The 72089-nt window shown below is 46.6% G+C and overlaps 1 protein-coding gene across 1 annotated transcript; it reads left to right on the forward strand.

The window, feature by feature from the left end:
- Window positions 1–18984: 18984 nt before the first annotated feature.
- LOC122923506 (vomeronasal type-2 receptor 116-like) lies at window positions 18985–57941 on the forward strand. Its single transcript, XM_044274368.1, has 5 exons — window positions 18985–19158; window positions 21908–22408; window positions 22835–22957; window positions 45879–46002; window positions 57034–57941. Exons 1-5 carry the CDS (start codon window positions 18985–18987, stop codon window positions 57939–57941), a joined length of 1830 nt encoding a protein of 609 aa, XP_044130303.1.
- Window positions 57942–72089: the final 14148 nt, after the last annotated feature.

Here is a 72089-nt window from a genome sequence, read left to right on the forward strand (position 1 = left end):
TTTCCTCCACGTTTCAAATAGAAAGAGCCCACCGAATACCAGGAGGGAAACCTATCCAAGGGAGGCCGCCGCGAGCAATTTTAATGAAACTATTACTGTCTGCCGATAGAGATATGATATTGAGAAGAGCACACCTATTGAATATCAGGGCACCAAACTACTTTTTTTTCCAGACTTTGCCCGGCAGACTCAGGAAAAAAGAAGAAACTTTATAGAGATAAAGAAACGCTTGGCGTCCAAGGACATTAAATATTCTCTACAATATCCAGCAAAACTAAGAGTGATACATAACGGGACTTCCCAATTTTTTGAAAAACCACAACAAGTGCTAGATTGGATGGAGCAAATGGGCATATGAAATTGTGTAACACCATCATGGAGGGGAGGTGGGGTTAGGGTAAGGGAGAATGGCCGGAGGTTAGAGGTTCGCTGACTAGATCGGGCGGACCAACGGAGAGGGGAGGGGGGAGGGGGGAGGGGGGAACCCACCTTGCAGGTATGGGGTGTTTTTATTTTTTATTTTTTTTATTCTCCTTCCGTTGCAGTGAAGGATGTTCACTAGAATTGTAACTTGGAATATCAGAGGGCTTGGGGAAAGGGTTAAAAGACAAGCTATCATGGATGCATTAAAGAGATATCTTCCAGCTATTATTTGTATGGTAGAAACTCATCTCACTAAAGAAACCGTGTTCCGCCTGACAACGGGATGGTATTCCCAATCTTATCACTCCACTTTTAGTAGTTCCTCTAGGGGCGTCTCAGTTCTGATTCATAATTCTGTGGACTTTACCCTCATAGAATCTTATATAGATGACCAGGGTAGGTTTATCTTTTTGCATGGTAAGCTGCATGGATGCGGTTACATCCTCGCTTTCTTTTATATACCTCCGCCTTTCTCAATGTACCCACTGATCCAGCTAACACGTTTCTCTCAAGGGAGATCAGAATGCCGGCTAGTTCTGATGGGGGACTTTAATGCGGTTATGGACCCCAATAAAGATAGATTCACACTAGATGCAGAGCGGGTGAGGAATGTATGTAATTCCCCGCTGTCACAGTTCTGCTCGGAGGTTGGACTGGTGGATATATGGGAATATCTCGGCGGAGGAAAGAGAGTATACTCTTGTGTCAGTAGGGGTGGTAGAGCAATGTCTAGGATCGATTTAGCATTTACTAATAAGAGTAATCTGAGTAATATCCGGAAGATACGATATGGGATAAGAACGGTCTCGGACCACTCACCCGTACTGGTTGAGGTTTGGAAGAATAAGGATAACAGGGGGCTAGGATTTAGGCTGAATCCATACTGGCTTACTATTATGGACAACCTTCAGATCATTAAATCCCTGATGTCCTCCTTCTGGGAATCTTCCCTCTGCCAACATCAATGTAGTATGGGATGCCCTGAAAGCATATCTGAGGGGGGTCTTCATAAGCGAGATTGCTGTTTCCTGTTTTTCCTGTTTTTCCTGTTTTTCCTTGTCCAGGAAACCTTTTCCTGTTTTTCCTTGTCTTATCCTTCCCTCCTCTCTCCCTCCTTCCCTATTCTTTCCTTGTTAGTCTCCTTCTGTTTTGTTGATCATGTATCAATAATGTTATATTTACATTGGAAAAAATTATTTCATTACCTTTTTATTTATTTTCCGGATATGTATATGGTTATATATGTATTTTATTTGTCAGATTTTTAGAGAAATCTTTATTATTACTATTCATTTGGAGTGACGTAACTCCAAAATATATATCCTTAAAATTCCTTTAAAAATAAAATATTTACACATAAGCGAGATTGCTGCAGCAAAGAGAACATTTGGAAAAAAAAAGAGGAGGAACTGGCCAAGGCTGCTGCATGTACAACTGAGCGATTTACTAGTCAACCTACTGAGCATAATAGGGAAGAGATGCAGAAGGCCAGCTGCTCCCTGGAGAAATATATAATAGAGAAAGCAAATCATAGAGTATTCTTTAAGGGCTTAAAATATTTTTCGGAGTCTGGACGTCCTGGTAGGCTTTTGGCTAGGATAATCACACAACAAGACAAGAAAAATCAATCTATTGTCTCGATTCGCAACATAGTGGGGGAAATTATAACAGACCCAGAAGGAATTAGGGACACCTTTTTACAATACTTTACTCAGATATATAGTCCCTCTTCTGGCTTGTCACCCGACCTGGCGACGCGGTTCCTGGAGAGGATTCCACTCTCTACTTTAAATGAAGCCCAAATAGAATATCTGGATGAGGAGTTATCTCTTTCGGAGCTCCAGGAGGCTTTGGGATCTGTCTCGGGGAATTCGTCGCCAGGGATGGATGGCCTTCCATATGAGGTTTACCGTAAGTATAGTGATGTGATTCTTGCTCGGCTGCTAGAGGTTTTTTCCCAGGCAATACAGGGAGGGAGCCTACCTTGTTCTATGATGGAGGCTCTTATTGTTCTAATTCCTAAAAAGGATAAAGACCCAATAGAAATGAGTTCTTATAGACCAATTTCGTTATTAAATACAGACGCTAAGTTACTATCAAAAGTTTTGGCTAGGAGGCTTTTTACGGGTCATATCCACTATTATCCACCCAGACCAAAATGGCTTTATGCCAAAAAGGGGTACCCATCATAACCTGCATAGGTTATTTATGAATATTCAGTCTCCGGGATGTGGTACCCGCTCCATCCTGTCGTTGGACGCCACTAAAGCCTTCGACAGGGTGGAGTGGACCTTTCTTTGGGAGGTGATGAAAAAAATGGGCTTTGGCCCTAGATTTATGGCGATGGTTCAGTTATTATATAGCTCCCCAGTCGCTAGGATTAGGATTAACGATACGATCACAGAGAGCTTTACTTTAGGAAGAGGTACCCGTCAAGGCTGCCCTCTTTCCCCTCTCTTGTTTAATATCTACATTGAACCCTTAGCAGCTAGTATAAGGCTGGATCTGCAGGTGGCCAGTTTTGGCATAATGGGGAAGCATGACCGTGTATCCCTTTATGCAGATGATATCTTGATCTTTGTTCATCAAACAGAAACCACTCTTCCGCGCATAATGGATTTGGTTGGTTCCTTTTCTGTGCCATCTGGTCTGGAGATCAATTGGGAGAAGACTGTTCTCCTTCCTATAGACGAACTGCGAGGTGACTGGGATAACCAGTTAACAGTTTCTGATTCAATAAAGTACCTGGGGATTTCAGTTTCTGCCAAACCTCAGGAATACCTACAACTTAATTTGATTCCCCTGCTGATAAAGCTGAGGGCTAAAATCAAGATATGGCAAAAAATTGTATATGCAAGAGCGGACAGAATCTCTTTAATAAAAATGGTAGTGCTGCCCCAGGTCCTTTATGTCCTGCGTAACTCGCCTGTATGGATCGCAGATAAGTATTTTAGATTGATAGAACGGATGCTTAACGATCTACTATGGGGGAGGAAGCGCGTGAGATTGAAGGCGCTCTATTTCTCCATGCCCTATAATCAGGGAGGTCTCAACCTCCCCTATTTTAAGGGTTACTTTATGGCCTCTCAACTTTGCTTTTTTAATGACTGGGAAAATAGCCAGTGGTGAAAGACTCAGGTTTCACGGACTTTTTTACTGTATTGGAGTCCGATTACTTACTAAACATACAGACTGGGTATACACTTTTTTGCACAATGGCTATAAAGACCTGGCTGACTATTAGGAATTGGTGTGGAGTTAAGGCATCACTTATTTGTACCCCATTGTGGCATAATCCAAAGCTTTTGAATTTAAGGGATTTGAATTGTTGCCAGTACTGGAGGACTAAGAACATTCAGTACCTACATCAGGTGGTTAGTGGTGGACAAATTTTTCTCCCGATGGAGCTAGGGCAGAGGGCAGATTTGGGCGAGGTGGCTTGGTATGCATATTTCCAATTGAGGTCAGCACTCTCTAGCACTTTGAATAGTCACCTTCTTCTTATAGATATTCCTGAATTCTTACATGATTTAATTACTAAGAAAGTTGTCACGAAAATTAAAATATCACATTGTTATAGACACTTAATGAAAAAAAAATTATGGGTCTTCTTTCTCCAGGACAGAAATCTTGGTCCTTGACAATCCCAGAGGTGGGTCCTCCAGAATGGGAGAACATAGGGGAAAGCTTAAAACTTGTTTCACAGAATTTTAATCACACTGTTGTACAATTTAATATTCTACACAAGATATATGTGACACCTATGTGGTTATATAGGAACTGCCCTTTTTTATTATATATATATTTTTTCCCTTTTTTTATTTTTTTTTCTGCAATGTGCAAGGTGGGGGGGGGGGGATGGGGATGATCTTATTAGTCCGGTTCTCTGTATGCATTGTAACTGGCGAAGGATGTGAAGTTACTCTAGGAACGCTGGAGGATAGCGGGACTCTCTGGCATTGAACAATGGTCAAAGTTTTTTTTAATCGGGGCACTGTGCGCTCTAGGGGCAGGGACCCGGGGCTCGGGACCCTGGAGGGGCCGGGTACGATCCGAAATGCGGTTCTCTCTGTTTGATATGCGGTTTGACTGTAGGCAGTGATATGATACATGTTGTATGGGTGCTATTAGGGGACAAGGCCGGTCTCTGGTGGTGTTTCTGTCCACATTCTTTTTAAAATGCCGGTGATTGCCGAGTGATACTCGACTTGAGTCCCCCTGCACCGGAGATACTGGTGTGATTGTATGCGAGGTACGGTTAAGCTGGGCACTAACTTTCAATCTTAACTATCTGGGGATGAGGCAGCAAAATATGCATGTGGGTTTTTTATCTTTCTCCACTGCGGTAGAAGACTGCTGGACCCCCTAGGTTGCCTCAAGAAATGTTTTCGATCAAAGATCGTTGTAAGCACGTTATGCATGGTTAATGTGAGCACCAGGTGAATGGATCTAAGATTGTTAATCCTGTCCTTCTTCACCCATATTTGGGAGAGGACGCGTGGGGTGTGCGCTCGCCCCCTGGTGGTCGCCCGGGCCGCGGGCCCCCGATCTCTGCCCTTTATAGATATTAGCATGCTAAGTTAGACGCTGTATGTGTTTGCCCGATTGGGCTGCCGATGTCGGGGGAGCCCCGCTTTCCTCTTAGCAAGCGAGATTTTCATTTGATCTGTATTATCCCCATAAGTATGGGTAATTGTATGAAATTATTATTAACTATGTTTATAAATCAGAAACTTACGGACTTCAGGATCTTATAATAGCATAAATGTTATATGGATATGTATTTTTGTATTACAAATAAAATATTTAATAAAAAAAAAAAAAAAAAAAAATGTATATTTGTGAATGTTGAGATGTTATATTGGTTTCACTGGTAAAAATAAATAATTGAAATGGGTATATATTTGTTTTTGTTAAGTTGCCTAATAATTATGCACAGTAATAGTCACCTGCACACACAGATATCCCCCTAAAATAGCTAAAACTAAAAACAAACTAAAAACTACTTCCAAAAATATTCAGCTTTGATATTAATGAGTTTTTTGGGTTCATTGAGAACATGGTTGTTGTTCAATAATAAAATTAATCCTCAAAAATACAACTTGCCTAATAATTCTGCACTCCCTGTATATTCTTGTTTTAGAATATTAGGAATATTTGAAAAAATGAATATATTCGATATAGTGCTATATATAAGTTTTTTAGAATATTCGTCATTTTTCCCATCTAAAGTCATGATTCCCCCCTGCTTAAGTTGCTTGTGGGCCAATGACTCATTGGCCCACAAGCAAGAAGCAGGGAGGAATCATGTTTTAGTAGTGATGAGCGGCAGGGGCAATATTCGAATTTGTGATATTTTGCTAATATTTGGGCGAATATTCGCCATATATTTACGAATTTGAGAATTCGTTATCTCCAATCATTATTTTCTTGATTGCAGAAATCGGCAATTGAAAAATTTGCTAAAGAAATTTGCATTAGGAAAACTCGCAATCAAGCTTAAAGCAGGGAGGGATCATGTGTACTGATTAAAAAAAAAATATTGAATATTCGAAATTACGAATATATATCACTATATTCTAAACATTCACGAATTCTCAAAGTGCCGATATTTGCGTTAAAAATTTGTAATTCGAATATTCGTGATCAACACTACTGATCAAATACTGACCATCTGAAAGAGACTTTATGGATGCTCAAAACATAGGCTTCGTTTTTTTGTTTTCAGATATCTGTTCTTCTGACAGCTCATGTCAACACAGCCTTACTGCCTCTGCTGCCAACCTCCCCACTCAGAACATATAGTGCAACAGCTCTCTGCAAACCAAATAAAGTACAAAGACGTGTAACATCCTGAAGTATGTCACTAAACTTCTGTCACCCTTCTTCATAATGTTGGGTGTACATGTGTATTTCATCTGGTGTTATCCAACTGTGCATTACCAATATATGTATTTTTAGGTCTGTATTATGTATTAGTTGTCATTTCAATGTACACCAGCAGGTGGCAGCAGTATGTAGCAGGTCATAGTTAGTATCTCTAGACTGGAATAGTCCATTCCAGGCTAGCTCCCCCCCTTTCTGAGGAGGAGTGGAATGTTCCCACTTCCTACCTCATGGGGAGGAAGGAAAGTTCTAGGGAGTGTACCAGCCACCCCTGCTGGGATAGGTTGTGTTAGTAGGAGCTCCCAGAAACAGGGATCCCAACCCTGGATCCAACCTCGGCTGAGGTTAAGGATCCATTTCCCCAGGCTGAGTCATCTACCTCAGCTGGTGGACAAAGAAAAAAGCAACTACAGAACTATAGATCTCCAGGAAGACACCACCATACCCTGCGAGCAGTCCTGTAAGTACAGATCCATAGACAAAGAGAAGATAGATACCTCTTCAGCTAGTCAGGCCCAAGCAAAGCAGACTAAAGACAGAGCAGAAGATAGATACCTGCCAGATTCTACTAGGCGTATGTACAAGAAGCAGAATACTTATAAATTCCTGCCACATATTGCCAATACCTGCTGGGATCCTAGACTATTGCTGTACCTGTATGGATCAAAGCTGCATATCACCAAGTAAACTCAAGTTGGACTGTTTGGATCTCAATTATTCCTCAATTATTTCTGCTAACCACACTCAATATTATTGCAAGTGAGCCAGGATTCAGGAGTCCAGCCACACCAAGGTAGGAGAGACCGTTGACACTACCATCTTTGCTATACAGAGACATCATCCCCCTCTGGCATTCCTCACCTGGTACGTGAGTTGTAACATCTTAAAGGGCCCTGCTATAGTACCTGCGCAAGCTGCAATTGGCATCACAAACTATTACACATATATACTGACCCACTGCATAGCAACCCCACTGACCCAGTGTCCTGCTCATTGCAGACGTATTACATTGCAAATGCTATGCTAATAAATTAGAGATGCTTGGCAAATACATTTTGTACAAAAATATTTGAGCCCGTCTGCCGCACGTCAAGGTGATCTCTGTAAGACGGGAACATAACACTAAGTTCAACCTGTTATGTGCCATGACAGCGACCATGAAGTTCAGGAGGTGTAGGTTCCGCATGCATGCTGGGCCCCTTTTGGTTTATATCTTTTTGGTTCCAAAATGGCCTCCACTAAATCCAGGGACTACAAGTACCAACATGCATGCAGAGCAAACTATATACTCATGCTATACGTCTTTGTACTTTATTTGGTTTGCAGAGTGCTGTTGTACTATATGTTTTGTTCTAATTGTGTTTTCAGCCATAGCAATGTGCACCTGCGCACTGGGATGTACTGACTAACCCCCTTTAACTTCCCCTCTCAGTCATGGGGCCACTACTTGAATCTTGGGGCACTGCACTAAGTCCCTGATGATAAATTTGACGGTAACAGTGACCTGTAATACTGACTAAAGATTTCTCAAAAATTAGATTTTCCAAAAAGATTTGATCCAAATTTATTTGTGACTAGTGTTGATCACGAATATTCGAATTTCGAATTTTTAGCGCGAATATAGGTACTTCGAAAGTTTGCGAATATTTTTAATATAGTGATATATATTTGTAATTCTGAATATTCAATTTTTTTTTACTTTTTTTTTATTTGATTTTTTTTTAAAAATCAGTACACATGATCCCTCCCTGCTTCTAGCTTGTGAACCAATAAGAAGTCTGCAATATACTTGACTTTAGGAGTTGTGTTGTTAGCGAATTTTGCTCTATATTCGTTTTTTTCGAATATTCGCTATATTGCTATATATTCTTGTTTTAGAATATTACGAATATTCGAAAAAACAAAGTTATAGCAATATAGCGAATATTCGAAAATAAACGAATATAGAGCAATTTAGCTAATATAGTGCTATAATCTTTTTTTTTAATAGTTGTATTTTTAATAGTTGTAATTTTTTTACAATCTGAACTTCAGATGATAAAAAATTACATCTATTAGACAAAGAAGATTATAGCACTATATTAGCTAAATTGCTCTATATTCGTATTTTTTTTGAATATTTTCTATATTGCTATATATTCTTGTTTTAGAATGTTCCGAATATTCGAAAAAACTAAGTTATAGCAATATAGCGAATATTAAAAAAACTAATATAGAGCAATTTAGCTAATATAGTGCTATAATATTCTTTGTCTAAAAGTAAAAAAATTTGCAATAAAAATTCGCATTCCGAAAATTTGCATAATGAAAATTCACATATTACACGATCATTACCTTGCCAATTTTTCGAGTAAAAAAATCGTAGAATATAACGAATATTCAAATTTGAGAATATTCGACGAATATTCTACGAAATATTTGCGAAATATCGCAAATTCGAATATGACCCCTGCCGCTCATCACTATTTGTGATTAGTCGCTTAAACCCCCCCCCCCAGCTATTTCTTGGCTGCAGAGAGCCTGTATAGTGGTGTAAAACACTGGGACATAAGAGGTGCTTCTTTTTCACTAATACAACAAAAAAATAAGCTGTAGGACTATGTAACTGTACTGCAGAACGGCTAATAAGATATACTTTTTTCCCCCACTAATCCACCCCAAACAAAGGCTATAGTACAATGTTGCTGACCCGCAGAACGGCAAATAAGACATACTTTTTTTTACACCAATACACCCCAAATAAACCTGTAGAACTATGTAACTGCACCACAGAACGGCTAATAAGACACACAAATATTTCCTATTAATATGGCTGTATCACACAGAACTTGCACCCCAAAAACAAGCAAGGTTTGCTGGAATTACTAAGTTATCATATAGTGAAAACTTAAAAGCAGCAATTTGGATCCCCAATAAGTGCAGCAAGGTGTAATAGAATCGCTCCTCTTACCCCGGCTGTTCACTCTTCTATTGCACCCTGTACTCCTTTTATAGTGTAGATGATGCCTCCCTTTCCCTACACCTTGACTAATCCTTCCCTGAACTTGTAAATCGTTTTTTTTCTGCAGAATAAAGTCTTTCCTAGCGCCTGTCCCTATCTCCTGCTGACGTCTCTCCCTGCATTGGAAAAAAGCTGAATCCAAGATGGCTGAGGCTATTTATAGGGCTGTGACATCACAGGGCTGGCTGGCTGCTGATTGGCTGCATGTAAAGCATTGTGGGTGATCCCTCATTCCCAGAGTTCTTTGCTCCATGTCCTCACATGTGCAGCAGCCATTTTAGGAAAAAAAGACGATTTGTTACCACGAAGCACAAGGAAATTAGACTTCTGTGCAAATCAAATTTTTCCTGAAATTCGGAACTAATTCCACTTTGTCAACTTCAGTTCGCTCAGGTCTAATACTGATGCACAGTAAATCTAAAGCTAACAGAAGGGATTAAAAAGCATGTGTTTGCACTGCCACAACGTGCATTTAAAGAACATATTTTTCTTTTTTCGCCACATCTTTATTGGCGCTGCCTCCATTTCTTTGTCTTGTTCCACTAAGGACCCATCTGGACACAGCTCTTGCAGGGACACGCACGGGTTTTTGCTTTGTTGCCGGGTGCTGTGCGCTTTTCTTTTTGTTTAGCAGAATGGATTAGCTATGAGTCTTGGTGCACTGCACAGTGATGTAGACGGCAATAAATTACACCTATGATACTGACGGCACAGTACCTACAGAACGGATTACCTATGAATGTGGGTGCACTAGAACGAAATGCACACTGAGATACGCTCTCCCTACAGTCTCCCTGCAGTTTAAGTTCCAAGCCTTCAACTGAGATTGGGCCACCAAGTGAGATGACTATGAATAGGCAGAGTGGCCTGGATTTACCTGATTTATTGTGAATCGTGACAAATTGATTCATAACAAATCAAATTTCTTGTCGAAGTTCGTGATTCAGCGACATTTTTCAAAACTTTGCTTATCTCTAGTCCAAACTTTCCCTTAGAAATATATCCTCAGTATCTCAAAATGTTTTGAATTGTCATCCAGGCAACCTTTTAGGTCTCAAAGTACAAGGATGTGAATGGGCACCTACACTACCCAGAGAAGGAGATTGGATTCAAAACGTACGGGAGAGAGACCGCCATTGGATTCTCAGATTAGATACCCGGGTTACCCTTGCAATCAGACTTCTCTTGTTTTTATTAAAACGATGTGGCCTATGTTTTGTCATATTTATATAGTTGTATTTATATGTTATATTTAGATTTTTGAGAAGAAGTTATGTAAACAACATCGTTATCCGCCCATTAGGCTAGTAAGGGGTTAACACAGGTGTGTAGTGAAATAAGGTCCTGGAGGTGTGCTACCTTTTTACGATGTAATTGGACTTCTCCAGGTTCTTTCTTTTAATATATTTTTTTTTGCACATTATAAGTTTATGCAATGATGGAGGGCGGCATGCGTTCGTCTGAAAAGCGTAGCGTGTGATTTAGCACGATACGCACTTTTTAAGAAGTGACCAATAAAGAATTGGTTTTATCAACATGCTGTGCTGGATTTTTCTCATTTCTACACATTAGAGATGAGCAAATTGAATTTGGAATTCATCTGGCTTGTTTTGCAATTTGTTTTGATTAAATCAAGAAAGATCTGCATGTGAAAAACGTGCAGTTCAACTTTGAACCCAAAAGGATTAAAAAGCAGCATAGCCATCCAGTCATTGCTCTGCCATTTAAACAGACATGTAGCATAACTAGGAGAACAGCTAAGTCAGCCTCAGCCTCACAGCCACAACTAGCTTTTTTCTTTTTAAACCATTCACATGGTCTACCGAGCACCCGAGCACAATGGAAGTCAAAGGGAGAACCAGAGCGTTAAACCAGGCACGCCCTGCTCTGAAGAGGGGAGGGTGTCTGGTTCACAGGAAAAGGTCAGAAATTGAAGGAAACACCACTGAAATGGTTCGGGAACATCATGGGGGGATGTCTGGATGCATCTTGGACTCCCAGGTCACTGCTGGGAACGATGTTGTCCGAGTAGTACGCTACTTTTACAGACTGACAATAATACGCACAATTGTTCAGGTAGTGGGACTCCTACACTCATAAAGCCTATGCACTAAGTGAAAGGGCTTCCAAAAATTACAAGGAACCGGCACTCCAATACACCCTTTATTACACATAAAGGAGGGCATCATACACACACCTGAAAAATTATGATTGAAGGCCTGCTGGTGACCCTCAAAAACATTAGGAGCAAGAGTCTGCTGGTGACCCTCTAAAACATTAGGGGCAAGGGCCTGCTGCTGATCTGACCATCTAAAACTTTAGGGGCGAGGGCCTGCTGCCGAGCCGACCATCTAAACAATGTTGTGGGTGAGGGCCTGCTGCCAAGCTGACCATCTAAAAAAATTTGTGGGCGAGGGCCTGCTGCCGAGCTGACCATCTAAAAAATGTTGTGGGCGAGGGCCTGGTGCTGAGCTGACCATCTAAAAAATGTTGTGGATGAGGGCCTGCTGCCGAGCTGACCATCTAAAAAATTTTGTGGGCGAGGGCCTGGTGCTGAGCTGACCATCTAAAAAATGTTGTGGATGAGGGCCTGCTGCCGAGCTGACCATCTAAAAAATGTTGTGGGCGAGGGCCTGCTGCCAAGCTGACCATCTAAAAAATATTGTGGACGAGGGCCTGTTGCCGAGCTGACCATCTAAAAAAATTTGTGGTCGAGGGCCTGCTGCCGAGCTGACCATCTATAAAATGTTGTGGGCAAGGGCCTGCTGCCGAGCTGATTATGTAAAAAATTATGTGGGTGAGGGCATGCTGCCGAGCTGACCATCTAAAAAATGTTGTGGACAAGGGCCTGTTGCCGAGCTGACCATCTAAAAAATTATGTGGGCGAGGGCATGCTGCCGAGCTGACCATCTAAAAACTGTTGTGGACAAGGGCCTGTTGCCGAGCTGACCATCTAAAAAATTTGTGGGCGAAGGCCTGCTGGTGACCCTCTAAAACATTATGTGTGAGGGCCCACTGCTGAGCTGACCCTCTAAAATATTAGGAGCGAGGGTAGCCTAATAAGCATGTTGATATGATGGAGGAGAAGGACGAGAAAAGGGAGATTAAACCATATACCCTTTGTGGTGGAAGGGGTGCATGGGAATACAGTGCATTCAGTACACCATAAAAGCCACATTTAAAGTGCTTTTATGTTCAGCCGCTTTCCTCTGGTGGAGTAGAGAAGTCAGGGGAAATCCAGGCCTTGTTTGATTTGAGTCAACCTGTCAGCATTTTCAGTTGATAGTCGGATGCGCTTATCAGTTATTATGCCCCCAGCAGCACTAAAAACACGCTCTGACAAAATGCTGGCAGCGGGGCAGGACAGCACCTCCAAGGTGTAGAGCCCCAGTTCGTGCCACGTCTCTAGCTTGAGGGATCATGGAGGACGCTGACTTGGTCTGCTACGTACTCCTTCACCATCTTCCAAAATGTTTCCCTCCTTTTGACACTAAGCTGCGCTTCAGGGTGAGGGTGCTGGCGGGGTGTTATGAAACTGTCCCAGGCTTTGGAGAGTGTTGCCTTGCCTCTGTTGGAACTGCTGTGTGTTCCCCTCATCTTCCCTCCTCGGTTGACAAAGGAACTGCGTACTCTGCAGCCCAGAGAAAAATATTTGTAGGACAGCACCACTTACTTGGGTCAACACAAAGGCTTGCGGCGGTGCTCGTGGCGTCAGGTCTCGGCCTCAGAGACCCCCAAAATTACCATGAAAAAATGAAGAAGGTCACGGCACTCTAATAGCTTCCATGTTCAGTGTTCTTTATTACACCAAAATAACAGCAGCAACGTTTCGACAATACAGTCTTTATCAAGCTACATGACATATACTCTGCAGCCAGCATTGTCAACTGGAAATTTTTGGAGCAATTTTTTCACAAGGACCTTCTGGTATTGCACCATTTTGCTCGTCCTCTCCACCACAGCAATGAGAGATGAGAAGTTCTCTTCTCCTCATCAGGAGGATGACTCTCAATCTCCTCATCCTCTTCCTCCTCTTCTACCCATCCACGCTGAACAGATGGAATAAAACTTCCATGGGTACTACTCTCTGTAGCTGAGGCAACCATCTCCTGCTCCTCCTCCTCATCATCCAATTTGCGAACTCAGGATGGTCTGGCTATCAACCTGTGTACCTTCTTCGCCAATTTGCACCTCTTCCACATGCAAAGCGTACGTCTTATTTGTGAGCAGACACAGAAATGGGATGGTTACACTAATATTAGCGTTATTGCCGCTCACCATATGTGTTGATCCTCAAAGTTGTGTAAAACCTCACAGAGGTCAGACATTAATGCCCACTTGTTGCTTGTGAAGAGTGGAAGCTGAATGGAAAATCGACGACCATGTTGCAGCTGGTATTCCACTACTGGCCTCTGCTACTCACAAAGCCTGGCCAACATGTGAAACGTCAAGTTTAAGCGCGTGCTCATGTCGCACAGTTGGTGAGCTAGCAATTGCAAGCACTGCTGCAGCGTTGACAGACCGGTGGAAGCTGTCGATGACTTGCGGAAATTGGCACTCACACTTGGCACTCACACGGCGCACCTTCACCAGTAGCTCAGGCAAATTGGGGTAGTTTTCAGAAACCACTGAACCACTAGGTTGAACACGTGGGCTAGGCATGGCATGTGTGTGAGGTTGCCGAGCTCCAAAGCCTCCACCAAGTTACGGCCAGATACAACCATGCCTGGTTCTAGGTTGAGTGGCGAGAGCCACAGCTCAGTCTGGTCCTTTATCCCCTGCCACAGCTCTGCGTTGGTCTGCTATTTGTCACCTAAGCAGATCAGTTTAAGCATGACCTGTTGCTGCTTCCCCACTGCACTGCTACACTGCTTCCAGCTACCGACTGATGGCTGACTGGTGCTGCAAGATGATAATTCAGAGGTGGAAGTGGAGGAGGAGGTGGAGGAGGAGAAGGGGGGTTGCAGTCACTACCGTAGGTGGCGGTGGAAACCCTGATAGAAGTACGGCCTGCATCGGTAGCACCTGTGCCATCCCAGGGTACGACGCGCTCTGGGCCTCCACAACATTGACCCAGTGTGCTGTTAGGGAAATGTAGCGTCCCTGGCCAAAACCACTTGTCCATGTGTCAGTCGTTAAGTGGAACTTCCCAATAACTGCATTGGTCAGGGCATGGGTGATGTTACGGGACACATGCTGGTGTAAGGCTGGGATTGGACACCTTGAAAAATATTGGCAGCTGGGGACAGAGTACCGCAGGACAGCCGTCGCCATCAGGCTTCGGACTGGCTCAGTGTTCACAAGCCTAAATGTTTATACCAGTGCCAGAAATTTGGAAAGGTGCACATTTAGAGCTATGGTCTGTGTGTGGGTGGCTAGGTATTTGCACTTTCGTTAAAAGGCCTGGGGTATACACATCTGTACGCTGCGCTGGGGCACAGAAGTGGATGTGCTAGCTGATGGTGCTTGCGAAGGTCCAGGTGCATGGCAGGAGGCATCCGGACCTGTGTCTTGGACAGGGGATTGGCAAGCATGGAACACAGGAGAAGAGGAGGCAGTGGTGTGACCCGCAAACACTGATTGTGGACCCAGGCGTTCGGCCCACCTATTAGTATGCTTTGATGCCATGAGGCTGACCATGCTGGTGGTGGTGAGGTTGCTAGTGTTCATGCCCCTGCTTATTTTGGTGTAGCACAGGTTGCAATTGACAATTCTTTTATCGTCCACACTTTCCTCAAAAAAGCGCCAGACTGCGGAACACCTACCCCTTGGCAAGGAAGATTGCCGCAAGGGGGTGCTCCATGGAACAGTTGCGAGCCTGTTTGGTGTGGCCCGCCTTCTCCCTTTTGCCACCCTACTGCCTCTTCCAGCCTGTTGTGGTGCTGTGGATCCCTCCCCCTCTGTACTGCTGTCCTCACTCGGCTTGCTACCTTCCCAGGTTGGGTCAGTGATTTCATCGTCCACTACCTCCTCTTCCACTTCCTCACTCTGGTCATCCTCCTGACTTATTGACCTAACCACAACCTCAGTTATTGACAACTGTGTCTCATCCTCATCATCAACCTATTGAATATAGTGCTATATGTTTGCTTTTTAGAATATTCTTAATTTTTTTTCTCCATCTGAAGTCATGATTCCTCCCTGCTTAAGTTGCTTGTAGGCAAATGACTCATTGGCCCACAAGCAGGAAGCAGGGAGGAATAATGTGTTCAGATGGAAAAAATGATGACTGTTCTAAAAAGCTAATATATAGCACTATATTTGAAATATTCGCAAATTCTCAAAGTGGCGATATTCAAAATAAAAATTAACTTTTCAAATATTTGTGCTCAACACTACTCATGAAACACTAATTGCTGTTCCCCACTGTCATCTTCTTCTGACTGTGGATGCTCCAGAGTTTGAGAATTAGGGCACAAGATCTCCTCATGTCCATCTTCAGGTGGGCTTGGCGAGAGGTCTAAATTAAGAAATGGCGATGAAAACAGCTACTCGGAATATCCGAGTGTGGAATCACTTGTTTCCCAAGACTCTCCATGGTGGGTGGAAGGAGTATCTGGGTGAGGATTCTGTTGACCAGACACTTGATACTGAGACTGGACTTTGTGGAAGACAGGGTGGTGTTTAACTGACTAGAAGCTTTATCTGCTGCAATCCAACCAACCACCTGCTCGCACTGGTCTGACTTCGAGAGACATGAAGCTAGGTATTGTGGATGAGTGTGTTTCTTGTGCTCTGGCAGCAGGCACAGTTTCACTGTACCCAGGGCCACGGCCTCTGCGTGCACCATCAGCAGCACGGCCACTTCCCCGTCCCTTACTGCTCGCTTTGTGCATATTGAATGGTACAGACGTGGACAAAATTGTTGGTACCCTTTGGTCAATGAAAGAAAAAGTCACAATGGTCACAGAAATAACTTTAATCTGACAAAAGTAATAATAAATTAAAATTCTATAAATGTTAACCAATGAAAGTCAGACATTGTTTTTCAACCATGCTTCAACAGAATTATGTAAAAAAATAAACTCATGAAACAGGCATGGACAAAAATGATGGTACCCCTAGAAAACACAGAACATAATGTGACCAAAGGGACATGTTAATTCAAGGTGTGTCCACTAATTAGCATCACAGGTGTCTACAACCTTGTAATCAGCCATTGGGCCTATATATATGGCTCCAGGTAATCACTGTGTTGTTTGGTGATATGGTGTGTACCACACTCGACATGGACCAGAGGAAGCAAAGGAAAGAGCTGTCTCAAGAGATCAGAAAGAAAATTATAGACAAGCATGTTAAAGGTAAAGGCTATAAGACCATCTCCAAGCAACTAGATGTTCCTGTGAGTACAGTTGCACATATTATTCATAAGTTTAAGATCCATGGGACTGTAGCCAACCTCCCTGGACGTGGCCGCAGGAGGAAAATTGATGACAAATCTAAGAGACGGATAATCCGAATGGTAACAAAAGAGCCTAGAAAGACTTCTAAAGAGATTCAAGGTGAACTTCATGCTCAAGGAACATCAGTGTCAGATCGCACCATCCGTCGTTGTTTGAGCCAAAGTGGACTACATGGGAGACGACCAAGGAGGACACCATTGTTGAAAACGAATCATAAAAAAGCAAGACTGGAATATGCCAAACTACATGTTGACAAGCCACAAAGCTTCTGGGAGAATGTCCTGTGGACAGATGAGACAAAAATCGAAGTTTTTGCCAAGGCACATCAGCTGTATGTTCACAGACGAAAAAATGAAGCATATCAAGAAAAGAACACTGTCCCTACTGTGAAACATGGAGGAGGCTCTGTTATGTTCTGGGGCTGCTTTGCTGCGTCTGGCACAGGGTGTCTTGAATCTGTGCAGGGTACAATGAAATCTCAAGACTATCAAGGAATTCTAGAGAGAAATGTACTAGCCAGTGTCAGAAAGCTTGGTCTCAGTCGCAGGTCATGGGTCTTGCAACAGGACAATGACCCAAAACACACCGCTAAAAACACCCAAGAATGGCTAAGAGGAAAAAATTGGACTATTCTAAAGTGGCCTTCTATGAGCCCTGACCTCAATCCTATTGAGCATCTTTGGAAGGAGCTGAAACATGCAGTCTGGAAAAGGCACCCTTCAAACCGGACACAACTGGAGCAGTTTGCTCATGAGGAGTGGGCCAAAATACCTGCTGAGAGGTGCAGATGTCTCATTGACAGTTACAGGAAGCGTTTGATTGCAGTGATTGCCTCAAAAGGTTGCGCAACAAAATATTAAGTTAGGGGTACCATCATTTTTGTCCATGCCTGTTTCATGAGTTTATTTTTTTACATAATTCTGTTGAAGCATGGTTGAAAAACAATGTCTGACTTTCATTGGTTAACATTTATAGAATTTTAATTTATTATTACTTTTGTCAGATTAAAGTTATTTCTGTGACCATTGTGACTTTTTCTTTCATTGACCAAAGGGTACCAACAATTTTGTCCACGTCTGTATATATGCTTGCAAGTATGTCACACGTACAGTAGCACAGGTTTTATAAGTGTATGCGCAAATAAAGTACACAGAATGTCACATATATTTTTAGGATGCGCACACATTAAACAGGAGGTATAGCGCAAGTAATGTCGATGTCACCACCGGCTAATAAAAAATTACACTGAATGAATGTCACTGATATTTAGGATGCACACATGTTATACAGGAGGTATAGCGCAATTAATGTCGATGTCACCACTGCCTAATAAAAAATTACACAGAATTATTGTCACAGATATTTAGGATGCGCACACGTTAAACAGGAGGTATAGCACAAGTAATGTTGCTGTTACCACCGGCTAAGTACACTGGATGTGACAGATATTTTTAGGCTGCGCACACGTTAGACAGGAGATGTAGCGCAGATAATGTAGCTGTCTGCAGCGGCCAAACAATTGCAAGCTATTTAGCGCAGGTTGTCCTTAAAGGGACTTTTGGGTCTCTAACAAGTGTTAGCAATTTAGTGCAGGTTGTGCTAAAAATATATATTACTGCCACACACAATAGTGCTTATAAGGACTTTTGGGTCTATAACAAGTATAAAAACTAAAATATTGCTATTTCAATCCCTACACTCTCTGTCCCTTCTGCTCTCCAGCTCTCCCTGACTAATACTGAGCCGAACACATGTCATCGGATGCTATATAGCAACCGATGACGCGTTCCGGCCAGCCAATCACTGTAATGCCAGCAGCCAACATGGCTACTGGCATTACAGGGAATGGCAGTACTTACCTGCACCTTTATTGGCTGTGTAGCAGCCAACAAACGTGCAGGGAGGAGACTGGAGCATTGCATAGCATGCTCGCCCAACACTAATGCTTGAGCCCACAGCTCCATCACACTAAGCACTGGAATACCGCCGCACAGAGAGCAGTACTTGCTTATAATGGTCAGAACAGGGAGAGAAAAGAAAGGTGACATACCGAAACACCTAAAGCCCATAAAGTCCATATGGAATTGCAGACATTAAACAGGAGGTATAGCGCAAGTAATGTCGATGTCACCACCGGCTAATAAAAAAATTACACCGAATTATTGTCACTGATATTTAGGATGCACAAACGTTAAACAGGAGGTATAGCACAAGTAATGTTGCTGTCACTGGAGACAAATGGGTGCTTGCTCAACGAATAAGTCTTCCAAGATGGCTCCAGGGGCAGACAAAGGAGGAGCAGATGGCGAAGCTACCGACATGGAGAGTGTTATAGATGGTGAACAAGGCACCGCACTTGCGCCTATCTCAACGGCATATCTGAAAAAGACATTGTTACCGGCTATGAAACCTGTGTTGTCTGAGCTAGCTGACATTGAGACAGATGTACAACAGATTGTTCAGCGGGTGTAGAGTTTGGAGACCTTGCAAGCTGGAGTGACCTCTTACTCAGGGGTCTTGGCCTCACAGGTGGCCAATCAAGCTAATAATATTAGTAGGGCACTAGCTTTTATAGACCAGCAGAACCGTAGCAGGAGGAAGAATATATGAATCAAATGCCTACCAGAATTCAGGGCAGTAGACACATTACGCACCGTGTCAAATCTACCATACGCCTGTAGACCTGGATAAAGCCACCTGGAGTCAATTGGATATGGAACCACTAAAGGTCCCTTTATGGCTGCCATTGCAAGATCAAGAGACTTTGCCATTTTTGCCGCACATGGAGCCCTGGAAGAAAGCCGCCAGTACCAAGTCTCCAAAAAAGAAGATGTCTGCAGAACATCCTATTTGAGTGATATGCTTGACTTTACTGGGTAGTATTTTTATATTTATGTTGTTTTTTGTTCTAGGTGGTCGGGTATACACCATTTTTTGTTTTAACCCTTCTGGGCCCAAGGCCTACTACCTCATGGAGATGCAGAGAAGTTGTACTCTATATGTTCTATGGTTTTTGGTTTCTTTACCCACTTAGTCAAGCAAGATTGCAGTAGTTGTGATCCCCTGGTTCTCTGACGATTCCAGGGGGTGAGTTGTGAAGTCAGTTTAACATCTGTAGCTGGATGTCTGGCTGATAGCCTTGTGTCATGCACACACCTTCTATTGGTTTGTGTAGACACAGTTTGCCGCCCTAGGCTTGGGATGCGATGTCCAATTTCACTTGCATTACAGAATGGATCATTATGTGCCATTTTGTAATTAAATTCTGACCTCTTGCCATCATTCCAATTCATTGTTGTTCTCCAAGCTACCGGGACACACAACACCGATCTCTTCTGACATCTCAGCCTAGCTGACATCTCAGTCTATTGCTTATCCTTCTTGGTGTTGAAATTTCAATGTTGAGGAATGTACAGTCGAGGCCAAAAGTTTTGAGAATGACACAAATATTAGTTTTCACAAAGTTTGCTGCTAAACTGGTTTTAGATCTTTGTTTCAGTTGTTTCTGTGATGTAGTGAAATATAATTACACGCACTTCATACGTTTCAAAGGCTTTTATCGACAATTACATGACATTCATTTATGCAAAGAGTTAGTATTTGCAGTGTTGGCCCTTCTTTTTCAGGACCTCTGCAATCCGACTGGGCATGCTCTCAATCAACTTCTGGACCAATTCCTGACTGATAGCAACCCATTCTTTCATAATCACTTCTTGGAGTTTATCCGAATTAGTGGGTTTTTGTTTGTCCACCCGCCTCTTGAGGATTGACCACAAGTTCTCAATGGGATTAAGATCTGGGGAGTTTCCAGGCCATGGACCCAAAATGTCAACGTTTTGGTCCCCGAGCCACTTAGTTATCACTTTTGCCTTGTGGCACGGTGCTCCATCGTGCTGGAAAATGCATTGTTCTTCACCAAACTGTTGTTGGATTGTTGGAAGAAGTTGCTGTTGGAGGGTGTTTTGGTTCCATTCTTTATTCATGGCTGTGTTTTTGAGCAAAAGTGTGAGTGAGCCCACTCCCTTGGATGAGACGCAACCCCACACATGAATGGTCTGTTGGCATGACACAGGACTGATGGTAGCGCTCACCTTTTCTTCTCCGGACAAGCCTTTTTCCTGATGCCCCAAACAATCGGAAAGAGGCTTCATCAGAGAATATGACTTTGCCCCAGTCCTCAGCAGTCCATTCACCATATTTTCTGCAGAAGATCAATCTGTCCCTGATGTTTTTTTTGGAGAGAAGTGGCTTCTTTGCTGCCCTTCTTGACACCAGGCCATCTTCCAAAAGCCTTCGCCTCACTGTGCGTGCAGATCCGCTCACACCTGCCTGCTGCCATTCCTGAGCAAGCGCTGCACTGGTGGCACTCCGATCCCGCAGCTGAATCCTCTTTAGGTGACGATCCTGGTGCTTGCTGGACTTTCTTGGACGCCCTGAAGCCTTCTTAACAAGAATTGAACCTCTTTCCTTGAAGTTCTTGATGATCCTATAAATTGTTGATTGAGGTGCAATCTTAGTAGCCACAATATCCTTGCCTGTGAAGCCATTTTTATGCAGCGCAATGATGGCTGCACGCGTTTCTTTGCAGGTCACCATGGTTAACAATGGAAGAACAATGATTTCAAGCATCACCCTCCTTTTAACAGGTCAAGTCTGCCATTTTAACCCAATCAGCCTGACATAATGATCTCCAGCCTTGTGCTCGTCAACATTCTCACCTGAGTTAACAAGACAATTACTGAAATGATCTCAGCAGGTCCTTTAATGACAGCAATGGAATGCAGTGGAAAGTTTTTTTTGGGATTAAGTTAATGTTCATGGCAAAGAAGGACGATGCAATTCATCTGATCGCTCTTCATAACATTCTGGAGTATACGCAAATTGCTATTATAAAAACTTAAGCAGCGAAACTTTTGGCCACGACTGAATATTGGTATATGAAATCCTTTATTCTTGTATTTATTACATTATATAACCAGTGGACTCTTGGGGCTCAGAATGTCATGTCTGACATTAGGGTCACCATGTGACCCTATGAGAAAATCATTTATGAATCTCAAAGATAATTTTTTTGTACCTCACATTCATGTAGTCGTTCAGTCCAGGTCTTATTGGGAGTTTTCTTTTGACTTCCCTACTAAATAATTGAATATTAAATGTTCTACATGGAAATCTTTTCTCCTGTGTCCTGCAGATCAGCTATGGAGCCACCGAACACTCATTATCCGATAGATTCCTCTATCCACATGTCTTCAGAACTGTCCAGAATCACAACATCCACAATATGGTCGTCACCAAACTGTTGGAGCACTTTGGCTGGACCTGGGTTGGGATTTTAGTGACGGATGATGATACCGGAGAGAATGAGCTGCAAATACTGACAAAGTACATGAGAGAGCACGGGATCTGTGCCGCCTTCACCATAAAACTTACAGAGCAGATTGTCAACGACAATGAGCGGATTTTACAAGTTTTGAAGAATCCACAAATCAATATCATTATAATGTGTGGGACCTTATCTCTCAATGGAGATCGATTACTATACTACCATTCATCTGTATTTATAGACAAATTCTTTATCCTTCCACCATCCTGGGCTTCCAGTAACTTCATTCTAGAACATCAGTACCCAGAACTGAATGGAAGTCTAGCAGTTGAATTTTCATCACAGACTTTTCCAGGAGAGGAAGATTTGGTGAGAAATTACAGGAAACTCCCCGATATATACCATTTAGAGCCTATGTGGACATTATTAGATATAATAGCAGAAACTGGAGATAAAGATTCCTTCATTTCATATAATTATACTGATATAGAGTATAATTACACTAATACATATACTATGGCAAGTATGAGGAATTACCTCTCATCAGGGGTCTCTCCGCGACTGTATTATGCAGTAGAAGTCCTGGCAAAAGCTCTACATGAAATGTTCTCATTTATAGGAGACCAATATGGAGAAAACTCAATGACCAGAGTCAGACATTACACACGGAGGTTACAGCTCTACCTACAATGGATGAAGAATCCACTGGATCCAATGAAACCTTCATATTACTTTAATGAAGAGGGTGAAGCTGTACATCCATATAAGATAATAAACTGGATATTTATAAATAAGACCACACAGATGGATGTCCGTAAGGTGGAAATAGGAAATTTTACACCATGGGCCGTCAGTGGAGAACAGCTTCACATAAACACCGAGTCAATAACATGGAAATGGACAAAGGAGGTAAGAAGTGTTATATTATGAGTAGGGATGAGCGAACTCGAACTGTATAGTTCGGGTTCGTACCGAATTTTGGGGTGTCCGTGACACGGACCCGAACCCGGACATTTTCGTAAAAGTCCGGGTTCGGGTTCGGTGTTCGTCGCTTTCTTCGCGCTTTTGTGACGCTTTCTTGGCGCTTTTTGAAAGGCTGCAAAGCAGCCAATCAACAAGCGTCATACTACTTGCCCCAAGAGGCCATCACAGCCATGCCTACTATTGGCATGGCTGTGATTGGCCAGAGCACCATGTGACCCAGCCTCTATTTAAGCTGGAGTCACATAGCGCCGCCCGTCACTCTGCTCTGATTAGCGTAGGGAGAGGTTGCAGCTGTGACAGTAGGGCGAGATTAGGCAGATTAACTCCTCCAAAGGACTTGATTAACTGATCGATCTGCAGCTGTGGATCATTGAGCTGCTGATCCTCAATTGCTCACTGTTTTTAGGCTGCACAGACCGTTTGTCAGTCTCATTTTTCTGGGGTGATCGGCGGCCATTTTGTGTCTTGTGGTGCGCCAGCACAAGCTGCGACCAAGTGCATTTAACCCTCAATGGTGTGGTTGTTTTTTGGCTAAAGCCTACATCAGGGTGAAGCTGTCACACCAAGTGCATTTAACCAGCAATAGTCTGTTCATTTTTTGGCCATATACAAAATCAGGGGCAAGCTGCGCCTGTCACCAAGTGCATTTAACCCTCAATGGTGTGGTTGTTTTTTGGCTAAAGCCTACATCAGGGTGAAGCTGTCACACCAAGTGCATTTAACCAGCAATAGTCTGTTCATTTTTTGGCCATATACAAAATCAGGGGCAAGCTGCGCCTGTCACCAAGTGCATTTAACCCTCAATGGTGTGGTTGTTTTTTGGCTAAAGCCTACATCAGGGTGAAGCTGTCACACCAAGTGCATTTAACCAGCAATAGTCTGTTTATTTTTTGGCCATATCCCAGTCTAATTCTGTCACTAAATCCATACCGGTCACCCAGCGCCTAAATACTAGGCCTCAAATTTATATCCAGCTAAATCTGTCCCTAGTGCTGTAGCTGGGCGAGTTATTTAGTGTCCGTTCAAGCACATTTCTTGTTCTGGGTTGAAATACAATTCCCAATTTAGCAATTTCATAATTTAGTGGTTCCTGCTATATCAGAGCTATTTGAAATCTATCCCAAAAAGGGTATATAATATTGAAGGTGCACATTGGGTCATTCAGAATAACTTCACACACACGCTTCTGTGCATTTCCAAGTCTAATTCTGTCACTAAACCCATACCTGTCACCCAGCGCCTAAATACTAGGCCTCAAATTTAAATCCCTCTAAATCTCTCGTTACCCACCGCTGTACTGTTGTTGCTGGGCAAGATATTTAGTGTCCGTCAAAGCACATTTTTTGTTCTGGGTTGAAGTACAATTCCCAATTTAGCAATTTCATAATTTAGTGGTTTCTGCTATATCAGAGCTATTTGAAATCTATCCCTAAAAGGGTATATAATATTGAAGGTGCACATAGGGTCATTCAGAATAACTTCACACACACCCGCTACTGTGTATTTCCAAGTCTAATTCTGTCACTAAATCCATACCGGTGACCCAGCGCCTAAATACTAGGCCTCAAATTTAATTCCCTCTAAATCTCTCGTTACCCACCGCTGTACTGTTGTTGCTGGGCAAGATATTTAGTGTCCGTCAAAGCACATTTTTTGTTCTGGGTTGAAGTACAATTCCCAATTTAGCAATTTCATAATTTAGTGGTTTCTGCTATATCAGAGCTATTTGAAATCTATCCATAAAAGGGTATATAATATTGAAGGTGCACATAGGGTCATTCAGAATAACTTCACACACACCCGCTACTGTGTATTTCCAAGTCTAATTCTGTCACTAAACCCATACCTGTCACCCAGCGCCTAAATACTAGGCCTCAAATTTAAATCCCTCTAAATCTCTCGTTACCGTTGTCCTGTTGTAGCTGGGAAAGTTATTTAGTGCCCGTCAAAGCACATTTTTTGTTCTGGGTTGAAGTACAATTCCCAATTTAGCAATTTCATAATTTAGTGGTTCCTGCTATATCAGAGCTATTTGAAATCTATCCCAAAAAGGGTATATAATATTCAAGGTGCACATTGGGTCATTCAGAATAACTTCACACACACGCTTCTGTGCATTTCCAAGTCTAATTCTGTCACTAAATCCATACCGGTCACCCAGCGCCTAAATACTAGGCCTCAAATTTATATCCCGCTGAATTTGAATACAATACATTGGGCCAAATAATATATTTGTTGTTGTGGTGAACCATAACAATGAGAAAAACATCTAGTAAGGGACGCGGACGTGGACATGGTCGTGGTGGTGTTAGTGGACCCTCTGGTGCTGGGAGAGGACGTGGCCGTTCTGCCACATCCACACGTCCTAGTGTACCAACTACCTCAGGTCCCAGTAGCCGCCAGAATTTACAGCGATATATGGTGGGGCCCAATGCCGTTCTAAGGATGGTAAGGCCTGAGCAGGTACAGGCATTAGTCAATTGGGTGGCCGACAGTGGATCCAGCACGTTCACATTATCTCCCACCCAGTCTTCTGCAGAAAGCGCACAGATGGCGCCTGAAAACCAACCCCATCAGTCTGTCACATCACCCCCATGCATACCAGGGAAACTGTCTCAGCCTCAAGTTATGCAGCAGTCTCTTATGCTGTTTGAAGACTCCGCTGGCAGGGTTTCCCAAGGGCATCCACCTAGCCCTTCCCCAGCGGTGAAAGACATAGAATGCACTGACGCACAACCACTTATGTTTCCTGATGATGAGGACATGGGAATACCACCTCAGCATGTCTCTGATGATGACGAAACACAGGTGCCAACTGCTGCGTCTTTCTGCAGTGTGCAGACTGAACAGGAGGTCAGGGATCAAGACTGGGTGGAAGACGATGCAGGGGACGATGAGGTCCTAGACCCCACATGGAATGAAGGTCGTGCCACTGACTTTCACAGTTCGGAGGAAGAGGCAGTGGTGAGACCGAGCCAACAGCGTAGCAAAAGAGGGAGCAGTGGGCAAAAGCAGAACACCCGCCGCCAAGAGACTCCGCCTGCTACTGACCGCCGCCATCTGGGACCGAGCACCCCAAAGGCAGCTTCAAGGAGTTCCCTGGCATGGCACTTCTTCAAACAATGTGCTGACGACAAGACCCGAGTGGTTTGCACGCTGTGCCATCAGAGCCTGAAGCGAGGCATTAACGTTCTGAACCTGAGCACAACCTGCATGACCAGGCACCTGCATGCAAAGCATGAACTGCAGTGGAGTAAACACCTTAAAACCAAGGAAGTCACTCAGGCTCCCCCTGCTACCTCTTCTGCTGCTGCCGCCTCGGCCTCTTCCTCCGCCTCTGGAGGAACGTTGGCACCTGCCGCCCAGCAAACAGGGGATGTACCACCAACACCACCACCACCACCTCCGTCACCAAGCGTCTCAACCATGTCACACGCCAGCGTTCAGCTCTCCATCTCACAAACATTTGATAGAAAGCGTAAATTCCCACCTAGCCACCCTCGATCCCTGGCCCTGAATGCCAGCATTTCTAAACTACTGGCCTATGAAATGCTGTCATTTAGGCTGGTGGACACAGACAGCTTCAAACAGCTCATGTCGCTTGCTGTCCCACAGTATGTTGTTCCCAGCCGGCACTACTTCTCCAAGAGAGCCGTGCCTTCCCTGCACAACCAAGTATCCGATAAAATCAAGTGTGCACTGCGCAACGCCATCTGTAGCAAGGTCCACCTAACCACAGATACGTGGACCAGTAAGCACGGCCAGGGACGCTATATCTCCCTAACTGCACACTGGGTAAATGTAGTGGCAGCTGGGCCCCAGGCGGAGAGCTGTTTGGCGCACGTCCTGCCGCCGCCAAGGATCGCAGGGCAACATTCTTTGCCTCCTGTTGCCACCTCCTCCTTCTCGGCTTCCTCCTCCTCTTCTTCCACCTGCTCATCCAGTCAGCCACACACCTTCACCACCAACTTCAGCACAGCCCGGGGTAAACGTCAGCAGGCCATTCTGAAACTCATATGTTTGGGGGACAGGCCCCACACCGCACAGGAGTTGTGGCGGGGTATTGAACAACAGACCGACGAGTGGTTGCTGCCGGTGAGCCTCAAGCCCGGCCTGGTGGTGTGTGATAATGGGCGAAATCTCGTTGCAGCTCTGGGACTAGCCGGTTTGACGCACATCCCTTGCTTGGCGCATGTGCTGAATTTGGTGGTGCAGAAGTTCATTCACAACTACCCCGACATGTCAGAGCTGCTGCATAAAGTGCGGGCCGTCTGTTCGCGCTTCCGGCGTTCACATCCTGCCGCTGCTCGCCTGTCTGCGCTACAGCGTAACTTCGGCCTTCCCGCTCACCGCCTCATATGCGACGTGCCCACCAGGTGGAACTCCACCTTGCACATGCTGGACAGACTGTGCGAGCAGCAGCAGGCCATAGTGGAGTTTCAGCTGCAGCACGCACGGGTCAGTCGCACTACAGAACAGCACCACTTCACCACCAATGACTGGGCCTCCATGCGAGACCTGTGTGCCCTGTTGCGCTGTTTCGAGTACTCCACCAACATGGCCAGTGGCGATGACACCGTTATCAGCGTTACAATACCACTTCTATGTCTCCTTGAGAAAACACTTAGGGCGATGATGGAACAGGAGGTGGCCCAGGAGGAGGAGGAGGAGGATGAGGAAGAGGGGTCATTTTTAGCACTTTCAGGCCAGTCTCTTCGAAGTGACTCAGAGGGAGGTTTTTTGCAACAGCAGAGGCCAGGTACAAATGTGGCCAGCCAGGGCCCACTACTGGAGGACGAGGAGGACGAGGATGAGGAGGAGGTGGAGGAGGATGAGGATGAAGCATGGTCACAGCGGGGTGGCACCCAACGCAGCTCGGGTCCATCACTGGTGCGTGGCTGGGGGGAAAGGCAGGACGATGACGATACGCCTCCCACAGAGGACAGCTTGTCCTTACCCCTGGGCAGCCTGGCACACATGAGCGACTACATGCTGCAGTGCCTGCGCAACGACAGCAGAGTTGCCCACATTTTAACCTGTGCGGACTACTGGGTTGCCACCCTGCTGGATCCACGCTACAAAGACAATGTGCCCACCTTACTTCCTGCACTGGAGCGTGATAGGAAGATGCGCGAGTACAAGCGCACGTTGGTAGACGCGCTACTGAGAGCATTCCCAAATGTCACAGGGGAACAAGTGGAAGCCCAAGGCCAAGGCAGAGGAGGAGCAAGAGGTCGCCAAGGCAGCTGTGTCACGGCCAGCTCCTCTGAGGGCAGGGTTAGCATGGCAGAGATGTGGAAAACTTTTGTCAACACGCCACAGCTAACTGCACCACCACCTGATACGCAACGTGTTAGCAGGAGGCAACATTTCACTAACATGGTGGAACAGTACGTGTGCACACCCCTCCACGTACTGACTGATGGTTCGGCCCCATTCAACTTCTGGGTCTCTAAATTGTCCACGTGGCCAGAGCTAGCCTTTTATGCCTTGGAGGTGCTGGCCTGCCCGGCAGCCAGCGTTTTGTCTGAACGTGTATTCAGCACGGCAGGGGGCGTCATTACAGACAAACGCAGCCGCCTGTCTACAGCCAATGTGGACAAGCTGACGTTCATAAAAATGAACCAGGCATGGATCCCACAGGACCTGTCCGTCCCTTGTCCAGATTAGACATTAACTACCTCCCCATAACCATATATTATTGGACTCCAGGGCACTTCCTCATTCAATCCTATTTTTATTTTCATTTTACCATTATATTGCGATGCTACCCAAAGTTGAATGAACCTCTCCTCTGCCTGTGTGCTAGGCCTAAATATATGCCAATGGACTGTTGCAGTGGTGGCTGACATGAAGCCTGATTCTCTGCTATGACATGCAGACTAATTCTCTGCTGACATGAAGCCAGATTGTCTGTTACGGGACCTCTCTCCTCTGCCTGGGTGCTGGGCCTAAATTTATGACAATGGACTGTTGCAGTGGTGGCTGACGTGAAGCCTGATTCTCTGCTATGACATGCAGACTGATTCTCTGCTGTCATGAAGCCAGATTGTCTGTTACGGGACCTCTCTGCTCTGCCTGTGTGCTAGGCCTAAATATATGCCAATGGACTGTTGCAGTGGTGGGTGACGTGAAGCCTGATTCTCTGCTATGATATGAAGACTGATTCTCTGCTGACATGAAGCCAGATTGTCTGTTACGGGACCTTTCTCCTCTGCCTGGGTTCTGGGCCTAAATTTATGAAAATTGACTCTTACAGTGGTGGGTGACGTGAAGCCTGATTCTCTGCTATGATATGAAGACTGATTCTCTGCTGACATGAAGCCAGATTGTCTGTTACGGGACCTTTCTCCTCTGCCTGGGTTCTGGGCCTAAATTTATGAAAATTGACTCTTACAGTGGTGGGTGACGTGAAGCCTGATTCTCTGCTATGATATGAAGACTGATTCTCTGCTGACATGAAGCCAGATTGTCTGTTACGGGACCTTTCTCCTCTGCCTGGGTTCTGGGCCTAAATTTATGAAAATTGACTCTTACAGTGGTGGGTGACGTGAAGCCTGATTCTCTGCTATGATATGAAGACTGATTCTCTGCTGACATGAAGCCAGATTGTCTGTTACGGGACCTTTCTCCTCTGCCTGGGTTCTGGGCCTAAATTTATGAAAATTGACTCTTACAGTGGTGGGTGACGTGAAGCCTGATTCTCTGCTATGATATGAAGACTGATTCTCTGCTGACATGAAGCCAGATTGTCTGTTACGGGACCTTTCTCCTCTGCCTGGGTTCTGGGCCTAAATTTATGAAAATTGACTCTTACAGTGGTGGGTGACGTGAAGCCTGATTCTCTGCTATGATATGAAGACTGATTCTCTGCTGACATGAAGCCAGATCCTCTGTTACGGGACCTCTCTCCTCTGCCTGGGTGCTGGGCCTAAATTTATGACAATGGACTGTTGCAGTGGTGGCTGACGTGAAGCCTGATTCTCTGCTATGACATGCAGACTGATTCTCTGCTGTCATGAAGCCAGATTGTCTGTTACGGGACCTCTCTGCTCTGCCTGTGTGCTAGGCCTAAATATATGCCAATGGACTGTTGCAGTGGTGGGTGACGTGAAGCCTGATTCTCTGCTATGATATGAAGACTGATTCTCTGCTGACATGAAGCCAGATTGTCTGTTACGGGACCTTTCTCCTCTGCCTGTGTTCTGGGCCTAAATTTATGAAAATTGACTCTTACAGTGGTGGGTGACGTGAAGCCTGATTCTCTGCTATGATATGAAGACTGATTCTCTGCTGACATGAAGCCAGATTGTCTGTTACGGGACCTTTCTCCTCTGCCTGGGTTCTGGGCCTAAATTTATGAAAATTGACTCTTACAGTGGTGGGTGACGTGAAGCCTGATTCTCTGCTATGATATGAAGACTGATTCTCTGCTGACATGAAGCCAGATTGTCTGTTACGGGACCTTTCTCCTCTGCCTGGGTTCTGGGCCTAAATTTATGAAAATTGACTCTTACAGTGGTGGGTGACGTGAAGCCTGATTCTCTGCTATGATATGAAGACTGATTCTCTGCTGACATGAAGCCAGATTGTCTGTTACGGGACCTTTCTCCTCTGCCTGGGTTCTGGGCCTAAATTTATGAAAATTGACTCTTACAGTGGTGGGTGACGTGAAGCCTGATTCTCTGCTATGATATGAAGACTGATTCTCTGCTGACATGAAGCCAGATTCTCTGTTACGGGACCTCCCTCCTCTGCCTGGGTGCTGGGCCTAAATATATGCCAATGGACTGTTGCAGTGGTGGCTGACGTGAAGCCTCATTCTCTGCTATGACATGCAGACTAATTCTCTGCTGACATGAAGCCAGATTGTCTGTTACGGGACCTCCCTCCTCTGCCTGGGTGCTGGGCCTAAATATATGCCAATGGACTGTTGCAGTGGTGGCTGACGTGAAGCCTCATTCTCTGCTATGACATGCAGACTGATTCTCTGCTGACATGAAGCCAGATTCTCTGTTACGGGACCTCTCTCCTCTGCCTGGGTGCTGGGCCTAAATATATGCCAATGGACTGTTGCAGTGGTGGCTGACGTGAAGCCTCATTCTCTGCTATGACATGCAGACTAATTCTCTGCTGACATGAAGCCAGATTCTCTGTTACGGGACCTCTCTCCTCTGCCTGGGTGCCGGGGCCTAAATATCTGAGAATGGACTGTTCCAGTGGTGGGTGACGGGAAGCCAGATTCTCTGCTATGGAACCTCTCTCCAATTGATTTTGGTTAATTTTTATTTATTTAATTTTTATTTTAATTCATTTCCCTATCCACAGTTGTTTGCAGGGGATTTACCTACATGTTGCTGCCTTTTGCAGCCCTCTAGCTCTTTCCTGGGCTGTTTTACAGCCTTTTTAGTGCCGAAAAGTTCGGGTCCCCATTGACTTCAATGGGGTTCGGGTTCGGGACGAAGTTCGGATCGGGTTCGGATCCCGAACCCGAACATTTCCGGGATGTTCGGCCGAACTTCTCGAACCCGAACATCCAGGTGTTCGCTCAACTCTAATTATGAGCAAACCTTTTTGCGGATGCAAGAAAGGGGGACATGGTGTCATGAGCCCTCAAATGTTGCATATGCAATTAGATAAGATGATTTAAAAACTTACAGTCAGGTCCATAAATATTGGGACATTAAACACAATTCTAACATTTTTGTCTCTATACATCACCACAATGGATTTGAAATGAAACAAACAAGATGTGCTTTACCTGCAGACTGTCAGCTTTACCTGCAGACTGTCAGCTTTACCTGCAAACTGTCAGCTGTAATTTGAGGGTATTTACATCCAAATCAGGTGAACGGTGCAGGAATTACAGCAGTTTGCATATGTGCCTCCCACTTGTTAAGGGACCAAAAATAATGGGACAATTGGCTTCTCGGCTGTCCCATGGCCAGGTGTGTGTTATTCCCTCATTATCCCAATTACAATGAGCAGATAGAAGGTCCAGAGGTCATTTCCAGTCTGCTATTTGCATTTGGAATCTGTTGCTGTCAACGCTCAAGATGAGATCCAAAGAGCGGTCACTATCAGTGAAGCCATCATTAGGCTGAAAAAACAAAACAAACCCATCAGAGAGATGGCAAAAACATTAGGCGCGGCCAAAACAACTGTTTAGAACATTCTTAAAAAGACGGAATGCACCGGTGAGCTCAGCAACACCAAAAGACCTTTTTTTCCTCATCCACCGGAAAAAAACTGTGGTGGATGACCGAAGAATTCTTTCCCTGGTGAAGAAAACACCCTTCACAACAGTTGGCCAGATCAAGAACACTCTCCAGGAGGTAGGTGTATGTGTGTCAAAGTCAACAATCAAGAGAAGACTTCACCAGAATTAATACAGAGGGTTCACCACAAGATGTAAACCATTGGTGAGCCTCAAAAACAGGAAGAGCAGATTAGAGCTTGCCAAATGACATCTAAAAAAGCCTTCATAGTTCTGGAACAACATCCTATGGACAGATGAGACCAAGATCAACTTGTACCAGAGTGATGGGAAGAGAAGAGTATGGAGAAGGAAAGGAACTGCTCATGATCCTAAGCATACCACCTCATCAGTGAAGCATGGTGGTGGTAGTGTCATGGCGTGGGCATATATGGCTGCCAATGGAACTGCTTCTCTTGTATTTATTGATGATGTGACTGCTGACAAAAGCAGTAGGATGAATTCTGAAGTGTTTCGGGCAATATTATCTGCTCATATTCAGCCAAATGCTTCAGAACTCATTGGACGGCGCTTCACAATGCAGATGGACAATGACCCAAAGCATCCTGCAAAAGCAACCAAAGAGGTTTTTTTAAGGGAAAGAAGTGGAATGTTATGCAATGGCCGAGTCAATCCCCGGACCTGAATCCGATTGAGCTGCATTTCACTTGCTGAAGACAAAACTGAAGGGAAAATGCACCAAGAACAAGCAGGACCTGAAGACAGTTGCAGTAGAGACCTGGCAGAGCATCACCAGGGATGAGACCCAGCGTCTGGTGATGTCTATGCGTTCCAGACTTCAGGCTGTAATTGACTGCAAAGGATTTGCAACCAAGTATTAAAAAGTGAAAGTTAATTTTAGGATTATTATTCTGTCCCATTACTTTTGGTCCCTTAACAAGTGGGAGGCACATATGTAACTGCTGCAATTCCTGCACCGTTCACCTGATTTTATACAGTTATAACGTGTATTTTGTTTATTGCTCAGTTTTAGTGTAATAGCTCGGCCTAAATCAGCCAGAACTGACAGCAGCCAGTAAATACAGGGTGGGCCATTTATATGGATACACCTTAATAAAGTGGGAATGGTTGGTGATATTAACGTCCTGTTTGTGGCACATTAGTATATGTGAGGGGGGAAACTTTTCAAGATGGGTGGTGACCATGGCGGCCATTTTGAAGTCAGCCATTTTGAATCCAACTTTTGTTTTATTCAATAGGAAGAGGGTCATGTGAATGCCTAAAAATTAGGCATTCAATGGACATAAAAGGCCTTTTATGCCGCTGTATTTACTGAAGACAGGGACCATACATTGTTATGGGTGGTGGTGGTTGGCGGATATGGGCTGTCATGAGGAATTTGAATCAAGCATGGTCTATTGGTCACATGTTTTGAATTACTCCGAGATCCATGCCTCATTCATTTTTAGAAATTTGAGGTAGTCAACACTGTCGTGGGCTAGGCGAGTGCGCTTATCGGTCCCGATCCCCCCTGCTGTGCTGAACGTCCTTTCAGACAGGACACTTGACGAGGGGCAAACTAACAGTTCCATTGCAAATTGTGCAAGCTCTGGCCAGAGGTCAAGCCTGCCCACCCAGTAGTCCAGGGGTTGCTTCCTTCTCAGAGCGTCCAAATCGACCGTTAACCCGATGTAGTCGAATACCTGTCAGTCTAGGCGTTCCCTGAGGCCGGATCCAGAGAACTGCTGTCGATGGGTCGGCTAAAAGAATGATCTCACATCAGAAGTGACCAACACATCTTCAAACTGCCCTCTTCTTGCAGGCGCTGTTGAATTGGTACCCGCAACTGTTTCTCTGTGAGTGGAAATTCCTCTGCCAGTGCCCAAAAAAGCAGAATGCAGCATTTCTCTAAGCGAGGCCTGGAAGTGCTGCATTCTGACAGCCCTCTGTGATGGTGGTAACATTTCTGCCATTTTTTGTTTGTACCGGCGGTACGTTGCCACCCAGTACTGGTCCTTGCCCTTTATGCTTTTTATACGGGGGTCCCTCTCCAAACACTGGAGCATGAAGGCCCCCATTTGCACTAAACTGGAAGTGGTGTAATGGCCTGGCTCCTGCTCATCATCCAGGAAAATGTCGTCCTCGTTCTCCTCCCCCCAGCCACGGACAACACCAGGGATCCCAGCAAGCTTTAAAGCCTGCTCTTCTTGCTCCTCCTCCTCTCCCCCGGCACCATCCTCCTCTGACTCCTCTTCAGACTCCAGTTGACTTGTCTCAGATGGAGTAGCCCCCCTGGGAATTCATTCAGCATTGCGACTTCCTCATCTTCCTGCTCCTGCTCCTTGACGGCTTGATCAATGACACCACGCAATGCACGCTCCAGAAAGAAGGCGTAAGGTACGATGTCACTGATGGCGCCCTGGCTGTGACTGACCAGTTTGGTGATCTCATCAAATGGCCGCAGAAGTCTGCATGCATCGCGCATGAGCAGCCACTGGAGCGGTAAAAAAAAAAACAAGCTCCCCATAATATGTCCTGCCGCAGAGTTCGTACAGGTAGTCGTTAACGGCACGTTTCTGCTGGAGCAGCCTATCGAGCATATACAAGGTTGAGTTACATCGAGTCACGCAGTCACAAATAAGACGTCTGACGGGCAGGTTGTGTTGCCGCTGAATGTCAGCAAGGCGAGCCATGGCCGTGTAAGATCTTCTGAAATGGCCCACGATTTTCCTGGCCTGCTGCAAGACATCCTGGACCCCGGGGTATTTGACAAAGAATCGCTGCATGACCATGCACGGCACGTGTGTCATTTTGCCCTGTTTCAGCGCACTCAGCAGATTGGCACCGTTGTCGCACACCACTTTACCAACTGTCAAATTGAGCGGGGTTGGCCACTGATCTGCCTGTGACCGCAAAGCTGAAAGGAGTGCAGGACCGGTGTGGCTCTTGGCTCGCAGGTTATCCAAATTGCTCTATGAGCTTAGTTAATTTCTTCAGTCCGCTCAATACAGCCTTAGTACATGTCTGTCGATTATATTTTACTCTTTAATCGCAAATGCTTATTTTGTCCTTATGATCCACGGCTCTGCAGATGCATACGGTGTACCCTGAATGGATTTCTTCCAAAGGGGTTTAAAGCTGCAAAGGTTGATGGTCCTTCTGTTGAATCGGGGGGGTCCAGTAGGACTGTGGATCGGAGCCGTCTACGCATACCTAATACGTGAGTAGACAAAATAAGCATTTGCGATTAAAGAGTAAAATATAATCGACAGACATGTACTGAGGCTGTATTAAGCTGACTAAAAAAAACAACTAAGCTCATAACGAAAATTGGATAATTTGCGATTTTATGCAAAAAGGTGTTGGACACTGGATCGAATTTTGGGATTCATTAATACCCTTTTTTCTGCGATTATTTATTTGAATTTTCATCTGAAAATTTACACTAAAATTTGAAGACTGGTCAACAAGATAACCATCGTGTTGTATTTACCCTGTGGTTTTAAAATTGTTTGTAGGTACTTTTTAGTCTGGCCAGACCTGTGTATTTAATTTAGTTTTAATATTGTGATTATCATTTAAGTTTTAATATTATTATATTAATGTATTAAATAAAGTACCATTGACTCTAGATATAGCGAGTGCCCAGCCCTTTGTTTGAAATTATTTTCCCCAATGCGTCGCCTGAGCTCTCTGATGGTTTTGCCATTTTGGTTTTGATGCCGCATACGCATGTCATCATGTAAATAACACCAACCGACTTGCAGTTGTAAAATGACCTGATGAAAAAAGTCTTGTCTGAGGTGCTGCTGGCGAAACTCTTGGTCTTATCTATAAATCCACAGAATTTGCAAGATCCACAGGGAAACGTCCCTGTAAGCGGATTCCGCAACCAGGACTGTGGTTTGGGGCTTGCATAGAGACTGTGTGTCAACATATCTCGTAAGTTGTTGCTACGTCGGTAAGTGACTGAGGGTCTGGATGGAATCCTGCTGCCGATATCGGGATCAGATTTAAGTATATCCCAGTGTTCAGCGAGGACCTGGCGTACAGCCTCATGGGCACTGTCATACGTACCAATGATTCTGACAGTATTGTCACTAGTATCCCTCTTTTTGGGGGATAACAAAAGATCCCTGTTAGTACTTAGTGAATGTTGGTAAGCCTGTCTCACACATCGCTGGGTAGCCGCGACGCTGAAACCTCTGCTGAAGATCTCTCACAGCCACCCTAAAGTCACTAAGTTGAGAACAATTCTTCCTCACCCTTAAGTATTGTCCTTTTGGGATCCCTCTTTTGAGGGACAATGGGTGCCCACTCTCCCATTTCAACAAATTGTTGGTAGCCGTGGGCTTCCTAAAATCATTGGTACTGATGCGCCCATCAGCGTCAAGTGAAATGGTGAGATCTAAGAAGGAAATGATAGTAGAGTCAATTTCTGACGTAAAAAATAGCCCTAGTGTGTTACTATTCAGGGCTGCAACAAACTCCTGGAACAAACTCTGTCACCCCCCACAGGACCTGCACATCATCGATGTATCTGATCCAGAGGGGGTTTGCAGGATAACAATCATTTCATTTCCGGAGTGTTTATCCCCCTCCTTACCCTCCAGGTCTATCTAACTGCAAATAAATGTATTTCTGAGCCAGCCTACATGTATGTTATATTATTATTCATAGGACACCTTAGACGGTTGTTTTGTGTCATTAGATGACAGATATAGTATTTAAAAAAATAAATAAAAAATATTTAAATAATAACAATTATGGAAAAAAAAAATTTATAATTTTTTTCTGTTACAAAAGATTTCAAGACAAAATATTTCTAAAACCATTACCATATTATTTTTTTTACTGTGGAAAAGGACACTTTTTGTATAAGTTATCTACTGGCTGGGCCCACCACAAGACTTCAGAGGACTGGAGCGCATTTTGGATTTTGGCAGCCTATTTCTCTATTGCTGATTCTGTGGCACCGTAACACCGGAACAAGTGTTGTACAGAGCCAAAACATGTGTAATTTTTTTTTTATTTTTTTATTTTTAAATCAAATTAAAAAAGGTTTTTGCAAATGTTATGTATAACCCCCCTCCCCATATATAATATGTGTAGCTAAAACAAGTACTATACTTAACAAATTTGGAAGAAATCAAAAAGAAAGAAATAGATGTACATTTATATATTTAACACAAACAATGTCCGCTATACTATTACTATTCTCTTTATTTATACTATTCTTTATTCCATTTTTTTATTATTTTGTATTATTTTTTTAATTTATTTAACCTTTTAGTTTTTCTGAAATCTGAAAAAAAGTGAATTTACCCCTTCCGGCCACAGTCAGGGCAGCCTGAAGGCTCACAATTACTTTAACTACCAACAGGGGGCACTCTGACATCGAGAAGAGCGCGCCCTTGCCGGCTTTTTGACTTCACACTGCAATGGATCGCTGTACACCTGCCTGGGCTCTGGGATACTTACTGTGACCGGAGATGTCTAATGACAGCATAGCCACAGAGATCTACAACCCCATGGAGTGCTGACAGATCTCAATGTGACCTGACACTTTCATACGTCGGGTGACATGTAAGAGCTTACAGCCACAACGCAAATAGTATGGTGGGAAACAAAGGGTTAATGTATGCTGGTTGGTGTTTGATACCATTGTGTTTAGTCTGGATTTGTATGGCCTGAAAAAGGCTTATATGAAAGGGGTATTCCACATCGAGAAAGTGATCCCTTTAAGTGGAGATGTCGCTATGCTTCATATATGTCTGTAACCTGAAGCTAGAAGAAATCGGACCTGCTGGCGTCACTCTTCTATGTAATATTCGGAGAACCGCTGGTGCTGTCTCCATTTACTTCTTATGATGGTGACGTCACTTTCTGTAGTCCACCCTTCTAGGTCTCCTCATCACTATTATCACATTTGTGCATTTTCTCTTTTCCATCAGATCCCGGTATCCCGCTGGTGCTGTCTTCATTTACTTCTTATGATGGTGACGTAACTTTCTCACAGAAATATAGGGGCAGATATGGGGGAACTGCTCAAACCCCAAACACTGTAGCCCGTTTCTCATTGGGGGAGCAGTCCCACCGCATGTGGTCCGCAGCAATCGACCATCCCCAGCAAAAAATGCGTACAATGTAGGATGCCGGCGCGGTCCACATGCACCACAAAGGCATCCTACACAAAACGGAGCATTGCGCAGAGGGAAATATAATTATATAAGTCAGAAAAAAATGCACCAAACGGATATGCCACTGACTATACTAGCTAGTCATACAAGCAGATATTAAAAGCTGAGACTTTTGCCAATATATTCCTGTCAGGAACACATCGGAGCCCATCATGCACGACGTCACGGTCTCTCACCCATGAGTCTTTCCACTACGCTAACTATGGTGTGAACGCGGTCTGAAGCCTCCATCACACGGTCTGATATGGGTGAGGCTCACAGTCTCGCTTTGTTCACATTGCATTAGTTGTCCTGCTATGTGGTTGTGTGGAAGCTTGGCTGTGAGCTGGACTTCATCACCTTCAGACCGTGTTCACACCAGAGTTAGCGTAGTGGTAGGACTCATGGGTATAGGAACCCCCCAAAAATCTGGGGGGGGGGGGCACAGGGCCGGCTCCAGGTTCATGTGGGTCTTTGGGCAATAAATCCCAGTGGGCCCCCATGAGGCATTTTTTTACATTGACATGTCCCCCTGTGGCTCCCACACGGTATAATGACCCCCCAGTGGCCCCTATACAGTATAATGACTACTAGTGACCCTTCACACAGTATAATGAACCCCCAATTTCCCCACACTGTATAATGACCACCTGTGGCCCTGCATTCAGAATAATAACCCCCAGTCGCCCCCATTCAGAATAATGACCCCCAGTAGCCCCCACACTGGGGGTATACTGTATGGAGGGGGCTCTGGGGGTCATTATACTGAATGGAGGGTCATTGGTGATCATTATACTAAATGGGGGACACTGGGGGTCATTATACTATGTAAAGGGCCCTCACAGTATAATGACCCCACAGTGACCCTCCATTCAGAATAATGACCCCCAGTCGCCCCCACACTGGGGGTTATACTGTATGGAGGGGGCACGAGGGGTTATTATATTTAATGGGGGCTCTGGTGGTCATTATGCTAAATGGAGGGTCAATGGGGATCATTATACTAAATGGGGGGCACTGGGAGTCATTATACTGTGTAAGGGGCCCTCACAGGGTGATGAATGACCCCCCAGTGGCCCCCTCACATACCTATCAATGTAGGGGAGCCGGCGGTTCTGTCATTCACTAACCGCAGCTCCCTGCGCTCCTTCTCTCCGGCGGCCGCTGCAGCAGTGGGCCAGGCCTGGAGGAGAGAAGGAGATGTGCAGTGATGTAGCTAGAACTGACTGGGCCCCACAGCAAATTTTAGTACGCCCCCCTCCCCCCCAATGTGTGTTCACATCACGTTTTTCCTATCAGTTTGATGTATACAAATGTGCAGCACTCCACGTTTTTGTATCCTGCAGAGTCAAGTAAACAAACGTTAACGTATATGTTTTTTTACAATGGAACTGTATGGTGAACGGACGCCCCTGTACGGCATCAGTCTGAGGCATCTGGTAACGCAGACATTTTTTGGTATACATTAAATAGATGGCACAAATGGGATGTGAACCCAGCCCTAGTGTCAGAATAAGCCCCAGTACACAGCGGAGCAGCGTGGCGGAGAGGGGAGGCCGCCATGTACTGACAGAGCGCTACCTGGTCCTGGTGGTCAGGGGTGAGGACTGTGCTTCCCAAGGATCATTTTCTACTGGAAAATACAGGGCACAGTATAATACACTAGAATCTATATAATATAAAGATATTGAGATAGGACAGGATATGTGGGGGGGGGGGCAGGTGTCATGGAGACAAACTGCTTAAGGAAACAGTAACACAACTAAATAGAATGAAGCAGCAGCAGATCGAAGAGTCCCCCCTTCTGTCCCACAGAGAAGAGACAGTCACAGTGCAGACTTACTCACAGACTGTCTTCACACTTCTCTGCTCCAGCCCTGCGGTCTCTCCTCAGGCAGCATGTGCGCTGTGTAGAGGGGGCGTGTCCTGTGTAGAGGGGGCGTGTTCTGAGTCTCTGCAGCTCAGAGGGCCCACCAGAGGGGTACTGCGTAAGTGAAATGACAGCAGTGAGAGCTCCCATCTGTATTGATGGAAGTGCTCATAGCAGCTCATTGGGCCCAGGAGCATTGGGCCACGGCACTTGCCCGGGGATGCCGGGTTATGACGCCGGCCATGGGGGGGCAGCATTTTTGCTCGCCGGGTATATTCTTATTCAGTAAACTGCGAGTTGTTTATATCGTTAAATTTTAAGTGTGTGTGTGTGAAAAATCTCACAACAAAAAAATATGCAAAATGAACAGTTCTTTGTTTATCAGGTCACAGAAATGAACCAGACGTTTGGCATATATTTCAGTTATTCCACTTAAAACTAGTGGTAATAATACTTTAAGTAATGCACTTTGCCTGATTTTAACAAAAGATCTTGTATAAATACAATGAAATACTATAACTATATAAATAGAAACAATTTTCTAACGGCAGACAGAGCGAGACCCTCCGAGCACCACAACCACTGCAGTGTACTTCAGCTAACTAGGTGCAAGGAGCCGTTCCTGTAAATGTGTGCCTGCCACTGCCAGCTCACACACTAAGGCTACAGGAGATGTGTGGTAAGTGTGCACACATTCACACAAGGTACAATGGAACAAATAAGTACCCTCCATAAAGTTTCCTTTAAGCCAAATCTAAAGAACGCAAGTTTTTAAAATCTAAAAACTTTTTTGCGGCGATCACATCACATTGCAAGTTCCTTTGCTATGGCTTCGATGTCTACTTTATCCATTATGTCTCTATGGATGTTGCATATAGCAACATGGTTCAAACGTTTCTGGGTCATTGTGGACCTCAACTAGCTTCACAGGAAGAAGCAGGAATAGTTAATAGGATTCTGACAATTTGTTCTACTTGAGAGAAAAAGCATCTTTCGCAAAATATCTACAACCTCAGAGACTGAAGTGTACTTGTAAACACTTGATAAGGTGGTTATCTGGGCAGAGAGAAGATGATATTCAATCTCTGGATACTGTGGAAGAACTAGCTTGTCCTGTCAACAGATAATGTTTTTCATATACAAGTAAGCCCTCTTGGTCACAGCTCTGCATTAACTGTGTCAATATAATATCCATTATTTGGAAATACTGAGGACAATAGTATTCCTTCACAGTCTTTGCATGAAATTGTTCAGTTGGCCCATGTTGAAGACGTTTAGGAATATTAGGTTGCCTTGGTACAGTAACCTCTTTTAGCTGGTATTTTTCCACTAAATTAATAGTGGTAGCAAGAACTCTTTCAAAGGACGTGTCACATCGTAACTTTTGTATAGCATCATGGGTCCGTTGTACACTTGCTAAAAGTCCTGATATGGTTTGTTCTCTGCCTTGCAAGGCTACATTGAGGCATTCTAAGATCTCCATGATGCTAAGAGAGATTTGAAGACCTAGTAGAGTTTTCCCTTGCCTTAATTGTTGTAATAGGCCACGTGCACGTGGATTTATATCTCCACTTCTTGTGGTATTTTCAATTTCTTCAAGTGTTTCCAAAATTAGCTGGTAATTGTCCAGAATTTTTTTCACAGGCTTCACTCTAACAGTCCAGCATGTTGGGCACAATGGTTTAATATGCAAGACTTTAAGAGGCCCTTCAGCTTCATGATGGGCAATTTCTGAAAGTGTGGTTCTGCATTTCATAGATTGCGCAAAGAGTTTGCCAAGATCTTGCACACACATAAGTGCATCTTCCATTATTGGACATTGATTTGCTGCGGCCTGCATAACTAAATTTGTGCAATGTGCACCACAATGTACATAAATGGCAAGTGGATGTTCCTGCTTGATTAATGCCTGGGCACCATGATATTTACCAGCCATATTTGAAGCTCCATCATATGTTTGCCCTCGCAACATTGACATACAAAGCCCATTACGGCATAAAGCATCCTTGACAATCTGTGCGATTGCAGATCCACTTTCATCAACTTGATATAAGCCTATGAAGTCCTCATGTGGGTACAAGTCTTCATCAACATAGCGGATACAGAAACTTTCTTGTTCTTGACCAGATATATCTTGTGTGCCATCAACAATAATTGCAAAGACATTATTCCCAATCTGTTTCCGAATAAGGCGTAATACGGTGTGAGACAATAACTTCAAAATCTCATTTTGAATGTCGGGACTCATGTATTCTGCTTTGTGTGATATCCAATTATTTAGATAAGACACATCATCTGCTCGTGCAAGCAGAAACTGTTTAAAATTGCCATCATTGTCTTCATGGCCACGAAGAGGGAGACCTTGTTTTGCCAACAGGGCTATTGTTTGTACTGCCTTGATGAGACACAGCCATGCATCATTCTGTTGCTGTTGAACATTAATGGGTTGCAAATCTTTATGTTGCAATAGTTGCTTTATAGAATATGTATGATCAGAACAACTCTGATGTTTTTTAACCTTTTCAATAGCTTTTTTCCAATTTTTAAAGCCTACACACACAAATGCTGGATCAGTGTTCTTTTCGAGTTGAGTCAGATTCAGGACGGCTGCTTTAGCACAGTAGAAACATAGTACCCCTTCAAGAGTAAAACTATAGAGCAGCCATGGAAAGCTTTGGAACCAGAACTCGAGAAAATGTAGAACACGCTTCTTTGCCTTTTGCGTTACAATGGTCTGAGCTGGAATTGTTTTGTAGTCTGGTTGATTTGGTACCACTGCCGTTCGTAATGTTTTCTCATCATCAGCTGGAAGAGAAATTCATTTTCCTTTCGTGTATGTTTTAGATTTACTATGAACATCTTCTACAGTTTTGATTGCAGGACCACAAGCATGGTCTTCCTCACCATCACTACTTGAGTCACTCATGAGGCCAACTGCTTCTAAAGACACTGTCTCAGCATATTCCTTTTCTAGCTCAACAAAATGATGCCTGACTGGTGATTCGGTGATCTCTTTTTGTTGACATGCTTCTGAGCTTGATGAGGATGTATTTGCTTTACTAGGCTTTGTAAAAAACTTGCGGATATCCATTCTGACTTTCTTCACTCAAACTGACTTTTAAGGTTCCAGAAAAAATAAAATGTAAATGAAGAATCATAATACTGTACGATAACAAAAGATTTAGACCCCCCCCCCCCTGCCGAAACAATAATCTCTCCTTATATATAATTTACTTACAGTTCTGAAGACTCAGGGGTGCTGGCAGGCTTGGCCTCAGGGGTGCTGGCAGGCTTGGCCACAGAGGTGCTGGCTGGCTTGGCCACAGGGGTGCAGGCTGGCTTGGCCTCAGGGTGCTGGCTGGCTTGGCCTCAGGGGTGCTGGCTGGCTTGGCCTCAGGGGTGCTGGCTGGCTTGGCCGGGCAGAAGGAGTGTGGGAGACTGTGAGGCCTTTTTCTCCAAGCTGCTCTGGATCAGTGCTCTGGGCAGCTGGGCTCCGGGCTGGAAGTGGGCACAATAAGAAAAAAAATTTTTTCATTACACCTCAGGTCAGACCACCAATCAGACCCCCAATGTTAATCAGACCTCAGCTGACAGCCCCAATGAGATCCCCAATGTTAATAAGACCTCAGATCACACCTCAGCTCAGACCCCAATATGAATGACCCCCAATCAGACCTCAGATAAGAGCTTGATGCCTCATAGCAGCCCCTAGTGCCTCTCATCAGCCCCCCAGTGCCTCTCATCAGCCCCCCCAGCGCCTCTCATCAGACAGTAATAACAGCCCCCCCAATCATGTGCCAGTAATAACAGGGCCCCCCAATCATGTGCCAGTAATAACAGCCCCCCCAATCATATGCCAGTAATACCAGGGCCCCTGAATCATGTGCCAGTAATACCAGGCCCCCCCCCAATCATGTGCCAGTAATAACAGGCCCCCCCATTTTGTGCCAGTAATAACAGGCCCCCACCCCATTATGTGCCAGTAATAACAGACCCCCCAATGATGTGCCAGTAATAACAGACCCCCCCCAATCATGTGCCAATAATAACGGACCCCAATCATGTGCCAGTAATAACAGACCTCCCAATCATATGCCAGTAATAACAGACCCCCCAATCATGTGCCAGTAATAACAGCCCCCCATCATTTGCCAGTGATAACAGCCCCCCCATCATGTGTCAGTAATAACAGACCCCCCCAATCATGTGCCAGTAATAACAGACCCCCCAATCATGTAGCAGTAAGAACAGACCCCAATCATGTGCCAGTAATAACAGCCCCCCCCCCATTATGTGCCAGTAATAACAGGGCCCCCAATCATGTGCCAGTAATAACAGACCCCCCTCAATCATGTGCCAGTAATAGCAGACCCCCCTCAATCATGTGCCAGTTATAACAGCCCCCCCAATCATGTGCCAGTAATAACAGACCCCCAATCATGTGCCAGTAATACCAGGGCCCCCACCAATCATGTCCCAGTAATACCAGCCCCCCCCAATCATGTGCCAGTAATACCAGGGCCCCCCCCAATCATGTGCCAGTAATACCAGGCCGCCCCAATCATGTGCCAGAAATACCAGGGCCCCCCTAATCATGTGCCAGTAATAACAGACCCCCCAATCATGTGCCAGTAATAACAGACCCCACCAATCCTGTGCCAGTAATAACAGACCCCCCCAATCATGTGCCAGTAATAACAGACCCCCAATCATGTGCCAGTAATACCAGGGCCCCCCCAATCATGTGCCAGTAATAACAGCCCCCCCAATCATGTGACAGTAATACCAGGGCCCCCCAATCATGTGCCAGTAATTACAGGGCCCCCCATTATGTACCAGTAATAACAGCCCCCCCCCAATCATGTGCCAGTAATAACAGGGCCCCCCATTATGTGCCAGTAAAAAAACGAAGTATTGTATATAGTTAAAAAAAAATGAACACTTATACTTACCTCTTTGGAGCGATGCGATGCAGGCCTCTTCCATCCTGTGTCCCGACTCCAGAGCTGTACGGCTCAGGCGGCACGATGACGTCATCGCGCCACCTATGCCGGCCTCTGATAGGCTGTCGGCCTAGTAGTGTCGGCAGCCTATCAGAGGAACAGGAAAGGGACACACCTCCCTGCCCTGCTCCTCCGCACAGCCTTCTGTTTGTATCGCTGTCCTGAGGACGGCGATACAAACAGATTACTATGGAGATGAGCGCTTCACTTCCACAATGGAAGCGCTCATCTCAGTGCCTGCCCCGCGGCACACACTGCCACTGGGGGGGATTTGACCAAACCTGTCCCCCCCCCGCATTATTTCCTGGGGGGGATCTATCCCCCCCGTCCCCCTCGCTTCCTACGCCCAGACCCTTGCCATGCTGAGAGACCGTGACGTGGTGCATGATGGGCTCCGATGTGTTCCTGACAGGAATATATTGGCAAAAGTCTCTGCTTTCAATATCTGCTTGTATGACTAGTTAGTATAGTCAGTGGCATATCCGTTTGGTGCATTTTTTTTCTGTGATTTATATGACTTCACTTTCTGTAGTCCACCCTTCTAGGTCTCCTCATCACTATTATCACATTTTCTCTTTTCCATCAGGTCCCGGTATCCCGCTGCTCAGACCTGTGTTTACCTGGAAGCCGGAAAATGGCGAGACCGACAATTCACATCTGCTGCTATGACTGCGTCCCATGTTCAGAAGGAGAGATATCCAATATAACCGGTATGTGGTAGTATGAGTTGTAGTACTGTGTTACCAGTGGTGGTGATGAGAGATGAGCGAATCGAAGCTGACAAAGTGGAATTCAATACAAATTTCAGGAATTATTCGATTCACACCAAATCTGGAATTTCCTCACGATTCCTTGTAACGAATACAATTTTTTCCTAAAATGACTGCTGCACATGAGAGGACATGGAGCAAAGAACTCTGGGAACGTGGGATCACCCATAATGCCATGCATGCAGCCAATCAGCAGCCAGCCAGCCCTGTGATGTCACAGCCCTATAAATAGCCTCAGCCATCTTATATTTTGCCATTTTCCAGTGTACTTAGTGCAGGGAGAGACTTCAGCAGGCGCTAGGGACAGTGCGAGGAAAGACTTGAAAACGTATATTTTGCTCAATAGAATTTCAGGGAAAGAGCAGTAGAAGTGTAGGGAAAGAATAGAGAGGAATCATCCACAGTATTGAAGCAGAACAGGATCCAATAGGCGAGGTTACAGCCTGGGTAACAGGAACAATCCTATTACACCTTGCTGCACTGACTGCGCATCCACATTGCCATTATACAGCTCTGTAATTCCAGCAAACTGTTCTTGTTATTGGGGTCTTATTTGCCCTTGTGCGGTGCAGTTATATGTTCTAAAGCATTTTTTGGCTTGTATTAGTGAGGAAAAAATATTATTCGCCATTTACGGCCGCAGTTATATGTTCTAAAGCCTGTTTTTTGCGTGTATTAATGGGGGAAAAGAAAAAGGGCTTATTAGCCGTTGTGTGGCGTGTATTAAATTCCTTTTTATTTCTTTATTTGATCTAACAGTATGTCAGGCAGAGAAGTGCCCGGCCCTGCACAGGGGAAGGGGGGGGGGGCAGAAGCCTAAATGTTTCTAGTGCAGGCACAGTTTGCAGCACAGTAAGGGGCCGTGGCAGCAGGGGTCACTTCGAGAGGCCTGAGCTCTCAGTGTCAGCTAGCGGTCGTGTCGTGACCAGCAACCAGTGGCGTACCTCTAATAGAGGCAGACCACGCAACTGATATACATTCAGCAGGACCTGCTCTGATGTCACTGCGCTCTCCACGTGGTGAGCGCGATTACGTCATCAAAGGTCCTTTTGCAGGTCCTGAAAGAAGAAGAAAGAAGACGATGCCGGCTGTTTTTTAACCCCTCAAGGCACATTTTACTTAGCATTCTGTAGTAAGAATGCTATTATTTTCCCTTATTACAATGTTATAAGGGAAAATAATAAAATCTACAGAACACCGAACCCGAACCCAAACTTCAGTGAAGAATTCCAGGTTTGGGTCTGGGTTCCACATTCAGTTTTTTATCACGCTCATGCAAAACGCATCGCACCCGCGGGGAAAAAACTGAACAATGCAATGGAATCGCAGTCAAAACTGACTGAAATTGCGTGCGCACTCACGCGGGTTTTCCCGCAATGCACATGAGACACATCCGGAGCAAATCCGGGACGCCCGTGTGAAAGAGGCCTTAGTCTTCATTCACATCTCTGGTGAATGGTATCTGGTAGAGAACATTCTGCCAGAGTTCACCAGATGCAGCATTGCTGGATTCTGCCCTTCACCAGTAGAACCATTTATGCCAGGCCGAAACCCTGCTGGAAAGCGTCTGGATCCCATTATAGTCTATGGCAGGGAAGTTCAACCTGCAGCCCTCCTGCTGTTGTAAAACTACAACTCACAGCATGTCCTAATAGCTGTAGGCTGTCCAGGCAGTTGTAGTTTTGCAACAGCTGTAGGGCGTGGGCGTAATGAATTCTATGTATGCCCCTGCCAGCAACCCAGTGGTTCTTGAATGGTTGACTCAATCTTAGACTTCGTTGCATGTGACATCAGACACGGTGGGTTCGTCAGACACAACCCTTAGTTGACCAGGGAGTTGGCCCTGTGCCCTCAACTGTCCTCAACCTGCCTCTGTCCTTTTCTGTTCCCTCATCCAGAGAAGTATTATATGCTGTGGGCTCAGCTCCACTAAACAGGGAGGACGAGCTACTAGAGGACAGTCAGTAGCTAATGCCCAGCCAAAATTCGGAGGAGATGTAAGGGTGTAAGCATGACTCACACTCTTTTCTACCAGAAGATGGCAACAAAGTACATACAATGTTTTCAAAGCAGTTGTTCAATATAAGAGAAGTTTATACGGTATATGTTTTACCCTTCAAAGTTAAAATGATGAGAATTTAGGGGTAGGCTAGGACCCTCAGGAGGGTGATAGAGAACTGTAAATGCAGGTTTGAGGCTGCAAATAGGAAATCACTTGCTGCATCACAGTCTCCCTGGAAGTGACCAGACGGAGGCTGCCTGGTGAATGCTGAGGACCTCAGGAGAGAACCTCTGTGAAGCCTGGAAAATGATTTACGACTTACAGTGGAATCTGGCATCAGCACCAAGGGGATATTCTCAGCGTTAACTCCGGTAATCACACCACTGTGCAGTCCAGTTCGGGAGTGGACCAGGGAAAGAACTCCAAGAGTCCGCTTAAGTATCCAAGGAACTGTAAGTGTGGCTTTGACGCGTCCCATCACATCACATTGTTCTAGTGACAGTTTGGGACATATGAAAGCTGCAGGATACAGACTTCACCTTCTGTGGATTACAAATAGTATTGCACAATACTTAGGGTGCACCCTAACATTAAAGCTTGCTCAGGAACATTCAGGTGCAGCCAGGCTTCTTTATGGACATTGGGGAAAATTATGCAAGTACTGGGTTAGTGTGAGACAATATTATCTTTACTGTGCGTTTAAGCTCTGTTACTATTCTGTTTATGTATGCTTAGTTACTCGTTCACTATAACTGTTCAGTACACGCAAGTGTTGTAAAAGAACTGCTGTCTGTGTCTGTGTAGCATCGTGTACCCTCTGAATCTGTGGGCCCAGCCCCCGGTCTTCTTTCATTAGGAGCAGGGTATATTGATCGCCATGCAAAACCCAACCGTGGGGCTCCCATCACCCCCCTCTACCGTGGGAGTAGCTCCGACCATATGTTTTCCCCCAGGGACAATAGCGAATCAACTAGTGCAGTTTGATGGACAAAATATGATGTTAGAAGACTGGGCCGCATACCTTAAGACCAAGCTCAGGTTGTACAACTTGACTCTGGATCTACAATCGGAGGTGGCGCTTAACGCCCTGGAAGGGGATGCTAGACACACTCTAATGCTAAATCCAGAAGGGGAAAGGGAGACTGTCACACCGGTGACAGGTTTTAGAGGGTCTGAAAGATTATCTGCACATTAGTGATCTGACAGCCTCTTTTGGTTTTGGTTTCACTTTGTCTGTGTGTTGCTTATAAGTCCACACCTCCTGTTTAGGTGTGGATCATGTGACCTTTACCTCCCCCTATTTAGTCTGACTTTACCCATCACTCCTTGCTATGGATAGCTTCATTTGGTTTTTGGAAGAGCTGGAGTGTGGTTCTAGCTGAAGTCCTGTTCATCCATCATCCATCAGCCTCAGAAGTTAAGTGTTCCGCTTGTTGTATTTTGTATTCCCCCACCTTTGTTGTTTACTAGGCCTCAGCGAGACGCTGGTTCCTTCACCAGGGAAGGAGCGGGTTGTCTCTGCCCTGTCATTACCATTAGGGCATCCGAGGGCCATCAGGTTTTTCTAGGTTCCTGTGTATGGGCATCTCTACCATCGAGAGGTGTCCATACGGATAGGAGTTAGGGCCAGGAGCAGGGTTTTATAGGTGGTGACCCTTTACCTTTCCTAGCGGTGAGGCCTAGTGTCTTTTCCCTTCCTTCTGGTTGTCTTTTGGTGTTTTCCCCTACTACATCCGTGACATTATCCAGAGCCAATACAGCAATTTTTTGTTCTGATCTGTGCAGCTATGGATGCTATGACTGCACTGGTCGAACAGCTGCAGAATCTGACTTTGGAGGTAGACCTTCGTGCAATGGTTTTGCAGATTCAGAGTCCACAAGCTGCTGGTTTCGGTGGTGGGATCCAGGCCTGCCCTGAACTGATGGCAGCTCTCCCGGACAGGTTTTCCGGGGGTAATGACAATTTCATCCGGTTCAGGGAGTCATGTAAATTATACTTTAGGTTACATCCATACTCTTCTGGTGATGAGTGTCAACGTGTGGGTATGATTATTTCATTGCTGAAACCCTTAGGGACGCATGACGTACCAGTACGGCATGTTTCCCGAGTCCTTAAGGACCCATGACTTACCGGTAAGTCATGAGTTTGAAATGATATTGCGGCGCTGCGGGGGATAATCCGAACAGGATGCTGGCTGAAATCATTCAGCCGGCATCCCGTCACAACGCCGGGGGGGGGGGGGGTCATGTGACCCCCGTATCGGAGATCGCAGCAAACCGCAGGTCAATTTAGACCTGCGGTTTGCTGCGCTTTCTGCCGATTCTGATCGGGATTGCGGGGATTAAACTTCAAAATGCCCCAAATAAAGTTTATCTCAAGCAGGGGGGGTGTTGCAGGCGGTGCGGGAGGCAGGCGATGCGGCAGGCGGGATCGCGATCCCCGCCCGCCTCCTCTTCAATAATCATTGGGGCTAGTGGGTATACCAGAGTGTCAGCACATTGCTGACACTCTGGTATAAACGGCTGACATCTGTGCCGCGATGTCAGCCGTTTAACCCTTTCCATACCGCGGTCCGTACGGACCGCTATATGGAAAAAGTTAACAGTAAGAAGGAGCTCCCTCCCTCTCCGATCGGGGGGCTGCTGTGCCTTTGCAGCCCCCCGACAGAGTGGGGGGACAGAGGAAGGGAGCCCCCAGACAGCCCCCCTCCTTACCCTTCCCCGTCTACGAAGTTGTGGTCTGTAATAACGCCCCCTGCCGTGCTGAAAACACGTTCAGACAAAACGCTGGCCGCCGGGCAGGCCAGCACCTCCAAGGCATAAAAGGCTAGCTCTGGCCACGTGGACAATTTGGAGACCCAGAAGTTGAATGGGGCCGAACCATCAGTCAGTACGTGGAGGGGTGTGCACACGTACTGTTCCACCATGTTAGTGAAATGTTGCCTCCTGCTAACACGTTCCGTATCAGGTGGTGGTGCAGTTAGCTGTGGCATGTTGAAAAAACTTTTCCACATCTCTGCCATGCTAACCCTGCCCTCAGAGGAGCTGGCCGTGACACAGCTGCGTTGGCGACCTCTTGCTCCTCCTCTGCCTTGGCCTTGGGCTTCCACTTGTTCCCCTGTGACATTTGGGAATGCTCTCAGTAGCGCGTCTAGGAGGGCACATTGTCTTTGTACCGTGGATCCAGCAGGGTGGCAACCCAGTAGTCCGCACAGGTTAAAATGTGGGCAAATCTGCAGCATGTAGTCACTCATGTGTGCCAGGCTGCCCAGAGGTAAGGACAAGCTGTCCTCTGTGGGAGGCGTATCGTCATCGTCCTGCGTTTCCCCCCAGCCACGCACCAGTGATGGGCCCGAGCTGCGTTGGGTGCCACCCCGCTGTGACCATGCTTCATCCTCATCCTCCTCCACCTCCTCCTCATCCTCGTCCTCCTCGTCCACCAGTAGTAGGCCCTGGCTGGCCACATTTGTACCTGGCCTCTGCTGTTGCAAAAAACCTCCCTCGGAGTCACTTTGAAGAGACTGGCCTGAAAGTGCTAAAAATGACCTCTCTTCATCCTCCTCCTCCTCCTCCTCCTCCTCCTGGGCCACCTCCTCTTCCATCATCGCCTTAAGTGTTTTCTCAAGGAGACATAGAAGTGGTATTGTAACACTGATAACGGCGTCATCGCCACTGGCCATGTTGGTGGAGTACTCGAAACAGCGCAACAGGGCACACAGGTCTCGCATGGAGACCCAGTCATTGGTGGTGAAGTGGTGTTGTTCCGCAGTAAGACTGACCCGTGTGTGCTGCAGCTGAAACTCCACTATGGCCTGCTGCTGCTCGCACAGTCTGTCCAGCATGTGCAAGGTGGAGTTCCACCTGGTGGGCACGTCGCATATGAGGCGGTGAGCGGGATGGCCGAAGTTACGCTGTAGCGCAGCCAGGCGAGCAGCGGCAGGATGTGAACGCCGGAAGCTCGAACAGACGGCCCGCACTTTATGCAGCAGCTCTCACATGTCGGGGTAGTTGTGAATGAACTTCTGCACCACCAAATTCAGCACATGCGCCAGGCAAGGGATGTGCGTAAAACCGGCTAGTCCCAGAGCTGCAACGAGATTTCGCCCATTATCGCACACCACCAGGCCGGGCTTGAGGCTCACTGGCAGCAACCACTCGTCGGTCTGTTGTTCTATACCACGCCACAACTCCTGTGCGATGTGGGGCCTGTCCCCCAAACATATGAGTTTCAGAATGGCCTGCTGACGTTTACCCCGGGCTGTGCTGAAGTTGGTGGTGAAGGTGTGTGGCTGACTGGATGAGCAGGTGGAAGAAGAGGAGGAGGAAGCTGAGTAGGAGGAGGTGGCAACAGGAGGCAAAGAATGTTGCCCTGCGATCCTTGGCGGCGGAAGGACATGCGCCAAACAGCTCTCCGCCTGGGGCCCAGCTGCCACTACATTTACCCAGTGTGCAGTTAGGGAGATATAGCGTCCCTGGCCGTGCTTACTGGTCCACGTATCTGTGGTTAGGTGGACCTTGCTACAGATGGCGATGCGCAGTGCACACTTGATTTTATCGGATACTTGGTTGTGCAGGGAAGGCACGGCTCTCTTGGAGAAGTAGTGCCGGCTGGGAACAACATACCGTGGGACAGCAAGCGACATGAGCTGTTTGAAGCTGTCTGTGTCCACCAGCCTAAATGACAGCATTTCATAGGCCAGTAGTTTAGAAATGCTGGCATTCAGGGCCAGGGATCGAGGGTGGCTAGGTGGGAATTTACGCTTTCTCTCAAATGTTTGTGAGATGGAGAGCTGAACGCTGCCGTGTGACATGGTTGAGATGCTTGGTGACGGAGGTGGTGGTGGTGTTGGTGGTACATCCCCTGTTTGCTGGGCAGCAGGTGCCAACGTTCCTCCAGAGGCGGAGGAAGAGGCCGAGGCGGCAGCAGCAGAAGAGGCCGAGGCGGCAGCAGCAGAAGAGGTAGCAGGGGGAGCCTGAGTGACTTCCTTGGTTTTAAGGTGTTTACTCCACTGCAGTTCATGCTTTGCATGCAGGTGCCTGGTCATGCAGGTTGTGCTAAGGTTCAGAACGTTAATGCCTCGCTTCAGGCTCTGATGGCACAGCGTGCAAACCACTCGGGTCTTGTCGTCAGCACATTGTTTGAAGAAGTGCCATGCCAGGGAACTCCTTGAAGCTGCCTTTGGGGTGCTCGGTTCCAGATGGCGGCGGTCAGTAGCAGGCGGAGTCTCTTGGCGGCGGGTGTTCTGCTTTTGCCCACTGCTCCCTCTTTTGCTACGCTGTTGGCTCGGTCTCACCACTGCCTCTTCCTCCGAACTGTGAAAGTCAGTGGCACGACCTTCATTCCATGTGGGGTCTAGGACCTCATCGTCCCCTGCATCGTCTTCCACCCAGTCTTGATCCCTGACCTCCTGTTCAGTCTGCACACTGCAGAAAGACGCAGCAGTTGGCACCTGTGTTTCGTCATCATCAGAGACATGCTGAGGTGGTATTCCCATGTCCTCATCATCAGGAAACATAAGTGGTTGTGCGTCAGTGCATTCTATGTCTTTCACCGCTGGGGAAGGGCTAGGTGGATGCCCTTGGGAAACCCTGCCAGCGGAGTCTTCAAACAGCATAAGAGACTGCTGCATGACTTGAGGCTCAGGCAGTTTCCCTGGTATGCATGGGGGTGATGTGACAGACTGATGGGCTTGGTTTTCAGGTGCCATCTGTGCGCTTTCTGCAGAAGACTGGGTGGGAGATAATGTGAACGTGCTGGATCCACTGTCGGCCACCCAATTGACTAATGCCTGTACCTGCTCAGGCCTTACCATCCTTAGAACGGCATTGGGCCCCACCAAATATCGCTGTAAATTATGGCGGCTACTGGGACCTTAGGTAGTTGGTACACTAGGACGTGTGGCTGTGGCAGAACGGCCACGTCCTCTCCCAACACCAGAGGGTCCACTAACACCACCACGACCATGTCCGCGTCCGCGTCCCTTACTAGATGTTTTCCTCATTGTTACCGTTCACCACAATAAGAAAAATATTATTTGGCCCAATGTATTGTATTCAAATTCCGGCCTTTTTTTACAGACACCTAACACTATCTGGCTATCTATTTAGGTACCGTATTACACTAATACAGGCACAGCAGTAACCACAGATTTAGCTGAATATAAATTTGAGGCCTAGTATTTAGGCGCTGGGTGACAGGTATAGGTTTACTGACAGAATTAGAATTGGAAATGCACAGTAGCGTGTGTGTGAAGTTATTCAGAATGACCCTATCAGCACATTGAATCTGATATACCCTTTTAGGGATAGTTTTAAAATAGCTCTGATACAGCAGAAACCACTAAATTAGGAAATTGCTAAATTGGGAATTGTATTTCAACCCAGAACAAAAACTGTGCTTTGACGGACACTAAATAACTTGACCAGCAACAGCAGTAATGACAGATTTAGCTGGATATAAATTTGAGGCCTATTATTTAGGCGCTGGGTGACAGGTATACGTTTACTGACAGAATTAGACTGGGATATGGCCAAAAAATAACCACACTATTGATGGTTAAATGCACTTGGTGTGACAGCTTGACCAACCACACTATTGAGGGTTAAATGCACTTGGTGACAGGCTCAGCTTGCCCCTGATGTAGTATATGGCCAAAAAATAACCAGACTATTGATGGTTAAATGCACTTGGTGTGACAGCTTGACCCTGATGTAGGATTTAGCCAAAAAACAACCACACCATTGAGGGTTAAATGCACTTGGTGACAGGCGCAGCTTGCCCCTGATGTAGTATATGGCCAAAAAATAAACAGACTATTGATGGTTAAATGCACTTGGTGTGACAGCTTGACCCTGATGTAGGATTTAGCCAAAAAACAACCACACCATTGAGGGTTAAATGCACTTGGTGGCAGCTTGTGCTGGCGCACCACAAGACACAAAATTGCCGCCGATCACCCCAGAAAAAAGTGACTGAAAAACGCTCTGGGCAGCCGAAAAACAGTGAGCAATTCAATAGCAGCAGTTCAATGATTCACAGCTGCAGATCGATCTCTGAATGAAGTCTTTTGGAGGAGTTAATCACTGCCTAATCTCGCCCTAACGTCGCAGCTGCAACCTCTCCCTACACTGATCCGAGCAGAGTGACGGGCGGCACTATGTGACTCCAGCTTAAATAGAGGCTGGGTCACATGCTGCACTGGCCAATCACAGCCATGCCAATAGTAGGCATGGCTGTGACAGCCTCTTGGGGCAAGTAGTATTACGCTTGTTGATTGGCTGCTTTGCAGCCTTTCAAAAAGCGCCAAGAAAGCGACGAACACCGATCCCGAACCCCGGACTTTTACGAAAATGTTCGGGTCCGTAGTCACGGACACCCCAAAATTCTGTACGAACCCGAACTATACAGTTCGGGTTCGCTCATCCCTACTCGTTACCACTACCTTTGTTAGCAAGGGGATGCTAATTTGAATCTTATCAAAGGTGAATGTGTATGAGCTCCTACTGATCCAGACGGAATGGCATCACACCGAGTGGCATGGAAACATATGGAGTCACAAAACAGATATAAAAACCTGCACAGATAATACAAGTTATGAGAAATGTTGTCCAGTGATGAGTGAATGAGTTTGTCTGTCTTTATAGTGCTGTTAACATGTTTTCTTTCCGATGAGGCCAGATTAAGGAGGCCACCGGTCTCGCAGGACCTTCTCAATCACATGTTCAAATATACAGGTGAAACTCGAAAAATTTGAATATCGAGCAAATATTCATTTATCTCAGTAATGCAACTTAAAATTTAAATATTGTGAAAAGGTTCAATGTTCTAGGCTCAAAGTGTCACACTGTAGTCAGCTAATTAATCCATACCCCCTGAGCAAAGGGGACCTGATATGGTGACTTTGGGGGTTTCATAAGCTGTAAGCTATAATCATCCAAATTATAACAAATAAAGGCTTGGAATCTCTCGCTTTGCCTGTAATGAGTCTCGTATGTTAGTTTAACCTTTTAAGTTGTATTACTGAAGTAAATGAACTTTGCTAGATTTTTCGAGTTTCACCTGTACTTCATTAAGAATCCAGACCTGGATTTATTATAATCGTGGTGCACACCAAAAACCCCAGGTTCAGATTATTAGTGAAGTATAGTCATGGATACGTCACTACTTACAACACTGGTACATGTGCAGGATTAAGAAGGTCTCGCGATACGGATGGCCCTCTTAATCTGGCCTCATCAGAAAGAATACATTTTACCAGTGTTATAAAGATGGCCAGTAAAGATAATATAATGAAGGAATAAAGGTTGTAATGGGACAAACCAATGTGCTCATCACAATGAGGGTGCACGGCCTAACTACACTGCTCTACAATAAACGTTAATGATGCCATTCTGCCCACAATCTGCCAGCCTTGCTAAGCAGCCTAACAGGAATGCCCACCAATATGCAGTATCTGGATGTTCTAGTGGGTAATGTGCAGCGAGGACCTGCTCCTTCACCCCACTAGGAAGCTGTGGAAGTAAAATAAATCAGTCTGGCTCACATTCTAGGGCAGGCTGCTTGTGGTCATTTTAAATCATTCTTGGAGAACATCTTCAAGGATGGGCAGCTGAACCACTGACACCTTCTGGAAGCTTTGTTGGGCCACACACCCTTACTAAAGAAGCCAATGCTCCAGGTTCATCCCCACCAGATGGTATATTAGGTGCAACTGTGGTCGATGGATGTACAGACGAAGCAAGTGTCAAATAACTGTATGGCCTGTTCTGTTAATAGTGCAGTGCATCACGGTTTATTGTATTTGCTATTTGAGTAATTTTGGTTTTCTAATATAACGTTAATAAGAGTCACTAAACAACCATCGTAGGCATATTATGTGGATGATGTAATAAACCATGCTGCTTAGCATCGCTACTACTGTGTATGAGATGGGGAGATAGATATAAGATGTTATGACATTTTCCTACAGATTCTGACAGCTGCATTAAATGCCAAAGTGATGAATGGCCTAATGAGAAGAGAGACCGATGCCGGCCCAAAGTAGTGGAATTCATCTCTTACCAGAATGACACCATTGCTTCTGTGTTCTCCTGTGTCTCGGTCTTCGGATGTCTTGTGACCGGCTTCATATTTGGAATATTCATTTCCCATCGAGACACTCCTATTGTTAAGGCCAATAACAGGAACCTGAGTTATCTCCTCCTGGTCTCCATCATCCTCAGCTTCCTCTCTGTCTTCTTGTTTCTGGGTCGTCCCAATGATGTGACTTGTAGATTACGTGAAACCAGTTTTGGAATCTTCTTCTCAGTAGCCGTCTCTTCACTTCTCGCCAAGACTGTGATGGTTTGTGTTGCTTTTAAGTCCACCAAGCCTGGAAGCCCTTGGAGAAAATGGCTCAGTGTGAAACTACCATATACCATAGTGTCATTGTGTTCATCCTTTCAAGCTGTAATCTGTATTATCTGGATGTCTATTTCTCCTCCATTCCAGGACCTGGACACTGACTCTTATCCTGGGAAGATCATCATTCAGTGTAATGAAGGCTCAGATATCTGGTTCTACTCCATGTTGGGTTATCTGGGGTTCCTGGCAGCTGTGAGCCTTGTTCTGGCTTTCATGGTGAGGACATTACCGGACAGTTTTAATGAGGCCAAGTACATCACCTTCAGCATGCTGGTGTTCTGCAGCGTCTGGATCTCCATGATCCCGGCTTATCTGAGCACCAGAGGAAAGAACATGGTGGCTGTGGAGATATTTGCAGTAATGGCTTCCAGTGCTGGACTTTTAGGTTGTGTGTTTTTCCCAAAATGTTTTATAATTTTGTTTAAATCTGAAATGAACAGAAAAGCTGACCTGCTGGGGAAAAGAAAGAACTGACGGCAAAATGGTAACCCCGATAATAGTGATTAACTCTGAAATAACAGCTTGTAGATATCATCTTATACTAGAAAGAAATGATAACATATAATTAGATTCCAATCGTACCAAATATATCAGTCCCTTGAGGTTACGGGGGCTTTGTAATTGTCTTTCTGTGTCTGGGTAAGGGATTTTTAAATATGCAAATAAATATAAAAAAGATGAATTCTTTTATGACAAGACTCTACATACATATACAGTGTATAACGTGCGGGGCAGAGGGATGTCATAAGGTCATTCAGGATAAAACCAGCAGACCTGGAGAACAGATCTAGGAGAAGCTGCAGCAACCGCGGTCCGCAAGGGGTCCCTTTAAGATGGAATAAGTGTTTGTTGTGACGCCAGATGCATTGCAGCAACGAGGGCACAGGGCCCCCTTTTAGTGATATGGTGGTCCCCAGGTGTAGGAATGCCAGAGTGGTGTAGGGTGGCCTAATGTCCCTTATAATGGAAAATAACAGCATTCTTTCATTCAGAATGCTTAGTAAAAGGTCCATTGTGGGGTTAAAATTTTTTTAAAAAATTGTAACTCACCTCATCCACTTGATCGCGCAGATGGGCTCGTCTTCTTTCTAATTCTTTTATAATGAATTGAATAATGGAGAACCTTAAAATATACTTAGGCAGGAGAGGAGCGGACCCAGGACGCACGCAAACAACTTGGCAAGCTAAGTACAGCCTGATACACTCACAGGGTTGTCTTACTAATTGCTACAGCTGGTATTTTAGGCCGTAACAGGCATATACTGTTTGTTACTCTTTGCTTGTAACCCTGGTATCGGTTGGTCCCCTGATGATCTGGCGTACAGCCAGTGAAACGCGTAGGGACATTTTTTATTTTACATTTGTCTGTCTGCTCTAGCAAGTGACTGGTCTTTTTGTTTCTGACGAAGCTGGGCAGTCAACGGATAGGTCTGAGGGCCATGTAGGGACAGTCAGAGAGGGATTCCATTTATAGTTAGGACACAGGGACATTTTCAGGGGAAGAGACCCAGCATCTGTCTCCCTCTTATAATCTATCCCTGTTTATTCCTAACTCCCCCTCTGAGTGAGCCAGTGAGTAAGCCTGGCTGCTTAAATAACCCCCTACCAGTCCACTTTGGTGGGCAGTTGAATGTTACCTCCTAGTGAGGTGTTTGTGATACAGAAACTTTTTGGGCCTATAATTTTAAACGGTACTAATAAAAGTATATTTTAAGGTTCTCCATTATTCAATTCATTATAAGCTAATTATTGGGCACCATTGATATATAATTTGTGAAACCAGCTTTAAACCTAGGTTAAGTTTAAACACATTGTTTCTAATTCTTCTTGCAGGACGTGACTGGAAAAAGACCTTCAGTGACGTCATCGCTCTCACCACCGATCCCAAACCCGAACTTCAGTGAAGAAGTTTGGGTTTGGGTACCACATTCAGTTTTTTCTCCCACGCGTGCAAAACGCATTGCACTCGCGCCGAAAAAACTGAACAACGGCACGCAATCGCAGTCAAAACTGACTGCAATTGCATATCTACTCACATCATTTTCCCTGAACTTACCTGCATCCTATCCGGCCCTCACATGTGACACCCGTGTGAAAGAGGCCTTAGGGAAACATGGCGCCTAGATTGTAGAAATGGTTCTAGGAGTTATAATTTGGGTGTTTTTTTTTTTTTTCTCTCAATTACTTTTTTCTCTCTGGTGGGGAGGCACCCCAGGTTTAAGAGGAGGAAAATAAGAATTTTTTTTTTTTCATCAGACGTCATATCAGATCCTCAGATCAGACCCCCATAAATATCAGCACATCACATCTGACCCCCTTATCAGGACATCAAATTAGCCCTCCATGTCAAAACCCCATCAGACCTCAGATCAGTCCACAATGTCAGACCTCCATCAGACCTCAGATCAGCCCACATTGTCAGACCTCCATCAGACCTCAGATCAGCCCACATTTTAAGACACCCATCAGACCTTATATCAGCCCACATTGTCAGAACCCCATCAGACCTCAGATCAGCCTACATTGTCAGACCCCCATCAGACCTTATATCAGCCCACATTGTCAGACCCCCATCAGACCTCAGATCTGCCCACATTGTCAGACCCCCATCAGACCTTATATCAGCCCACATTGTCAGACCCCCATCAGACCTCAGATCTGCCCACATTGTCAGACCCCCATCAGACCTCAGATCTGCCCACATTGTCAGACCCCCATCAGACCTTATATCCGCCCACATTGTCAGACCCCCATCAGACCTCAGATCAGCCCTCAATGTCAGACCTCCATCAGACCTCAGATCAGCCCACATTTTAAGACCCCCATCAGACCTTATATCAGCCCACATTGTCAGAACTCCATCAGACCTCAGATCAGCCTACATTGTCAGACCCCCATCAGACCTTATATCAGCCCACATTGTTAGACCCCCATCAGACCTCAGATCTGCCCACATTGTCAGACCCCCATCAGACCTCAGATCTGCCCACATTGTCAGACCCCCATCAGACCTTATATCAGCCCACATTGTCAGACCCCCATCAGACCTCAGATCTGCCCACATTGTCAGACCCCCATCAGACCTCAGATCAGCCCCCATCAGAACTCAGATCAGCCCTCAATGTTAGACCCCATCAGATCTCAGATCAGATTAAAATAAAAACCTCCTCTTACCTCTCCTGCGCTGCGGCTCTTCTTCACCTCTGGCAGAAGTTGCACTCCCCTGTCTTCCCAGCCTGCGCTGCTCTGTCACCTGACTGCGTGCATGGTCAGGTCATAGATTGCGCACTACATCCTGATGATGTACGCAGTTAGGACATTGAAGCGCCGGCCCCAGCAAGGAAGACGGAGGAGGGTGAGTACTACAAGCTTCGCTCCCGGCACCTAATTCATACTAGTGAGCGATTCCATAATTGTTGCGATTCAAATTCCACTTTGTCAGCTTTGATTCGCTCATCTCTAAACACAGGGCTGGCGTCATAAAACTGAAGAGCCTAGCTATACTCAGATCCTCCCAGAGACACCAGGGGATGGGGAGGGATATATAGAGAGAATGTTCTTATGGTATGAAAAACCAAGACTGGGGGTCATTTCCTGGGGGTCATGGAAGTGGTGAAGATTTGTCCTGGTTTTCTGCCTGCCCCGGCTCCGGAGCCTATCCCATCAACATGAGTGTTCGGTTTCTGGTTTATTTCCTTTTATTTTAAGAAACTGATGAACTTTGTATTTCTGTACTTATTTTGTTACGTTTTTTGTATATATGAGCATTGGGACTCTTTTCACCACATTAAACTCCTTTTAATAATTCCTGTGTTCTTAAACGAATCCACCTGCTGAGCTCGAAGCACATAAGGCGACAAATTCTCATTATATCGAGATGGTTGCAAGCAGCGTTTTCAAGTGCATCATGGGATACCGATCAAGATGGATCCATGAAACACAATGTAAGTCAATGGTGCCGGATCCATTATCTCAGACACAAAAGAAAATGGCCCCCGTTTAGATATGGCCTTGCGGTTCGCCCGGTGATCATTCCCAGGCAAACTTTGCTCGCTCGCTGTTCGCCAAACAGGCGAAAATATGGCGATGTCCGCCGGTGCCATATTCTTTGCATTGTGCAGAACTTTGACCCATGACACATCCATCAGGTGGTACAGGACAGCCAATGGAGATGTTTCAGCACATGGACACCCCCTACCTTATAAATAAACCTGATCTGGCCGCCATTTTACATTCAGTGTTTTGCCGCCAGTGTAAGGAGAGGTTGCTGTGTGGAGCAGGGACAGGCTGTTAGGGCCACCAAACGCTAGCTACTAGGGCCACAAAAGTCATTTCAAGGACTAGTATAGGTGTGCTATCGATAGGTGTGATACACAGAGGGGTGCGATATACTTATAATATACTTTTATAATGAGTCAAAAACACATAGATCTATATAGTGATCACCTGGAAGTCAGGGGCCTCGGGGCTAGGGGCTTACTAGGGCCATTATTATATAGGGTAAGGTTCCGGACGGGGTCGCTCAGGGCGGGTGGTCTGTGGTTAGGCTATCAGGGCCAGAATGGCACCCCCTGTAGGGCAATGTCGGGGACAGTTCTTTGCCCACCCTGTCCTTCAATACCACATCATCATCTAGCCCAGGGATGGATGCTTTTTGCTTTCCCTCCGGGATTCATGGATGTACACTGGAGCCCCCCGGATTGTGGTAGGACATATGGTTTCTGATTTAGTGCCGCCGAGCACCTGATTTAGTGGCGCCGAGCACCTGATTTAGTGCCGCCGAGCACTTGTTATTGCCGATCACATCTATGCTTTTTGCTTAACTTTAATGATTAAATTTTTTTTCATTTTGAAGGATATCTTTTAGGGCCAGCTGCTGTCAGCAAAAAAGCAGATCCGTTTTTTTGCGGACAGTTTAGCATGTCCATAAAAAAACGGATAGCATTCAGTATTTTTGCGGGCCCATAGACTTCAATGGGTCATGTTTCCTTTGTTTTGCTGAACCCTGGAATAGAAAAGGGCCCCATAGTAGTGAATGGGTCAGCATCTAATCCGCCAAAAAATGGATCAGCATTTTTGTGGATAGCATATGGCCATCTGAATGAGGCCTTAAAGGTCCATTCATGTGTCCGCATCTGTTCTGCAATTTTGCGGAACGGGTGCAGACTAGGGATGAGCGAACCCGCACTCTATAGTTCGGGTCCGTACCGAATTTTGGGGTGTCCGTGACACGGACCCGAACATTTTCGTAAAAGTTCGGGTTCGGTGTTCGGCGCTTTCTTGGCGCTTTTTGAAAGGCTGCAAAGCAGCCAATCAACAAGCGTCATACTACTTGCCCCAAGAGGCCATCACAGCCATGCCTACTATTGGCATGGCTGTGATTGGCCAGTGCAGCATGTGACCCAGCCTCTATTTAAGCTGGAGTCACGTAGCGCCGCCCGCCACTCTGCTCTGATTAGCGTAGGGAGAGGTTGCAGCTGCTGCTGTTAGGGCGAGATTAGGCATTAGGCAGTGATTTACTCAGCAAAAACACTTAATGAAGTGATCGATCTACAGCTGTGAATCATTCATCTTCTGCTATTCAATTGCTCACTGTTTTTAGGCTGCCCAGAGCGTTTTTCAGTCACTTTTTTCTGGGGTGATCGGCGGCCATTTTGTGTCTTGTGGTGCGCCAGCACAAGCTGCCACCAAGTCCATTTAACCATCAATAGTGTGGTTATTTTTTGGCTATATCCTACATCAGGGGCTTGGCTGTGCTTGCTATTTTATTGAGGGGTGAAATACAATTGCCAAAATAGCAGTACCCTAAACCTGGTGTTTCAGCTGTGGCCAGCCAATTGTAATACTTTCTGCTGTCTGGCAAAGGATATATTTTTGTTCTGGGTTGAAATACAATTCCCAACTTAGCAATTCCCTAAATTAGTATTTTCTGCTGTATCAGGGCTACTTTAAATCTATCCATAAAAGGGTATATTAGATTCAAGGTGCTGATAGGGTCATCCACAATAACTTCACACACACGCTACTGTGCATTTCCAAGTCTAATTCTGTCCGTAAACGTATACCTGTCACCCAGCGCCTAAATACTAGGCCTCAAATTTATATCCAGCTAAATCTGTTGTTACTGCTGTGCCTGTATTAGTGTAATACGGTACCTAAATAGATGCCAGATAGTGTTAGGTGTCTGTAAAAAAAGGCCTGAATTTGAATTCAATACATTGGGCCAAATAATTTTTTTCTTATTGTGGTGAACGGTAACAATGAGGAAAACATCTAGTAAGGGACGCGGACGCGGACATGGTCGTGGTGGTGTTAGTGGACCCTCTGGTGCTGGGAGAGGACGTGGCCGTTCTGCCACAGCCACACGTCCTAGTGTACCAACTACCTCAGGTCCCAGTAGCCGCCAGAATTCACAGCGATATTTGGTGGGGCCCAATGCCGTTCTAAGGAAGGTAAGGCCTGAGCAGGTACAGGCATTAGTCAATTGGGTGGCCGACAGTAGATCCAGCACGTTCACATTATCTCCCACCCAGTCTTCTGCAGAAAGTGCACAGATGGCGCCTGAAAACCAAGCCCATTAGTCTGTCACATCACCCCCATGCATACCAGGGAAACTGTCTGAGCCTCAAGTTATGCAGCAGTCTCTTATGCTGTTTGAAGACTCCGCTGGCAGGGTTTCCCAAGGGCATCCACCTAGCCCTTCCCCAGCGGTGGAAGACATAGAATGCACTGACGCACAACCACTTATGTTTCCTGATGATGAAGACATGGGAATACCACCTCAGCACGTCTCTGATGATGACGAAACACAGGTGCCAACTGCTGCGTCTTTCTGCAGTGTGCAGACTGAACAGGAGGTTAGGGAGGAAGACTGTGTGGAAGACAATGCAGGGGACGATGAGGTCCTAGATCCCACATGGAATGAAGGTCGTGCCACTGACTTTCACAGTTCGGAGGAAGAGGCAGTGGTGAGACCGAGCCAACAGCGTAGCAAAAGAGGGAGCAGTGGGCAAAAGCAGAACACCCGCCGCCAAGAGACTCCGCCTGCTACTGACCGCCGCCATCTGGGACCGAGCACCCCAAAGGCAGCTTCAAGGAGTTCCCTGGCATGGCACTTCTTCAAACAATGTGCTGACGACAAGACCCGAGTGGTTTGCACGCTGTGCCATCAGAGCCTGAAGCGAGGCATTAACGTTCTGAACCTTAGCACAACCTGCATGACCAGGCACCTGCATGCAAAGCATGAACTGCAGTGGAGTAAACACCTTAAAACCAAGGAAGTCACTCAGGCTCCCCCTGCTACCTCTTCTGCTGCTGCCGCCTCGACCTCTTCTGCTGCTGCCGCCTCGGCCTCTTCTGCTGCTGCCGCCTCGGCCTCTTTTGCTGCTACCACCTCGGCCTCTTCTGCTGCTGCCACCTCGGCCTCTTCCTCTGCCTCTGGAGGAACGTTGGCACCTGCCGCCCAGCAAACAGAGGATGTACTACCAACACCACCACCTCCGTCACCAAGCATCTCAACCATGTCACACGGCAGCGTTCAGCTCTCCATCTCACAAACATTTGAGAGAAAGCGTAAATTCCCACCTAGCCACCCTCGATCCCTGGCCCTAAATGCCAGCATTTCTAAACTACTGGCCTATGAAATGCTGTCATTTAGGCTGGTGGACACAGACAGCTTCAAACAGCTCATGTCGCTTGCTGTCCCACAATATGTTGTTCCCAGCTACCACTACTTCGCCAAGAGAGCCGTGCCTTCCCTGCACAACCAAGTATCCGATAAAATCAAGTGTTCACTGCGCAACGCCATCTGTGGCAAGGTCCACCTAACCACAGATACGTGGACCAGTAAGCACGGCCAGGGACGCTATATCTCCCTAACTGCACACTGGGTAAATGTAGTGGCGGCTGGGCCCCAGGCAGAGAGCTGTTTGGCGCACGTCCTTCCGCCGCCAAGGATCACAGGGCAACATTCTTTGCCTCCTGTTGCCACCTCCTCCTTCTCGGCTTCCTCCTCCTCTTCTTCCACCTGCTCATCCAGTCAGCCACACACCTTCACCACCAACTTCAGCACAGCCCGGGGTAAACGTCAGCAGGCCATTCTGAAACTCATATGTTTGGGGGACAGGCCCCACACCGCACAGGAGTTGTGGCGGGGCATAGAACAACAGACCGACAAGTGGTTGCTGCCAGTGAGCCTCAAGCCCGGCCTGGTGGTGTGCGATAATGGGCGAAATCTAGTTGCAGCTCTGCGACTAGCCGGTTTGACGCACATCCCTTGCCTGGCGCATGTGCTGAATTAGGTGGTGCAGAAGTTCATTCACAACTACCCCGACATGTCAGAGCTGCTGCATAAAGTGCGGGCCGTCTGTTCGCGCTTCCGGCGTTCACATCCTGCCGCTGCTCGCCTGTCTGCGCTACAGCGTAACTTCGGCCTTCCCGCTCACCGCCTCATATGCGACGTGCCCACCAGGTGGAACTCCACCTTGCACATGCTGGACAGACTGTGCGAGCAGCAGCAGGCCATAGTGGAGTTTCAGCTGCAGCACGCACGGGTCAGTCGCACTACAGAACAGCACCACTTCACCACCAATGACTGGGCCTCCATGCGAGACCTGTGTGCCCTGTTGCGCTGTTTCGAGTACTCCACCAACATGGCCAGTGGCGATGACGCCATTATCAGCGTTACAATACCACTTCTATGTCTCCTTGAGAAAACACTTAGTGCGATGATGGAAGAGGAGGTGGCCCAGGAGGAGGAGGAGGAGGAAGAGGGGTCATTTTTAGCACTTTCAGGCCAGTCTCTTCGAAGTGACTCAGAGGGAGGTTTTTTGCAATAGCAGAGGCCAGGTACAAATGTGGCCAGCCAGGGCCCACTACTGGAGGACGAGGAGGACGAGGATGAGGAGGAGGTGGAGGAGGATGAGGATGAAGCATGTTCACAGCAGGGTGGCACCCAACGCAGCTCGGGCCCATCACTGGTGCGTGGCTGGGGGGAAACGCAGGACGATGACGATACGCCTCCCACAGAGGACAGCTTGTCCTTACCCCTGGGCAGCTTGGCACACACATGAGCGACTACATGCTGCAGTGCCTGCGCAACGACAGCAGAGTTGCCCACATTTTAACGTGTGCGGACTACTGGGTTGCCATCCGGCTGGATCCCCGGTACAAAGACAATATTCCCACCTTACTTCCTGCACTGGAGCGTGATAGGAAAATGCGCGAGTACAAGCGCACATTGGTAGACGCGCTACTGAGAGCATTCCCAAATGTCACAGGGGAACAAGTGGAAGCCCAAGGCGAAGGCAGAGGAGGAGCAATAGGTTGCCAACGCAGCTGTGTCACGGCCAGCTCCTCTGAGGGCAGGGTTAGCATGGCAGAGATGTGGAAAAGTTTTGTCAACACGCCACAGCTAACTGCACCACCACCTGATACGGAACGTGTTAGCAGGAGGCAACATTTCACTAACATGGTGGAACAGTACGTGTGCACACCCCTCCACGTACTGTCATGGAACCATGAACCAGACGTACAACAAGAGATAAGTGGAACTAAGAAGGCTTTATTGAAAATCAAGCTGTAAGCAAAAGTCCAAACGGATGGCTAAACCGAAGCAGGGTCTTGCGTAGACAGAGGTCAGGAACCAGGAGGGTAGTCAGACGAAGCCTGGATCAGGAACCAGCAGGGTAGTCAGACGAAGCCAGGATCAGGAACCAACGGGGTAGTCAGACGAGGCCAGGATCAGGAACCAGAAGCAGCAGCAGTCTTAGAAGCATGTGAACACAGGAGGACCAAGCAAGGAACTGAAGCCACAGACCTCCTATATATATGAGCTAGGCATCCAGCTCCTCCCAGTGGGAAGGAGAAGCTGCAGGGTGGGAGGCTACAAGAAACCCAGAAACCAAGATGGCCGCCAGCAGATGTCAAACGAAGGAGAACAGTGAGAAGGTAAGACCATGACAGTACCTCCCCCTCAAGGGCCCCTCCTCCGCGGAGTAAGGAACGGTTTCTGAGGGAAGCGTGCGTGGAAGGCTCGGAGCAAAGCAGGAGCATGGACATCTGCGGAGGGAACCCAGGAACGCTCCTCTGGACCATAACCACGCCAATGGACCAAAAACTGCAACCGACCGCGGACCAGGCGTGAGTCCAGGATATTGCTCACCTCATATTCCTCACGATTGCCCACTTGGACCGGACGGGGCCGAGGAACCGAGGAAGTGAAACGATTACACACCAATGGCTTCAACAGGGAGACATGAAACACGTTGGAGATCCGCATGCCAGGAGGAAGCGCAAGGGCATAGGCTACCGGGTTTACCCTGCGAAGCACTCGGAAGGGACCAACAAAGCGAGGCGCCAGCTTGGGAGTGGGCACTCGAAGGTTGAGGTTGCGGGTGGACAACCATACACGGTCTCCGACCTGGTAGGAAGGAGCGGGCGCTCGTCTGCGATCAGCCTGGAGTCTCTGGCGCTGCGCAGAGACCTCAAGGGACCTCTGGATCTGTACCCAAGAAGCACGTAGGACGGAAAGGTGATCCTCCACAGCCGGAATATCCTGGGGAGAGAATACCTCCGGTAACACGGCAGGTTGGAACCCATAATTGGCCATGAAGGGAGACGTCCCAGAGGAAGAGTTTACCGCCGTGTTCCTGGCAAACTCAGCCCAAGGCAGGAGGTCAACCCAATTGTCTTGGTGATCGGAGACATAGCAACGAAGGAATTGCTCCAAGGCCTGATTGGATCGTTCTGCGGCCCCATTGGACTGAGGGTGGTAGGCCGAAGAGAAAGAGAGATGAATCCCCAATTGGGAGCAAAAGGCGCGCCAGAACATGGACACAAACTGACTCCCCCGATCCGACACAATCTCCTTGGGCAAACCGTGCAACCGGAAGACCTCCCTGGCGAAAATCGTGGCCAACTCTTGTGCAGAGGGTAACTTCTTGAGAGGAACACAGTGGCACATTTTGGAAAACCGATCCACAATCATGAGAATGACCGTATGGCCTCGGGATGCAGGGAGGTCCACAATGAAAACCATCCCCAGGTGTGACCATGGGCGCTCCCCGGTGGCTATGGGTTGCAAAAGGCCCAACGGAAGGTGCCGAGGGGACTTACTCTGGGCACAAACGGAGCATGCCGCTACATATGCGGCGATGTCGGAACGTAGAGAAGGCCACCAGAACAGACGTGAAACAGCCCAGGACAGCTGATTCTTTCCAGGATGCCCCGCGGCCTTGGAGTTATGGTAGGTTCGCAACAACCGCGTGCGCAACTCCTCAGGCACAAAACACCTGCCGTTGGGTCTCCCAGAGGGAGCACCAGATTGAGCCGCCAAAATCTGCTCACCCAGGGGAGAGGTCAGGCTGGTGCGAATGGCGGCCAGGATCTGATTCGGAGGTATGACCGAAGTCGGAATCGACTCCTCCCCGGACAGCTCGGAGTACTGCCGTGATAAGGCATCCGCTCTGATGTTCTTGGAACCGGGTAGGTAGGAGACCACGTAATTAAAACGTGACAAGAACAGAGCCCATCTGGCCTGACGTGGTGTCAATCTCTTGGCCTCAGAAAGGTAGGTCAGATTCTTGTGGTCCGTCAGGATGAGAACCGGAACCACCGAACCCTCGAGCAAGTGCCTCCATTCTTTAAGGGCCTGCACGATGGCCAATAACTCCCTGTCACCAATCTGATAGTTGCACTCCGCGGAAGACAGTTTCCGGGAGTAAAACCCACAAGGAAGCAGAGGACCCTCTGGTGTTCTACGCTGAGACAGGAGGGCACCTACTCCCGTCTCAGATGCGTCCACCTCGAGGACAAAGGGCAACCCAGGGTTGGGATGCGACAGAATCGGAGCCGACACAAAGGCGGACTTTAGAGCCTCAAAAGCTCGGATGGCCTCGAGCGGCCAGACCTGGAAATTACTGCCCTTCCTGGTCAGATCCGTGAGAGGCTTGGCTAGCATAGAAAAGTCCCTGATGAACTTCCGATAGCGCTGCAGGGCACGGAGACCACTGGGCTGGGGCCACTGTAAGACAGCCGAAACCTTCTCAGGATCCATGGAGAACCCCTCAGCGGAAATGATGTAACCTAAGAAGGTTACCTGGTATCGGTGAAATTCGCATTTCTCAAGCTTACCGAACAGCCTGTTCTCTCGTAACCGTTGCAACACTCGTCTGACATCCATAATGTGGGCCTCAATGGATTCAGAATATACCAAGATGTCATCCAAATAGACCACCACACACTGCTGCAACAGGTCACGGAAAACATCGTTGATGAATTCCTGGAAGACTGCGGGCGCATTGCACAACCCAAAGGGCATAACCAAGGATTCATAATGACCGGTCCTGGTGTTAAACGCGGTCTTCCACTCATCGCCCGCCTTGATCCTTACCAGGTTATATGCCGCCCTCAGGTCGAGTTTGGTAAAGACCGTGGCCCCTTTGAGGCGATCGAACAGCTCGGAAATCAAGGGTATCGGGTAAGCGTTCTTGATCGTGATGCGATTGAGACCCCTGTAATCGATGCAAGGCCTCAACTCACCGCCCTTCTTTTTCACAAAGAAAAATCCAGCCCCTGCCGGGGACGAGGATTTGCGAATGTGTCCGCGTGAAAGCGCCTCCCTCACATACTCCTCCATGGCCTCATTCTCCGCTACCGACAGTGGATAGACTTTGCCACGAGGAGGAACGGCACCAGATTGTAACTCTATGGCACAATCGTATAGACGGTGCGGAGGTAGGGCAACCGCGCGCACCTTATCGAAAACATCCCGGTACTCTTCGTATTCAGGAGGCAACAGAGAGTCCGAGGAAGTACACAGCAACTTGACAGGCCCATGGATGCAACTAGCCCCACACTGCGGTGACCACGAGAGGATCTCGGCCGATCTCCAATCGAAAGTCGGATTATGCTTCTGGAGCCAGGGGTACCCCAAGACCACCGAGTAGTGTGGAGACGAAATCACCTGGAGACAGACCGACTCTCTGTGAACGGCACCAATGGCTATCCCCACTGGAAGGGTCTCATGAGTCACGTGTGACGGCAGAAGGGGTCTGCCGTCTATCGCCTCAAGAGCCAGTGGGGAACCTCGAGGCTGCAGAGGAATGGAATTGGCGGCAGCGAACACACTATCAATGAACAAACCACCAGCACCAGAGTCCACCAACGCCTGGGTCGTCACCGAGCCCCCGACCCAGGAGAGGACAACAGTGATCAGTGGTTTGTCAACACGGGAAACCGGGGACGAGGAGACTCCACCCAAGATCTGCCCCCGACAGGATCTCAGGTGCGAGCGTTTCCCGGACGGTTCGGACATGCCAACCGAAAATGCCCACCGAGACCACAGTACATGCATCGGCCCTCGCGTCTCCGGAGTACCCTCTCCCCCTCGGACAGGCGAGCAAACCCCAGCTGCATGGGTTCACCCCCAGACAAGTCATCCCCAGGAGGCGTGGGAGGAGAGGGAGGCACGGGTGGGACAGCAAACGTAGGCGCCAATCTGTTAGAAGACTTCCGCAGGCTCTCCTTAAAGGAAGGTCTCTCCCTGAGTCTGGTGTCAATCAAAATCAGGAAAGAAATAAGAGACTCGAGCTCCACTGGTAGGTCCTTAGCTGCAACCTCATCCTTCAAGGCATCCGAGAGACCATGACAGAAAGCAGCAACCAGAGCCTCATTATTCCAGCCCACCTCTGCTGCCAGGGTACGAAACTCAATGGCGTATTCAGCTACGGATCGTGAACCCTGTCTGATGGACATAAGGAGCTTCGCAGCAGAGGCAGCACGAGCCGGCACATCGAAATACCTTCCGAAGAGAAGCAACAAAACCGGAAAACTCGGCAACCACCGGATTGTTGTTCTCCCATAAAGGGCTGGCCCAGGCCAAGGCCTTGTCCGAGAGCAGCGAGATCAAGAAGCCCACCTTTGATCTCTCAGTAGGAAAGGCATGTGGCAGCAACTCGAAATAAATGCCCACCTGGTTAAGGAAACCTCGGCACTGAGTTGGCTCTCCCCCAAAGCGCTGTGGAAGGGGGGCAGAACCGGTCATACCCCGAGACACCGCAGGCACAGCAACAGGTGTCGGGGTAGACTCTGGCGCAACAACCGGAGCGGCAGTAGGAGCGGGCCCAGGAGCGACAACCGACCCATCGGCAACGGAAGCGAACCGACCCAACAGGTGATCCTGCTGATCAAGTCTGGCAACCAGCGTAGGTAGCGAGGATGGCCCTGTACCGTCAGAATTCATGGCTTGGTCCTAATGTCATGGAACCATGAACCAGACGTACAACAAGAGATAAGTGGAACTAAGAAGGCTTTATTGAAAATCAAGCTGTAAGCAAAAGTCCAAACGGATGGCTAAACCGAAGCAGGGTCTTGCGTAGACAGAGGTCAGGAACCAGGAGGGTAGTCAGACGAAGCCTGGATCAGGAACCAGCAGGGTAGTCAGATGAAGCCAGGATCAGGAACCAACGGGGTAGTCAGACGAGGCCAGGATCAGGAACCAGAAGCAGCAGCAGTCTTAGAAGCATGTGAACACAGGAGGACCAAGCAAGGAACTGAAGCCACAGACCTCCTATATATATGAGCTAGGCATCCAGCTCCTCCCAGTGGGAAGGAGAAGCCGCA

Source organism: Bufo gargarizans, chromosome 1 (genome assembly GCF_014858855.1).
Source record: "Bufo gargarizans isolate SCDJY-AF-19 chromosome 1, ASM1485885v1, whole genome shotgun sequence".
NCBI classification, from domain to species: Eukaryota; Metazoa; Chordata; class Amphibia; order Anura; family Bufonidae; genus Bufo; species Bufo gargarizans.

Bases quoted from the DNA above. Each gene is read 5' to 3' on its own strand.
- LOC122923506 (XM_044274368.1), top strand. From the start codon at position 18,985: ATGGCTCCAGGGGCAGACAAAGGAGGAGCAGATGGCGAAGCTACCGAC. The intron at 22,409-22,834 runs GTGAGAAATTAC...TTTATAAATAAG, and splicing joins TTCCAGGAGAGGAAGATTTG to ACCACACAGATGGATGTCCG. The intron at 22,958-45,878 runs GTTATATTATGA...CTTTTCCATCAG, and splicing joins GGACAAAGGAGGTAAGAAGT to GTCCCGGTATCCCGCTGCTC.